The 72,089-nt window shown below is 39.3% G+C and overlaps 1 long non-coding RNA gene across 1 annotated transcript; it reads right to left on the bottom strand.

Annotated features, from left to right (window-relative positions):
* Nucleotides 1-32,403: 32,403 nt before the first annotated feature.
* LOC135605134 (uncharacterized) lies at nt 32,404-41,080 on the bottom strand. Its single transcript, XR_010484335.1, has 2 exons — nt 40,281-41,080; nt 32,404-40,195 (listed from the first exon to the last, which is right to left on the bottom strand). It is a non-coding gene; the product is annotated as an uncharacterized LOC135605134 (long non-coding RNA).
* Nucleotides 41,081-72,089: the final 31,009 nt, after the last annotated feature.

Below are 72,089 nucleotides of genomic sequence, written 5' to 3'. Positions count from 1 at the left end.
GCTTTCGATTTTAATAGTTGAAAGATTTCCGCTGCACTAATTCACCCCCCCCCCCCTCCCCCTTAGTGCTCTTGATCCTAACAGAAACAACCTCCTAACCCTAGCCGGCCTCTTCACCTCTTTAATAATGGTCGACTTAGGTAGGTTTTACATGAATGTCCCTTTCAATTAGGACTTTCCTAGCTAGAGTCCCAACACCAACCAACGATAATATACAAACAAAATAAGGCATATTGGAAAGACAAGTTTGGCACCTCTAGACCTTGGATCAATAACAGGGGGTTACAATAAATAGGAAGTAGAGAAAATACTGCTATCAATAAGAACATTGGGAATGACAATATATTTAAGTACACACTTAATTTATATATGGGACTCAGTGGAGCGATTAGTACCAAGAAAGTGTTTTGGTTGTGACATGCTTTACAGTGAATATACCAAGAACATCCTTCAAATAATATAAAAGTTGACCTGAACATTACATATGTTATCATTCCAATTAAGCCATAAAAAACCCTGTCAAACCAAACCTTATGCAATACCCACTAAGTTAAGTGCAAAGGAATACACCATTACAATTATGTTATCATTCCAATTATACCATTAACAAAACCCTTTCAAACTGAACTTAATGTAAATAAAACCATTGAAATAATAACAAAGAAACATAACATAACATGGTAGGTCATTATTTCACATCTGCACCAACAAACTGTTCCAGTGCTATTGTACCAGTCAAACCATAATCAACATCATATGCTTAATCTGTCATATTTAAAAACTAAAATGACCAGAGTTTGTTTGGTATCAGAGTTTGTTAGAACTAGCCCCAGGATATTTACCAAAGGGTAATTTTGGCAACACAACAAAGACAATAAAGCGAAAATAATAAAAGCGACAAGAACAAACAAAACACCAGATATACGTGGTTCGGTCAAATGACTTTGACCTACATCCACGGAAGAAAGAGGAGCAAATTACTATTATAAAAGAGGGACACTTACAAATGCCTTAGGAAATGTTCCTAGGCTATAAAACACCTTCAGCTTCCTAAACAAGAAGACTTCAAACCATAAGCAGGTTTTCTTGTGATGCCTGCTGTACTTCTTGTGGTGTGTCTAACATCAAAGCTCAGGCCCTTATTTATAGTTCCAAGACGAGACAACAAGTCTGATTTTCTCGATGTGGGACTATGGGACTTGCCAAACTAACAAATCTCCACCTTGGCATGTCCCAACAAAACTTGCTCCACCTTCTTCACAAAAGCCCCAACGGGCAATCACCAACAATGAACACCAACCAAGTCCAAGCACTGCTTGAACTTGTAAACTGGAAGAGGCTTCGTAAGCATATCAACTGAATCGTCCTTCGTATGAATTCTCTGAACAAGGACCTTTCCCTCAGCAATAGTGTCCCATCTGCATCCAACAATTTTCTTACCCGAAGGCGGCTTCACAAGATCCCAAGTTCTACTTTCCCCAGTGATATTCTTGTCTATCTGCTCCTTAGATTTCAGTGCAGATTTAATTTCTTGATAAGAAACTGTTTCTTTTCCATAAATCAAAGTATCACGGAAATGCTTAAAAGATTGGGGAAGAGAACACAAGAGCAACAAAGCCTTATCCTCATCATCAATTTTTGCATCTATATTCTCCAAATCCATAACCAAAGAATCAAACTTATCAAGATGCGAGAGTATAGATGTACTTTCAGTCATCCGAAGCATATATAGACTCTGCTTCAAGTAGAGACGATTCTCCACTGTCCTCTTCATGTACAAGGCTTTAAGCTTGTCGCACATGCTCTTAGCCGTAGTCTCCGTAGCTACCTCCCGTAAAACCTCGTCAGAGAGGTTTAGAATGATGCTGGATCGGGCCTTCTTATCCATACCCGCAAGATCTTCCTTTGACGTACCATCTGGAATGTTCTCAGCACCCTGAAGTGCCAAATCAACTCCGTCTTGAACCAGAATGGCCTCCATCTTGAGTTGCCACATGCCGAAGTTGACATTTCTGTCGAATTTCTCGACAACAATCTTTGTTATTGTCATCGTTGCCAAAAGATCCCAAAACCAGGCTCTGATACCAGTTTGTTAGAACTAGCCCCAGGATATTTACCAAAGGGTAATTTTGGCAACACAACAAAGACAATAAAACGGAAATAATAAAAGCGACAAGAACAAACAAAACACCAGAACACTAGATATACGTGGTTCGGTCAAATGACTTTGACCTACATCCACGGAAGAAAGAGGAGCAAATTACTATTATAAAAGAGGGACACTTACAAATGCCTTAGGAAATGTTCCTAGGCCATAAAACACCTTCAGCTTCCTAAACAAGAAGACTTCAAACCATAAGCAGGTTTTCTTGTGATGCCTGCTGTACTTCTTGTGGTGTGTCTAACATCAAAGCTCAGGCCCTTATTTATAGTTCCAAGACGAGACAACAAGTCTGATTTTCCCGATGTGAGACTATAGGACTTGCCAAACTAACAAATTATCCTGGGGCTAGCTCTAACAAACAAGCAGGTTTTGAAGTCTTCTTGTTTAGGAAGCTGAAGGTGTTTTATAGCCTAGGAACATTTCCTAAGGCATTTGTAAGTGTCCCTCTTTTATAATAGTAATTTGCTCCTCTTTCTTCCGTGGATGTAGGTCAAAGTCATTTGACCGAACTACGTATATCTGGTGTTCTGGTGTTTTGTTTGTTCTTGTCGCTTTTATTATTTCCGCTTTATTGTCTTTGTTGTGTTGCCAAAATTACCCTTTGGTAAATATCCTGGGGTTGTATATATGGAGTAGTCGGCTAATGCATGCATTGTATATATGGTAGGTCCAACATCTTCATTAGAGTTTATACCTTTATGATCGGAGTCCACATTCTTAGCTTTCGGTTCCTCTCCAATTGATTCAATCATCAGAAGTTGCCCTTGTTTACATCGGTGCTCCATACTCCATTTTTCATCATAATACAAACTCTTTGCCAATCTTTCATTGAGTTCTTCTTGGGTTAGTCTTCGGGTGTCAAGGCTTCGGTTGGGAATAGATAGGGCTGGTGGCTTACTGATCATCTGGTTGTTGTCACTTCTGTTTCCATGATTTTCCCTATTGATTTTTTTCTCATATAGATGTGCAAATGAGATCGCAGCTATCATAGTGCGGGGTTGACGACCCTTAACTTCACACCGAATCATTGGAATAAGACCTTCAATGAATGTATCCAGAAGTTGTCGTTCCAACCAATCTCTAGCTTGATTTGATAATCTTTCAAACCTACTATGATATTCCAACACTGTAGAAATCTGACAAATTTTTGAGAGCTGTCCATCCACCTTCATGTCTGAGTAGATTGTGTCACAATCTTGGGGCCCTTTTCTAGTATTTTCAGATCTATGCAATGTAGAACTTGAGCTCCCACCTTGTTGAAATTTACTAAGGCTCCCCAGTAAGTCCTTTTTGAAATCATTAAGTACTTCTTGTAACCGGTTCTCAATTCTAATTTCCAATGCTTCCATTTGTGCTTTCACTGAGTTATCGGTGGCCATTGCGTAAGACTGCAAATCTGTAATCTCAACTCCTGTTTTTGGTGTCGAACAAGGGCATCAACACTATAGATGCGAAGTTACCGAGGAGGTGGATGCCAAGGGCAGTGCTGAGGTCGCTGTGTTGGAGGAAGAGTAGCTGCCCTGTTTCTATCACTGTGTGGGGTGAGAGCGCCGGGGTTGGAAGGCAACTGCGTTGATGTGGCTGCAGCTAGGGTTGAGGCAAGGCAGCGTACTTGTTTTTGTGGCACCACCGAAGGAGTTGGCCGGAAGGAGTGAGGAGAAGGCTGCGGTGGCTGGCAGCAGTGGTGGTCGCTGGCCGGAGCGCAGCGTTGGCGGTGGAGAAAAAGGCAGCGAGCGTCGTCGTGGCCGGGAAGTTGCGATGCTGGAGATGGGAAACAGGGTGCTCTATTTCTATCGCACCACAGCCGGAGCCGCTGGCGATGCTGGCAACGGCGGTGCGGCGGTGATCGTGTGGTAGAGAAGCAGCGGCAGCGGTGGAGAAGGAGGAGTCGGCGGTGTCACGGTTGGGAACAAGGGCAACCGGTGAGTTGCCCTATTTCTGGCAGTAAGGACGCAGAGCAAGGACGATCGGCTGCTGGGAGGTGTGCGGCGGTCGTCGCACGGTGGCCCACAGCGGTGATGAGTCGGCTGGGCGGCGACGGCGCTGGAGGGAAAGAGGAGTGCTGGAGGCGGCGCGGCTGGTGGAGGCGCGGCTGCGATCGACGAGGGGCTGCGGCAACAGAGGAACTCTGTTTCTGCAACCGTTGCAACGAGGGGCTGCAACCCAAGGGGGGGCACGGCTAGGGTTGCGGCTGGGAGGCGGCGGTGGTGGCGCGGCTGGGAGCTGCGTCACCAACGATCGCCGAGGAGGAGAGGTCGAGCGGCTGCGCTGCGACGCAAGGGGAGGCGGGCGGCGACAGTAGGGCTGGGATGGACGCTGGAAACGTCGTCTCCTGGCACGGGAACAGCGGCGGCGGTGGTCGCCAGCCGGGAAGTGGGGCGATGGTGGGCGCTGGCCGGAGAGAAGCAGCGGCGGGTGGCTGGCCGGAAGCGGGGGACGCAGGGGTGGCTGCGGCTTCTTCTTCCTCTCGTGTTTCTTCTTTTCCTTTTCCTTTTTTTTTTTTTTTTTTGAACGAGATAACGAACTACAGTGAGAACGCCGAGGATCACTGCTCTGATACCAAATGTCTTATCATTTGGTATCAGAGCCACGATCCTTGGCGCTGCTCCCAACCCTACTACCGCCGCAGCCTTGCTTCCCTTCTTCCCCACCACCACTAAAAGGCAACTCTTTCTTCACCGTTGTCGCTGCTTCTCCCCGGCCAGCGACCTCCTCGCTGCCGCATCTCGATCAAAAAAAAAAAAAAAAAAAAAAAAGAAGAAAAGAAGAAACACGAGAGGAAGAAGAAGCCGCAGCCACCCCGTTCCCTGCTTCCGGCTAGTCCACCCGCCGCTGCTGTTCTCCGGCCAGCGCCCACCATCGCCCCGCTTCCCGGCTGGCGACCACCGCCGCCGCTGTTCCCCGGCCAGGAGACGACGTTACCAGCGTCCATCCCAGCCCTACTGCCGCCGCCCGCCTCCCCTTGCGTCGCAGCGCAGCTGCTCGACCTCTCCTCCTCGGCGATCGTTGGTGACGCTGCTCCCAGCCGCGCCACCACCGCCGCCTCCCAGCCGCAACCCTAGCCGTGCCCCCCATTGGGTCGTAGCCCCTCGTTGCAACGGTTGCAGAAACAGAGTTCCTCTGTTGCCGCAGCCCCTCGTCGATCGCAGCCGCGCCTCCACCAGCTGCGCCGCCTCCAGCACTCCTCTTTCCCTCTAGCGCCGTCGCCGCCCAGCCGACTCATCACCGCTGCGGGCCACCGTGCGACGACCGCCGCACGCCTCCCAGCAGCCGATCCTCCTTGCTCTGCGTCCTTAGTGCCAGAAACAGGGCAACTCACCGGTTGCCCTTGTTCCCAACCGTGACACCGCCAACTCCTCCTTCTCCACCGCTGCCGCTGCTTCTCTGCCACACGATCACCGCCGCACCGCCGTTGCCAGCATCGCCAGCGGCTCCGGCTGTGGTGCGATAGAAATAGAGCACCCTGTTTCCCATCTCCAGCATCGCAACTTCCCGGCCAGCGACGACGCTCGCTGCCTTTTTCTCCACCGCCAACGCTGCGCTCCGGCCAGCGACCACCGCTGCTGCCAGCCACCGCAGCCTTCTCCTCACTCCTTCCGGCCAACTCCTTCGGTGGTGCCACAAAAACAAGTACGCTGCCTTGCCTCAACCCCAACTACAGCCACATCAACGCAGTTGCCTTCCAACCCCGGCGCTCTCACCCCACACAGTGATAGAAACAGGGCAGCTACTCTTCCTCCAACACAGCGACCGCAGCACTGCCCTTGGCGTCCACCTCCTCGGTAACTTCGCATCTATAGTGTTGATGCCCTTGTTCGACACCAAAAACAGGAGTTGAGATTACAGATTTGCAGTCTTACGCAATGGCCACCGATAACTTAGTGAAAGCACAAATGGAAGCATTGGAAATTAGAATTGAGAACCGGTTACAAGAAGTACTTAATGATTTCAAAAAGGACTTACTGGGGAGCCTTAGTAAATTTCAACAAGGTGGGAGCTCAAGTTCTACATTGCATAGATCTGAAAATACTAGAAAAGTGCCCCAAGATTGTGACACAATCTACTCAGACATGAAGGTGGATGGACAGCTCTCAAAAATTTGTCAGATTTCTACGGTGTTGGAATATCATAGTAGGTTTGAAAGATTATCAAATCAAGCTAGAAATTGGTCGGAACGACAACTTCTGGATACATTCATTGAAGGTCTTATTCCAAAGATTCGGTGTGAAGTTAAGGGTCGTCAACCCCGCACTATGATAGCTGCGATCTCATTTACACATCTATATGAGAAAAAAATCAATAGGGAAAATCATGGAAACAGAAGTGACAACAACTAGATGATCAGTAAGCCACCAGCCCTATCTATTCCCAACCAAAGCCTTGACACCCGAAGACTAACCCAAGAAAAACTCAATGAAAGATTGGCAAAGAGTTTGTATTATGATGAAAAATGGAGTATGGAGCACCGATGTAAACAAGGGCAACTTCTGATGATTGAACCAATTGGAGAGGAACCGAAAGCTAAGAATGTGGACTCCGATCATAAAGGTATAAACTCTAATGAAGATGTTGGACCTACCATATATACAATGCATACATTAGCCGACTACTCTAACCCGCAAACTATGGAAGTTGGCGAAACTCTCGAACATCAGCCTGTTATAGTTTTGATTGATACTGATAGCAGTAACAATTTTATGGACAGTGAGATTGTTGACCGATTGGCCCACCACATTGAAGACTATGATAGATTCGAAGTAAATATCGTTGATGGACGGATTTTCACTTGTGATAGCAAAGGTTCAAAGATAAAATTGATTATACAGGGCCAAAAGTTTCATGCAACGATTGCTACATTGAAAGACCGACTTGTTGCTTACACTATTAAAAAGTGGAGATCATACTTACTTGATCAACGGGTTGTGATGCGTTACAGATAGTCTATGGCTAAAGTGCTGAAAGAGAAGCTCCCAGAGATTGATGCTGCTCAGCCTTGAGGACAAGGCTGATTTGAAGAGGTAGGAACTGTTAGGACCCTTTTTCTAAGTTTTTGAATAATGTTTATTGAGTCTGTTTAGTCCATTTGTTTATTGAGTCGATTTGGTTCAATTAGAGTCAAATAGAGGTTTATGTAATATTTATTTATTATTAGAGTTCAAGTCTTAATGGACTCTAGGTGGAACTCTATAAATAGGGATGTAACTGCTTTTTTTCAGTAATCTATGAAAAATACTATTCTGTCTTTCGACAAACCCTAGGAGGCTGATCCCCTCGAAGTGATCAAGAAGGGCCGATCCCCTCGAAGCGATCAAGGAGGGTCGATCCCCTCGAAGAGATCAAGGAGGCCGATCCCCTCGAAGCGATCATTATCATCCCCATTTCTCCCTTTTCTTCCACGATAAGACTTTAGCACTCAACAAACTTAGGCCCAAACAAATCTCGCCAGCAAGGATATTCTTCCTCAATAAACTCAGGCCACAACAAACATCGTCAACAAGGATATTCTGTCTCAACAAACTCATGCCCCAACAAACCTCTCTAGCCAGGCTACTCCAACAAGTACTATCCAGGATATTGTTCTGCAACAATCTTATCGTGCTTCAACAAACCCTGCCAATCAAGACCACATGATTCAAGGTATTTTAAAGTTTAAAAATCTGCAAGCTGTAGATGAAGTGGATAAATATAGGAATAAAGCCATAAAAGGTAAGGATATTGTGCGGGAGGAAAATACAAAACCGAAGGATAAGAAAAAGGATGGTACAGCCCATCCAAAGTCGTAAGATGAATACCTTACCACCTTTTCATTTCTTTATTACTGATGAAGATAACATGTTGGAATGTTCGCGGACTTAATAAGCCGGAGAAATGTCGGGAGCTCAACAGAATAATCAAGTCTGCCGCATGTGATATTGTTATTCTAGTAGAAACGAAAATTAAACAATCGCGCGTTCAAGCTCAAAAGAATTTAATATGGCCGGACGCAAAACTGTTTACCAATGACTCAAATGAAACTTTTGGTAGAATATGGGTCTTATGGCATCCTAACTCTATTAATGCTTGGTTTATTTCTGCTACTGATCAATTCATTCATCTTAAGGTAGAGGACAAAAAGAATGACTGTCAATTCAATTTCACTGGTATATATGCTTCAAATAGTATGCAAGAAAGAAATACTCTTTGGTTTGACCTGACTAATATTGCAAATGGCTGTCTCAATGTACCTTGGATTGTTCTTGGAGACTTTAATACTGTTCGGTACACAAATGAAAAAGAGGGGGGTAGACAACTTTCAGAAAGCTAGCTTCAAAGTTTTAATGATTACATTGACACTACAGCTTTGTTTGATATGAAATCTGTGGGTAATTGGCTCTCCTGGAGTAATCAAGGTGCAGCTAATAGAAAAATAATGGCTCGACTTGATAGGTGTTTGATTAATCATGAATGGTTAACAATTTACCCAGATTCACTTCTTGAGTATGGTGCTCCTTTATTTTCTGACCATTCTTTAATGTATATACACGCAGACAAAGCGACACCAAGAGGCAAGAAACCGTTTAGATTGTTTAACATGTGGAGTACTCATCCTCAATTTCTTGATGTTATCAGATCTTCTTGGAATGTTAACGTGCATGGATCCCCCCCTTACATCTTATGTCAAAAGCTCAAAGCCAGTAAAGCAGCACTAAAGGAGTGGAATACAAATACCTTTGGCAATATTACCACCACAGTTCAATTTTGCAGGAATGAACTAATGTCATTGCAACATGAGCTGCAACTTCAGCCAAATGATGAGAATATTATCTACAAAGAGACAGAAGCTAGAAATAACTTCATGCAAGCCTTAAAACAGGAGGAAAGTTTTGCAAAGCAGAAGTCTCGACAGCATTGGCTTACACTAGGAGATTCCAATACTAAATTTTTCTATGCTTCAATTGCTACTCGAAGGGCTGTTAATCGTATCAGCAAATGCAGAGACAAAGATGATAATCTTATTGAGAATTTAGATGAGGTTAAAGCACACACAGCAATTTTTTTATTCCTTACTCAATCAAGCTGGGAAAACTAATAACATTCATGTGGAGCCGACTAGAAAACTTGATTCGGAAGCTATTTCAATCCTCAATGCCACAATTACAGACGACGAAATTGTATGTGTTGTCTTTAAGTCACCAAAGCACAAAAGCCCAGGTCCAGATGGATTTCCAGCTGAATTTTACCAAACTGCTTGGTCTATTATTGGAAATGATGTGATCAAGGCTTGCCAACATTTTTTCTCTTTAGGTCAAATTCTTAGAGAGATGAATTGTACTTTTATTTCTTTAATCCCGAAGAATGCAAGGGCAGATTCACTAGAGAACTATCGACCCATATCATTATGCAACTTTATTTACAAGATCATCTCCAAAGTATTGGCAAATAGAATGCAAAAGGTAATACACAAGATCATTAGCCCAAATCAAGCTGCTTTCATCAAAGGGAGAAGTATATACATCATAACATTTTGCTTGCTAATGACTTGGTCAAAGATTTGCATTCAAAAGCAAGAGGGACAAAAATATGTTTTAAAGCTGATTTACGGAAAGCCTTTGATTCAGTTAATAGGAAATTTTTCTATAAGATGCTCCTCGATATGAACTTCCCACAGCAATGGGTTAATTGGATTCAATCTTGCCTGGAAACTCCAAAGTTTTCGCTACTCTTTAATGGCTCACCTATTGGTTTTTTTGGGAGCACGAATGGCATCCGACAAGGTGATCCACTCTCTCCGTATCTCTTTACTATTGTGATGGAAGGACTTAGCTGTATGTTGGAACATGCAGTCTTAAATAGCAGCATTAAGGTACCCAATGCTGGCTCTATTCATATATCACATATAACATTTACAGATGATTTACTTATCTTTCTCCTAAATGATCCAACTTCAGTAAAGAACCTGGCTACTATTATGAATGACTTTGGTATGGTTTCTGGACTTCAGTTAAATCATGCGAAAAGTAAAGTATATATGAGCCCTTACGTTGAGGATAAGGTCTTTATTGCACAAACTTTGGGGGTTAGTGAAGGAAGCCTGCCAGTTCCTTATTTGGGTCTCCCGCTCATATCCACAGGCATTCACAAAACCCACTGTCAGCCTATCCTGCAAAAAATAAAGAATAGAATTTCTTCTTGGAAAAATAGGCTTATATCAAAAGCAGGACGACTCGAACTCATCCGTTCTGTATTGCACTCCTACTCTATATATTGGTGTAATGCATTTCTTTTGCTTGCTGGACTTCTCCAAGATATTGAACGGTTATTAATGAACTTCTTCTGGAATGGCACAAATGATAAGGCAATGCATATGGTAAATTGGGATAGCATTTGCAAACCGAAAGATGAAGGGGGGCTAAACTTGAAAAATACTAGAGATTGGAATCAAGCATGCCTGGTATAACAATTGTGGGATCTTTTGCAAAACAAATGTTCCTTATGGTCACAATGGGTTTCTGCTAGGTATCTTTCAAAGGAATCAATCTGGGAAATTTCAACAAGAACATACCACTCTGTAGCTTGGAAAGGAATTTTAAAGGCAAGGAATTGGCTAATCAAACACATTTCGTATGCAATCTCTTCTTGAACTAGTACTAATATGTGGTACGATCCTTGGGTGAATGGGAAGAGTATATTTCAATTATATAGCGACAGAATACGAAAAGATCTTGGGGCTCCCAAAGATTGGAAGGTTTCCGAGTTCATTGCTAACGGTACTTGGTGTCTCCCTAATCCTATTTCTCCCGAAATGTTATCACTTTGGCCGACTATCATAGCTATTCTAATCAGGAACAACTCTTCAGATACACTTATTTGGCCTCATGACAATGGCAAATTTAGTGCCACATCCGCATGGAATCAAATTAGGCAAAGAAATAACAAGTGGGTCCCAAGCAGTTGGACATGGGATCGATCGGGATCACAAAGACACTCCTTATGTACATGGCAGGCCCTTCTCAATAAACTACATACAATAGATAATATGAAAAGAAGAGGTATCTATCATGTTAACCGATGCTCCCTTTGTTTGCAACAAGAAGAAACTGTTGACCACCTCTATTTTGCTTGTGATTATACAAAATGGATATGGAAGGAGATTCTCCAGCGATTTGAACTCAATGGACTGCCGCAACCAAACTTGCACCAAGAACTAGGCGACCTTATGTAATGTTTCTCAAGAAAAGGGCCTCTTACACAACTGGCAAAGGTTACTTTCAGATGCGCTATTTGGTGGATGTGGAAGGAGAGATATAATAGAATTTTTGAATGTCAATACACAAACAATGCTCAGCTCTTGAAAGAGATTATTAGAGACTCAAGATCCTGTATGGAGCATGATCTCAAAACCGAGCACTTCACCCGAAGAGAAAAAGATATTTTTATCAAATTTAATTTTGCTATTAGCTAAAGATCTTGGGAATGATGCCAAATAATGTACCCACAGGTAGTTATAGTCTACAGCATGTGTAGTCATAACTATCGCATTCGCACTCTATGAGTTACTTGGCTTTGTCTATGACTTGTATAGATAAAGCTAGTTGTAGAAACTTTACACATAATCAATTTACTTTTACTTACCAAAAAAAAAATGGCCAGCACCAACTAATAACTCAATGACCAACTCATGCAACATCCACTAGAAAACAAATTGAGCCAGCTATTCCAGTGCCATTGTGATGATCAGTCAACCAATCAACCAAACAAAGAACCTCATATCATCAACACTATATAGAAAGCTTCAACCCAGTTATGAGTAGTAGTTGTCCAAGTTCCTGCACAACCTCACATTTACATGATCTGCTACCAATACCAATGCTCAGATTGCCCACAAAGAAAGGACATGTAAATAGAATAACAATGAAACCAAGGCTAGCATATCTTTCCTAATTCTTTTCTATAGAGGATAAAACCATCAGCTAGCATGTCTGAACCTTATACATAAGCTAATTCATACTGCAAGATACTGATGGTTGTCCAGCAATCACTAGATCAACTCCAAAAGCCCAACAAGACGAACTTTTTCAGGGCTGCAAAAAGAATGATAGTTGGCTTTCCTCCTAAAAATAAAACGAATTTTACTAACTTCAGTCAGCCACAACCATTACATTCTTCAATTTTAAAAGCTACTGTTAATTGGCATCGTACATGAAGCCAATCCTACTAATTTCATGTTATTATAAGAAAGCCTCTTCAACCAATCACAACAATTACATTCTTCGATTGCAAATGCCCATATTCTAGCTAAGAGTATGTTTCCCTTTCAAAAGAGTATAAGCACATTAAAGCCATCTTTGACCAATCACAACAATTACGTTCTTCAATTTCAAAAGCCCATATTCTAAGTAAGAGCATCCTTCCAGAAGAGTATCATCACATTAAAACCTAATCAATTAGTATAATACCAGAGCCTACCTATGACTGTGACAAAATGAGGATCCAAAATCCAGAACCATTTCATGTATGAAATTGATGAACCAATAAGCTAAACTCATGAAACTATCAAGTCCGGACTCCCAACAATTTGCATACATCATATAGAACTCATTTTGAACAGACTAAGAATTGACTGAAAAAACTAGAACTCATCCTGAGATGACTAAGAATCAACTGAGGAAACAAGAACTCATCTTGCGGAGACCAAGTATCGCCTAAAGAAACTAAAAAACCCAAATTCACCTTTCCTTTTATAGTTAGTGTTTCAAACACAATTATGTTAGGATCGGAGCGGCACTAAGAGGGGGGAGGTGAATTAGTGCAGCGGTAAAGTGCAATAAACTTTTGACAATTTAAACACTTTCGGAAACTTCGTACGATAAAAGCAACGTTTTCGTTTGAAACCGTTTCAATTACGTTTTAACTTGAAGGGATAAAGAAGTGAAGCATTAAAGTGCAAATGGTTTGCAGTAATATAAATGACAATAAGTAAATGCAAACCAGAGATCACGCCGATTTTATAGTGGTTCGGTCAAATGACCTACATCCACTTGCGAGGCCTCTCTTCGATGAGGCTCCCACCTTCCACTAGCAAATCTCTTGAAGGGGAAGGGTAAATACCCCTCTCACAACTTTTTACAAGCGGTTCACTCTCTTACAGATTTTTAGCAAGAAAGAAGGAGGTGAACACTAGCAAATTGAAAACAAGACTAGCAAAGACTTTTCTAAGACCTTTCTCTCAATCAATTTCTTCTCAAAAAGTTGTAATCTCAGCTGAGATTTGAGGGGTATTTATAGGCCTCAAGATGATTCAAATTTGGGCTCCAAAATTTGAATTCTCTTTGGGTTCCCGATGCTGGCGGTGCCACCGCCTGTCAGTGTCAGACACTGACAGTGGACTGGCAGTGCCACCGCCTGTCAGTGTCAGACACTGACAGTGGATTGGCGGTGCCACCGCCCAGCCAAGCGGTGCCACCGTCCAGCTCTCGGGTGCTGGGCTGTGCAACCACCCCGTCTGGCAGTGCCACCGCCAGACCCTTCGGTTCACTGGTTGGGCTTCAAATTTAGCCCAAACCAAGTCTAATTTTGGGCCTAGTTGGCCCCTAACCAGGATATAGGATTATCTCTTAAACCTAATCCTAATTACAAGTGAACTGCATAACAAAACACATCCTAAGCAAGTTTTCAACCGCGAACGTCGAGTCTTGTTCCAGCGAGCTTTCCGACGAACTTCTTCCGACGGACTCCCAGCAAGCTCCCGAACTTGTGATGCCTTTAACGAGTAGCCGAGCCTTCTCAGTGATCTCCGTGAACCTCCGACGATCTCTTCGGCGAACTTCCAAAAATTCCGACAGGTTCCCGATTTCTTCTCGGTTGGTTCCGGCAGCATCTCCGATGATTCTTCGGACTCTTAAATGTCCATCGAACTTGACTCCGGTATTCTTGCTTTGTGTTTTCTGGTTATCGTAGTTAATCCTGCACACTTAACTCAATAATATGGATTAGATCAATTAACCCATCAATTGATTTTATCATCAAAATCCGAGATTCAACAATCTCCCCCTTTTTGATGATGACAATCAATTGACGACAGAGTTAAACATAACTCCCACTATCTATATGCCATATTATGAGAAGATGAAAACACTTGAATTTCATCCATTGAATTCAAGCATAAACCGATAAGTTCTAACCGTAGAACTTATCGTTATTCTCATTAAGCAATAGTAAATACAAAACTTCGATGAAAATTATTTTCAAGTCGAATGATAAGAGACAATTTTTACTGCGGTAAGAGATAAAGATTTTCAACATGAATTTCATGATATAAATGTAAGGCATGCTTTCAATATGATCAATCAATCTTGCGATATTCTCAAAGATTTTGCAAGGCATATAAGACATTCATATCACTCAAGCTTTTGTAATTCATATAAGTCATGTTAACGATGAGCATAAGACATTTTCATTAAGTCATGCTATCGAAATGGTATAAGTCATCATTTAGTCATCCCTTCTCCCCCTTTGTCATAAACAAAAAAGGGAATGAGACTTGAAGCATATAACTTGAGATTATAATATCATGAATTCAGCACTGATCATACAAAAATTCATCATCCAAAATTAAGTATGCTAAAATATTTACGTAGAGTTCATCTTAAAGGAAAAATCAACATTCTTCCAGAAGCATATATCCAGAATTTTAAAAGTACATGTAAAAAGAAGGTTCAGTTTTCGTTCAAAAGATGACCAGCTTCGAACTTGATATTAAGAGTAAACAGAACAGAATAAAAAGATACATCAATCCTTAGGAGGTAATGCATAGTGCTGATACATAACATCTATTTTTTTATTTAGTTGTCGTAGTTCTTTCAAAATTTCAATTTGCTGGAGTTAAATTTGTTCTTGCTGCGATTTGAGTTGGTCTTGTTAGAATTTGATCTGAGACAGTTCTGCCATAATGAGTCCTTCAGAGGATGAAACAAGAGCTGAAGGTGCTGCACCAAAGGGACTAGGAGGAGGAGATTCATTTCCCCTAAAAATTGGTGTTTCTGGTTGTTCTACTGGTGGAGGAATAGGATCAGTCCTCCTAGGTTGCCTTACCCATATTCCATTGTTAAATGTGCACCTAAGTCTCTTTAGTAAATTTTTATTGATGCTGTTATATCTATCACTTTGAATTGTTTCTTCATCGGGTGGGATGCAAATGTCATAGGCATGAAGAAATCTAGTGATTAACCCCCCATATGACAACATAGTATCTTTAGCTGTAATATCCTGTATGTGTTGCCGTATTGAGTATCCAAAATAGTTATGTTGACCAGTCATAATCCAATACATGGTACTTATCTCTATTAGACTCATTTCATCAAGATAATATTGCTTAGGGAATAGTATGCTTGTTATGATATGATGAAGAATCTTAGAGTTAAAAGGTAGTAAGTGTTTGTAACTCTTGGGTATTATTCCGAGGTCCGAGTTTGCAAAAATGGTTTCGACAGCTTCGGTGTAAGTTGCTCCTATTATGTTAACATCTCATTTACCTCTAAAATAGCAGCTCCTATCTTTTTCAGTGATTCCAATTAGTTCACAAATAGTATGATCAGAAATCCTAATTTGTGTGCCTAAAAGGTAAGTACTTAGGCTATCGTTATCTACCCATAGGTTTGCATAAAAGAGCCTAACTATCCTAGGATAAATTGGTTCATCTATTTGTAGGAGAGGTAGGGCCTCTAGATGAGCAAACCACCTAATGGGTTCTAAGTCTCCTAGTTCATCGAGATCAACGTGTTTACCCTTATGGATATATCTTGTTTCAAATTTTGGAAACCTAAGGGCTTCTTCTTTCGATCTAAAAAGATTGTGGTCATATGAATCTTCTTCAATCCTTTTCCCTTTTGATCTCTTAGGAGCCATTTTCTAGACAAGATGAAAAAAAAAAATGAAATTGTAATGAGTAGGTAAAACAAGAAGAAAGGAAAGGAAGGATTTTACCTTATGGAGTGTTTCTTAGAGGATGGAGAGCTTGGACCAACAAGAATCCCTCTCCAAGGTTTGTAGAGGTTAGAATAAGGGATTGAGAGAGTTTGGGAGAGTTGGAGCAAGGCTTCCTCGGGTTGGGGGCGGTGTCACCGCTGGCCCTAACCATTTGGGATTTATAGGGTGTCTCGGGCGGTGCCACCGGCAAACCGAGCGGTGCCACCGCCTGGCGCCCGAGCGCTCAAGCGGTGCTACTGTCGGTTCTGGCGGTGCCACCGCTGACGTGCAGCATTTTTTTTTTTTGTTTTTTTGGAGGTGTTTGACTCAAGATAGGTTAAGGTAATTTAACGTGTCATTTAGAATCGAAAGAGAATGATCAAATTCACCGAGGAACGAAGAGAGGATGAAAAACTTTACGGAAAACCCATTTAAACAAGTTTATTCTTAGGGACAATTTAACATACCTAATTCCCTTCTAATGAATTCAAATTGGTCTTCATTCAAAGCTTTTGTAAATATATCTGCTAATTGATGCTTTATGTCAATGAATTCTAGAACAATATCATTGTTAAGGATATGATCACGTATGAAATGATGCCTAACGTCGATGTGCTTAGTTCTAGAGTGCTGAATTTGATTTTTAGTAAGACATATGGCACTAGTATTATCACATTTTATGGGAATGTTTTTAAAGTGAATTTCATAGTCTTCTAATGTATTTTTCATCCAAACAACTTGTGCACAGCATGCACTTGCAGCAATGTATTCGGCTTCCGTCGTAGATAGTGCAACTGAATTTTGTTTCTTGGAAGTCCAAGAAACAAGTGCAAGTCCTAAAAATTGGCATGTTCTAGACGTACTTTTTCTATCTATCCTACATCTGCCAAAATCGACATCTGCATAAGCTATTAAATCAAATTTTTCAGATTTTGGATACCACAGTCCTAGATTTGGAGTTCCTTTAAGATACCGAAATATTCTTTTAACACTTTTAAGATGAGATAATTTAGGATTTGATTGAAACCTAGCGCAAAGTTCTACACTAAACATAATATCCGCTCTAGTCGCGGTGAGGTAGAGTAGACTACCTATCATTCCCCTATATGTTTTTTGATCGAAATTTTCACTATTTTAATCCATATCTAACTTAGTCGTAGTACTCATAGGGGTGTTTATTGCTTTAGAATTATCCATGTTAAATCGTTTTAACAATTCTAATTATATTTAGATTGGTTAAGAAATATACCATCCCTAAGTTGTTTGATTTGTAATCCTAAAAAGAATGTTAATTCACCCATTAAACTCATTTCAAATTCATGACTCATACATTTGACAAATGATTCACATAGTGATTCATCCGAAGAGCCAAAAATAATATCGTCAACATAAATTTGCACAATAAGAAAATTATTTTCAAAATATTTAATAAATAATGTAGTATCAACCTTGCCTTTTGTAAAATTATTTAAAATAAGAAAGGAACTAAGTCTTTCATACCAAGCTCTAGGAGCTTGTTTCAAGCCATAGAGAGCCGTAGTCAATTTGAATACTTGATTAGGAAGAAGAGAATTTTCAAATCCGGGAGGTTGTTCGACATATACTTCTTCGGAAATAAAACCATTCAAGAAGGCACTTTTGACATCCAATTGAAATAGTTTAAAATTGTTACTACTAGCATAGGCAAGGAGCATCCTTATGGCTTCTAATCGAGCCACGGGAGCGAAGGTTTCTTCGTAATCGATACCTTCTTCTTGGTTGAAACCTTTGGCCACTAATCTAGCCTTGTTTCTAACCACGATACCATTTTTGTCTTGCTTGTTTCTAAAGACCCATTTAGTACCAATGACTAAATGGTCACTAGGTCTAGGAACAAGCTTCCATACCTTATTCCTCTCAAATTGATTCAATTCCTCTTGCATTGCAATAACCCAAAAATCATCTTTTATGGCCTCGTCAATGCATTTAGGTTCGATTTGAGAAAGGAAGGCGGCGTTAGCACAAAAATTCTTGAAAGAGGAATGAGTTTGAACCCCTTTTGATGTATCTCCTATAATTAGCTCCTTTGGATGAGCATCTATATACTTCCATTCCTTGGGTAAGGAAATTTCGGAAGAAGGTGCATCCTAGTTGCTATTTTGAGGAGGGGGTTCATTTAAATTCAAATTATCAAAACCAAGATCATCATCAAAATTATTTTTCTTTAAATTAAAAATTTCATTAAAAACTACATGAATAGACTCTTCTATTACTAAGGTTCTTTTGTTAAAAACCCGAAAAGCCTTAGAAATGGAAGAGTAACCAAGAAAGATGCCTTCATCGGATTTAGCATCAAATTTTCCTAAGGCATCCCTTTCAATTAAAATAAAGCATTTACAACCGAAAAATTTAAAATAGGAAATATTTGGTTTTTTGTTATTTCATAATTCATAGGGAGTTTTTGATAGGGATGGTCTTATTAGGACCCTATTCATGATGTAACAAGCCGTATTTACGGCTTCGGCCCAAAAATACTTTTTTTTTTTTGTAAGTAAAAGTAAATTGATTATGTGTAAAGTTTCTACAAATAGCTTTATCTATACAAGACATAGACAAAGCCAAGTAACTCATAGAGTGCGAATGCGATAGTTATGACTACACATGCTGTAGACTATAACTACCTGTGGGTACATTATTTGACATCATTCCCAAGATCTTTAGCTAATAGCAAAATTAAATTTGATAAAAATATCTTTTTCTCTTCGGGTGAAGTGCTCGGTTTTTAGATCATGCTCCATACAGGATCTTGAGTCTCTAATAATCTCTTTCAAGAGCTGAGCATTGTTTGTGTGTTGACATTCAAAGATTCTATTACATCTCTCCTTCCACATCCACCAAATAGCGCATCTGAAAGTAACCTTTGCCAGTTGTGTAAGAGGCCCTTTTCTTGAGAAACATTGCATAAGGTCGCCTAGTTCTTGGTGCAAGTTTGGTTGCGGCAGTCTATTGAGTTCAAATCGCTGGAGAATCTCCTTCCATATCCATTTTGTATAATCACAAGCAAAATAGAGGTGGTCAACAGTTTCTTCTTGTTGCAAACAAAGGGAGCATCGGTTAACATGATAGATACCTCTTCTTTTCATATTGTCTATTGTAGGTAGTTTATTGAGAAGGGCCTGCCATGTACATAAGGAGTGTCTTTGTGATCCCGGTCGATCCCATGTCCAACTGCATGGACCCACTTGTTATTTCTTTGCCTAATTTGATTCCATGCGGATGTGGCACTAAATTTGCCATTGTCATGAGGCCAAATAAGTATATCTGAAGAGTTGTTCCTGATTGGAATAGCTATGATAGTCGGCCAAAGTGATAGCATTTCGGGAGAAATAGGATTAGGGAGACACCAGGTACCGTTAGCAATGAACTCGGAAACCTTCCAATCTTTGGGAGCCCCAAGATCTTTTCATATTCTGTCGCCATATAATTGAAATATACTCTTCCCATTCACCCAAGGATCGTACCACATATTAGTACTAGTTCCAGAAGAGATTGCATATGAAATGTGTTTGATTAGCCAATTCCTAGCCTTTAAAATTCCTTTCCAAGCTGCAGAGTGGTATGTTCTTGTTGAAATTTCCCAGATTGATTCCTTTGAAAGATACCTAGCAGAAACCCATTGTGACCATAAGGAACATTTGTTTTGCAAAAGATCCCACAATTGTTGTACCAGGCATGCTTGATTCCAATCTCTAGTATTTCTCAAGTTTAGCCCCCCTTCATCTTTCGGTTTGCAAATGCTATCCCAATTTACCATATGCATTGCCTTATCATTTGTGCCATTCCAGAAGAAGTTCATTAATAACCGTTCAATATCTTGGAGAAGTCCAGCAGGCAGAAGAAATGCATTACACCAATATATAGAGTAGGAGTGCAATACAGAACGGATGAGTTCGAGTCGTCCTGCTTTTGATATAAGCCTATTTTTCCAAGAAGAAATTCTATTCTTTATTTTTTGCAGGATAGGCTGACAGTGGGTTTTGTGAATGCCTGTGGATATGAGCGGGAGACCCAAATAAGGAACTGGCAGGCTTCCCTCACTAACCCCCAAAGTTTGTGCAATAAAGACCTTATCCTCAACATAAGGGCTCATATATACTTTACTTTTCGCATGATTTAACTGAAGTCCAGAAACCATACCAAAGTCATTCATAATAGTAGCCAGGTTCTTTACTGAAGTTGGATCATTTTGGAGAAAGATAAGTAAATCATCTGCAAATGTTATATGTGATATATGAATAGAGCCAGCATTAGGTACCTTAATACTGCCATTTAAGACTGCATGTTCCAACATACAGCTAAGTCCTTCCATCGCAATAGTAAAGAGATACGGAGAGAGTGGATCACCTTGTCGGATGCCAGTCGTGCTCCCAAAAAAACCTATAGGTCAGCCATTAAAGAGTATCGAAAACTTTGGAGTTTCCAGGCAAGATTGAATCCAATTAACCCATTGTTGTGGGAAGTTCATATCGAGGAGCATCTTATAGATAAATTTCCTATTAACTGAATCAAAGGCTTTCCGTAAATTAGCTTTAAAACATATTTTTGTCCCTCTTGCTTTTGAATGCAAATCTTTGACCAAGTCATTAGCAAGCAAAATGTTATGATGTATACTTCTCCCTTTGATGAAAGCAGCTTGATTTGGGCTAATGATCTTGTGTATTACCTTTTGCATTCTATTTGCCAATACTTTGGAGATGATCTTGTAAATAAAATTGCATAATGATATGGGTCGATAGTTCTCTAGTGAATCTGCCCCTGCATTCTTTGGAATTAAAGAAATAAAAGTACAATTTATCTCTCTAAGATTATGACCTGAAGAGAAAAAATATTGGCAAGCCTTGATCACATCATTTCCAATAATAGACCAAGCAGTTTGGTAAAATTCAGCTGGAAATCCATCTGGACCTGGGCTTTTGTGCTTTGGTGACTTAAAGACAACACATACAATTTCGTCGTCTGTAATTGGGGCATTGAGGATTTAAATAGCTTCCGAATCAAGTTTTCTAGTCGGCTCCACATGAATGTTACTAGTTTTCCCAGCTTGATTGAGTAAGGAATAAAAAAATTGCTCTGTGTGTGCTTTAACCTCATCTAAATTCTCAATAAGATTATCATCTTTGTCCCTGCATTTGCTGATACGGTTAACAGCCCTTCGAGTAGCAATTGAAGTATAGAAAAATTTAGTATTGGAATCTCCTAGTGTAAGCCAATGCTGTCGAGACTTCTGCTTTGTAAAACTTTCCTCCTGTTTTAAGGCTTGCATGAAGTTATTTCTAGCTTCTGTCTCTTTGTAGATAATATTCTCATCATTTGGCTGAAGTTGCAGCTCATGTTGCAATGACATTAGTTCCTTCCTGCAAAATTGAACTGTGGTGGTAATATTGCCAAAGGTATTTGTATTCCACTCCTTTAGTGCTGCTTTACAGGCTTTGAGCTTTTGACATAAAATGTAAGGGGGGATCCATGCACATTAACATTCCAAGCAGATTTGATAACATCAAGAAATTGAGGATGAGTACTCCACATGTTAAAGAATCTAAACGGTTTCTTGCCTCTTGGTGTCGTTTTGTCTGCGTGTATATACATTAAAGAATGGTCAGAAAACAAAGGAGCACCATACTCAAGAAGTGAATCTGGGAAAACTGTTAACCATTCATGATTAATCAAACACCTATCAAGTCGAGCCATTATTTTTCTATTAGCTGCACCTTGATTACTCCAAGAGAGCCAATTACCCACAGATTTCATATCAAACAAAGCTGCAGTATCAATGTAATTATTAAAACTTTGAAGTTGGCTTTCTGAAAGTTGTCTACCCTCCTCTTTTTCATTTGTGTACCGAACAGTATTAAAGTCTCTAAGAACAATCCAAGGTACATTGAGACAGCCATTTGCAATATTAGTCAGGTCAAACCAAAGAGTATTTCTTTCTTGCATACTATTTGAAGCATATATACCAGTGAAATTGAATTGACAGCCATTCTTTTTGTCCTCTACCTTAAGATGAATGAATTGATCAGTAGCAGAAATAAACCAAGCATTAATAGAGTTAGGATGCCATAAGACCCATATTCTACCAAAAGTTTCATTTGAGTTATTGGTAAACAGTTCTGCATCCGACCATATTAAATTCTTTTTAGCTTGAACGCGCGATTGTTTAATTTTCGTTTCTACTAGAATAACAATATCACATGCGACAGACTTGATTATTCTGTTGAGCTCCCGACATTTCTCCAGCTTATTAAGTCCGCGAACATTCCAACATGTTATCTTCATCAGTAATAAAGAAATGAAAAGGTGGTAAGGTATTCATCCTACGACTTTGGATGGACTGTACCATCCTTTTTCTTATCCTTCGGTTTTGTATTTTCCTCCCGCATAATATCCTTACCTTTTATGGCTTTATTCCTATATTTATCCACTTCATCTACAGCTTGCAGATTTTTAAACTTTAAAATACCTTGAATCATGTGGTCTTGATTGGCAGGATTTGTTGAAGCACGATAAGATTGTTGCAGCACAATATCCTGGATAGTACTTGTTGGAGTAGCCTGGCTAGAGAGGTTTGTTGGGGCATGAGTTTGTTGAGACAGAATATCCTTGTTGGCGATGTTTGTTGTGGCCTGAGTTTGTTGAGGAAGAATATCCTTGCTGGCGAGATTTGTTTGGGCCTGAGTTTGTTGAGTTATTGTGGACGGATCCAATAATATTGGAAGAGATGAAGTTCCTGACTTATGTTTCTCCTATCCACTAGTACCAAGGGAAACCTCTATTGTGGAAGGCTCCGACATTATAGGAAGAGATATAGTTTTGGATTTGTCCTTCTTTCCGCGGTGCTGTCCTTGCGAGTCGGAATGCTCAATAGTCTTCGCCACTATCGGTGCTACTTCCATTAGAGAAGACTCGCTTTGTTGCTGAGGTGCTTGACGTGGTCGATAGATCTTTGTGATTTGTTTTAGAGTTTGCTGACAAGCTCCATTTGCATGACCAAAAGATAAGCAATGCTGACATCGTTGTGGCTTCCAGGAATATGAGACATGTACCTTCCGAGTGTTCCCGTCAAGATCACGATAGAAAACCTCATTTGGAAGATCTTCGTCGGAAGAAACCAGTACACATGCTCGTGCAAATGCTAATCTCGTCTGAGCAGCTGTTGCTTTGTCAATGTAGAGTGGCTGTCCTAGAGTGCTGCATAACTTTGCAATAAAACGTCGACTCCAAAGATGTAGAGGAAGACCTTGAAAGGATACCCATAATGGAATAGACTGTAGGCTATCTAACTCCAAACGGACATCAGGAGACCAGCGTCGTAGAATCATTGGATGGCCGCGAATAGTCTAGAATCCTTCGAGGACCCGTTGTAAATCTTCTTCAGAGTATAGCTTGCAAAGAAAGAATCCGTTCTCCAGCATATGAAGATCAAATGACGATATTCCCCATCGAGTTTTGATAAATGAGGATAGTGGGAAATAAGATGTTTTGAGACCTACCACATAGCCAACAGTCGCCATAGACCATGTCTCAATAAGCTCTGCTGAATCAGCAGTCTCGTATACGGCAATCTTCTTATCAGCCTGAACTTCTGGAGTAAAGAATTCCAAGCTTAGATCCGGACTTCCAACCAGAGCCTTGAAGAGGCTAGTCCAAGGCCTAGGGTCACCGGAAATGAGGGCAGGCTGCCGCGATCTAGAGCGCGACCTACTTCGATGCTGTTTCGTCGAAGGAGTTTCTCTCTGGAGAGGATATGGAGGAGGAGCCAATTGAGGGGTAACGGTAGGGAGTCTTACCATCGTATCAACCCTCCCGCCACCGTCGCCAGCCCTAGGGGTCGTCACTGCCATGTTTGATCCCTCTTCTGGTCGCGGCTATAGAATCGTCTCCATAGGGAAAAGCCACCGTCGCAGTATATCAGATCGCCGATACAGTACCGTCTCCCTAGGAAGATCTGGTCGCCGCTATAGTATCGTCGCCCTTGGGGAGAAGCCGACGCTACAGGAGATCCGATCACCACTACAGTAAGGGAGATCAGATCGTTGCTATAGTATTGTCGCCCGTGGGAGAAAGCCAACGCTGTAGGAGTTAGATCGCCCTAGGGAGATCTCGTCGCCGCTACAGTACCGTCGCTGCTACAGTGTCGTCGCCACCGCTACAGTACTGTCGCCCTTGGGAAACAGCCGACGCTGTAGGAAATCAGATCGCCGCTACAGTGTCATCGCCCGTCGCCTGTGGGAGAAACCCGACGCTGCAGGATTCAGATCGCCCTAGGGAGATCTGGCCGCCGCTACAGTGTCGTCGCCGCTACAGTGGTCGCCCTAGATCTGGCCGCCGCTACAGTGTCGTCGCCGCTACAGTGGTCGCCCTAGATCTATGTTCATTTAACATCGTTCTTGCCATTTCTTATAGGTTTCTATTTTTTCTTTCAACTACTCCATTTTGTTGGGGATTCCTCGGAGTGGAGAAGTTGTGATTGTATCCATTAACTTCACAAAAATTTTGAAAGTCACGGTTTTGAAATTCGCCATCGTGATCACTCCGAATTGATGAAATCATGAAACCTTTTTCGTTTTGAGTGAGTTTACAAAATTTAGAGAAATACTTGAAGTAATCACTTTTGTGAGCTAAGAAATAGGTCCAAGTGTATCTAGTATAGTCATCCACAATTACAAACGCATATTTGCTTCCTCCTAGACTTTTTTTTTTTGGTAAGTAAAAGTAAATTGATTATGTGTAAAGTTTCTACAAATAGCTTTATCTATACAAGTCATAGACAAAGCCAAGTAACTCATAGAGTGCGAATGCGATAGTTATGACTACACATGCTGTAGACTATAACTACCTGTGGGTACATTATTTGGCATCATTCCCAAGATCTTTAGCTAATAGCAAAATTAAATTTGATAAAAATATCTTTTTCTCTTCGGGTGAAGTGCTCCTAGATTATTTGATAAACATCATTCCCAAGATTATTTGGCTTCCTCCTAGACTTGTCGTGTCAATTGGTCAAAATAAGTCCAAATGAATCAATTGTAATGGTCTAGTGGTGCTAATTTGAGTTTTTGGTTTGAAACTAGTTTTCATTTGTTTACCTAGTTGACATGCATCGCATACTTTGTCCTTAATAAACTTTATATTTGGAATTCCTCGCACTAATTCTCTAGATGAGATCTTAGATATTAGTTTCATGCTTGCATGGCCTAGTCTCCTATGCCAAAGCCAAGCATTATCATTTAAAGTGGAGAAGCACATTTCATTACTTAGTTCATCAAGGTTGATGGTGTAGACATTATTTTATTTTAATGCAATCATGATTATGTTATGGTTTAGTTTTTCAATAATACATACATTTGATTCAAATCTAACGATATAACCTTTATCGCATAATTGACTAACACTCAAGAGATTATGTTTCAATCCATCAACTAGTAAGACATCATCAATAGAATATTTTAATTTGTTACCTATGATTCCCTTGCCAATGATTTTGTCTTGGTTGTTGTCTCCGAAGGTGACGTACCCTTCTTCTTTGCTAGTGAGCATAGAGAAATGAGATGGATCTCCAGTCATATGTCTTTAGCATCTACTATCTAGATACCATCTCTTGCTCCTAGCTTATGATGGTGTATGTTTCTACAAGAAGGGATTATTTTTAAGTACCCATTTTCTTTTGGGTGCCTTAAAAACTGATTTAACTTATTCATCATATTGCATAGAATTGATCATAGTTCCTTTAGGAACCCAAATTAGTTTGTTTGGACTAATTTTCTTGAATGGACATTTATAAGTTTTATGTCCATATTTGCAACAAAAGTTGCAATTGCTTTGGTGTTGAACATGTAAGATAGGGCCTTTAATGAAGGTGGTTGGATTTTGGTAAGGACTTCTCACAAATCTGATTCCACCTTTTAGGAACGTGACCCTTATTTGTAAGGATCATGTTGAAAGATTTGCTACCAACCTCGAATTTCTTCAAGGTGTCCTTAAGTAGCAAGTTCTCCTTTTGGAGAGATTCTAGATCATGGCATTTTATACATGGAGCTAAATTATCATGATATTCAGTTTTTAATTTATCGATATCACAAATGAGACTATCATGCTCCTTTTTTAGCAATTTGTATTTTCTACTAATTGTCTTACATTCATCAAATAACTCATGGAAAGCATTTAATAATTCATGATAAGGTAAATCTGCATCAATTAAATCAATTACCTCTTCTCCGATGGCCATTAGGGCGTAATGAGCAACTTGCTCGGTGTTGGACTCCTCTTCTTCGGACGCGCTTGAATCATCCCACGTTGCGTTGAGCGCCTTCTTCTTTGATGTTCTCTTTTTGGCTTGAGGACAATCGTTCTTGTAGTATCCCGGTTTTTTGCACTCATAGCAAATCACTTGGTCCTTCTTGTGTTCAAATTTATTTTTTGTATTATTTTTAAATTTGTTCTTTCTTAAATATTTTTTAAATTTTTGAGTCAAAAGTGCAATGTCATTGTCACTGTCCTCATCACTTGATGTTCCTTTCAAGTGGTCTTCTTGTGATGTGAGTGTCATATCCTTCCTGTTCTTTGGAAGGGGGTTCTCGAGCTCGTCATGAGCTTGACATGTCATTTCGTAGGTCATTAGAGACCCAATAAGTTCTTCAAGAAGGAATGTTTTAAGGTCTTTAGCCTCTTAAATTGCCGTAACTTTTGGATCCCAACTTTTAGGGAGGGATCTTAAGATTTTAGTTACTAGTTCAAAGTTAGTAAAATCTTTACCAAGAGCTTTAAGTCCATTGATGACATCCGTAAACCGGGTGTACATGTCTCCGATGGACTCACTTGGTTTCATTCGGAAAAGTTCGTAAGAGTGCACAAGGATGTTGATTTTAGACTCTTTCACTCGGCTAGTGCATTCATGAGTGACCTCAAGAGTTCTCCAAATATCAAAAGCCGAATCACAAATTAAAACACGATTAAATTCATTTTTGTCTAGTGCACAAAACAAGGCATTCATAGCCTTTGCATTTAAAGCAAAAACCTTCTTCTCCGATTCATTCCATTCGCTCATCGGAAGAGAAGATTTTTGAAATCCGTTTTTAACAATAGTCCAAAGCTCGAAATCCATAGAAATGAGGAAGATCCTCATATGAGTCTTCCAATAAGTATAATTCGACCCATTAAACAAGGATGGACGTGTGATAGAATGACCCTCATGTATGCCGGAGTACGTCATCTCTCTTGAGTATCAAACCAAATATGAGAGTGAGCCTAGCTCTGATACCAATTATTAGGATCGGAGCGACAATAAAAGGGGGGGGGGTGAATTAGTGCAGCGGTAAAGTGCGATAAACTTTTGACAATTTAAACACTTTCGGAAACTTCGTACGATAAAAGCAATGTTTTCGTTTGAAACCGTTTCGATTGCGTTTTAACTTGAAGGGATAAGTAAGATGGAGACAAAGAAGTGGAGCATTAAAGTGCAAATGGTTTGCAGTAATATAAATGACAATAAGTAAATGCAAACCAGAGATCACGCCGATTTGACAGTGGTTCGGTCAAATGACCTACATCCACTTGCGAGGCCCCTCTTCGACGAGGCTCCCACCTTCCACTAGCAAATCTCTTGAAGGGGAAGGGTAAATATCCCTCTTACAACTTTTTACAAGCGGTTCACTCTCTTACAGATTTTCAGCAAGAAAGAAGGTGGTGAACACTAGCAAATTGAAAACAAGACTAGCAAAGACTTTTCTAAGACCTTTCTCTCAATCAATTACTTCTCAAAAAGTTGTAATCTCAGCTGAGATTTGAGGGGTATTTATAGGCCTCAAGAGGATTCAAATTTGGACTCCAAAATTTGAATTCTCTTTGGGTTCCCGAAGCTGGTAGTGCCACCGCTTGTCAGTGTCAAACACTAACAGTGGACTGGCGGTGCCACCGCCCAGCCAAGCGGTGCCAACGTCTAACTCTCGGGTGTTGGGCGGTGCCACCGCCCAGCCCAAGCGGTGCCACCGCCTAGCTCTCGGGTGCTGGGCGGTGCCACCGCCAGACCCTTCGGTTCACTTGTTGAGCTTCAAATTTAGCCCAAACCAAATCTAATTTTGGACCCAGTTGGCCCCTAACAAGGATATATGATTATCTCTTAATCATAATCCTAATTACAAGTGTACTACATAACAAAACACATCCTAAGCAAGTTTTCAATCGCGAACGTCGAGTCTTGTTCCAGCGAGCTTTCCGACGAACTTCTTCTGACGGACTCCTAGCAAGCTCCCGAACTTGTGATGACTTTAACGAGTAGCCGAGCCTTCTCGGTGATCTCTGTGAACCTCCGACGATCTCTTCGGCGAACTTCTGAAAATTCCGACAGGTTCCCGATTTCTTCTCGGTTGGTTCCGGTAGCATCTTTGACGATTCTTCGGACTCTTAAACGTCCATCGAACTTGACTCCGGTATTCTTGCTTTGTGTTTTCTGGTTATCGTAGTTAATCCTGCACACTTAACTCAATAATATGGATTAGATCAATTAACCCATCAATTGATTTTATCATCAAAATCCGAGATTCAACAAATTATGGTAAACAGCCCAGATGTTACCTTTACTGATTAGCTTTGCTTTCACAACAAATGTTCCAAATATTTGCAAACTCTAAACCCTTTCTTGCAGCAATCATTATTGACATAGCTCTCTGATTGACCTTCTAAGTTCATAAAAATAGAATTGTACAACAATAATGAAACTATGAGATGATGTTTAAGTTCATCAAAGACCACATCTCAGTCAATACCAGAGAATCCTAATAAGGCGAAAGGAAAAAAATCGACTACGTAGCTTAGTAACCACCACAAATAATTAGTGATACCAAAAAACATAAAAGGACTGAAACAACAGGAAGTTGGTGCTTTTATCCCATGAATCAACAAGGCTCTTGCATAAGAGGTCTTAAACATATTCATGTGGATACCAGAAAAAGCGGAGTGCTATTCCTTAAACTTGGTTTGATTGCAACCAAGAGATGTAGCATAAATAAGACCATTTGTCCATTATTAATGATCTATTGATTTATTGTTCTACTCTAAGTCCCACTCTTTTTCAGTCCAAAACAACAAAAGAAACTAGATAGTAACCACAAAGATTAATTAGTGATACCAAAATACACAAAAGGACTGAAACAACAGCAAGTTGGTGCTTTTATCCCATGAACAACATCGCAGCTCTTAAACATGTCAATACCAGAAAAAGCAGAGTGCTATTCCTTAAACAATGAAACTTGGACTGATTACTCTCAAGAGATGTAACATGAATAAGATCATTTGTCTGTTATTAATGATGAGGGCCTAATGGTCCATTGATACGTCATTTTACTGCTTAGTCCCTCTTTTTTTCGATCCAAAAACCGAAAAGTAACAAGATGAAAAAGTACACAAAATTCATAGAGAAACTAGATCATTGATATTTTGACTTCTGAGGGCCAATATAGGTTATCTATTCATGGTGCTTAACTTATCTGACATCATGTGTGGCACTATATTAGCAAATTTCGTAGCCCCACACATATCATAGGGCATTCACCTTGGTTTTTCTAGTAGGCATTACACCTGGTTTGTTCACTACTTTCTTGTTGCACATTATATATTCATCAGTCATACAACACAGATAAGCGTGTAAACTATGTCAATAGTTGATGTTCCTACGTTGTAGCAATAGTTTTGTTAAAACTATTCAATAACTAAACTGTGAAAGAAATTGCATTGTTTAGAATAAGTTACTCAGACATGTACCAAATGTTCAGAAGCAACTTGTTTTGGTTTTTAACCTCTTTGGCCTATCCATCTAAATTTTCCTTCTCGACAATTCTAAATTTTCCTTCTTGAGAATTCTGTTGTACTTTAAACATAATTCAGAAACTTTGGCTTATTAAAAATGTACTCTTTTAAGTTTTTTTTCTCCATCTTGTCTCAGTCTCGTTGCTTCATCTTGTGCCTCTTCTCTTTATTCTTCTCTAATATTTATTCATTTTTCTACATCTACCAATTATAATAGTTGTGAATCTTCTTTAACTTGTGTTTTTATTTGCCTTCTCTTCTATCCTTGTTTGATCATATATGCTAAGAAGAAAAAAAACTTTTAAATAGAGTATAGACAAGACAATTTTATTTTTCTTCTTTTTTAAATTCATTGTGTATGGTAAGATACAAGTATGGTTTAGACCCATACCAGTGTGGGCCTGAACCAGTATAGGTCTGATACTCGAGATTCAATTCTTCGACCTGAACCCGTACAAGTTTCGACTCTTGAGATTCAAGTATTGTTGAAATGGACAACAATTCAAGATAATACTCATCAAGGGCAATAAAATGACATCACCAATATAACATTGTGTCAAAGTTTGTGTCACAGAAAATGGGTAACAATTCCAAGAACAAGGACAAGACCCATTAAAGGTGGCATCATTTTATTCCAACAGAGAGGCAAGTAGAGATTACAGCAAATTGTATGACCAATACATGAAGCAAAATCATGTTGATTGCTCTTAAAGATCTTTTGCTTAGTCAATACATAAATATTTGGTTTTGCTGCTCAGTTAAAACACTAGTAGAAAATATTTGGTAATATCCTCCATGAAATTGAACACTAAGTAGATGTAAGTTTCTAGCTTCTTGTATTATCCATCACTACCTCTAGTGACAAACAAATGATATGATAGAGAAATTTTATACCAATAAGCACATTAGTAATACAAACATAAATTAGAATGCTTAAAGAATTTGCCCTATTGACTCGAAACACACAGACATTACATAAGAAGTTCAAATAGAAAATAGAATTTGCCCTATTGACTCAGAAGCACAGACATTACATAAGAAGTTCGCATAGAAAATTATATTTCAGTAGGCAATGAAAACATCAATTTCAGTAAGAATTAATTAAATCATAAGATTAGAATGCTTAAGACTCCACAAAGTGAAACATTAAATAAGAAGTTTCAAAAGGTGAAGATATATCATTGTTTCACTAACATACCCTGTATCACTAATTTTACTATATCTGTACTGATATGCAATAAACTAATCATCTTTGAAATCATAGAAAATATCAATGGACTTATGCATGAGAAAAAAAAAGGGGCTACACACTTGAACAGGTAGTTCAGATTGGCATTGATTCACCCTGCATCTATACACAAGCAGAACAGAAGTACCCAACTACAACCCCCATTAGAAAAGAAATTCAATTGTGTACACAAAATAAGCATGCTATTCTTACTGGCACTGGAACATCCTTAGTTTAGTATAATCTATTATACTATCATCTCATTCACAAAAAAGACCTACAATAATTAAGTAATCTATTATCTCTAACCATTAAATACTTTTGATCCATAAAACATGGCTTAATTATCAGAACACTCGTAGTGCTCTACCCATTCAACTTTTACTGTCCTAAAATGATAGATCCGTTCATTCCATCCATCCTGCATCCTCAACTCCTTACTAATACTAAAATCACAATTCAAGAATTCAGTCGTAACCCTGGGAAATTAAACACAACTACATGAAAATCAATATAACCACAGTTAGCTATAGCGAAACAATGAATGACCAATTGTTCATCATCAATAAAAATAGAAATTAAACTTTATTTTTATTTTTATATTTTTTTAAAATTTGTTACAATAAGATGCCAGTATGGTTTAGACCCATACTAGTATGCGCTAAACCAGTATAGGTCTGATACTCGATATTCAATTGTTTGACCTGAACTAGTATAGATCTGATACTTGAGATTCAATTCTTTGGTTGGAATGGACAAAAATTCAAGATTATACTTACGAAGGGAATAAAATGACATCACCATACAACATTAAAACAAAGATTGTGACTCTTTAGCATGGAATGGATGATGATTCAGAAAAGGGGATGAAAACCAATCAAAAGTGGCATAAGTATCACATATAAAGTACATGGCAAATATTGAGAATACAAAAGAATCTAAACCCAAAGATGTAAGAAAGCAATATAAAATTTCCATGATGAATTCACTAGACAAGAACAGAGACATAAATATAACATATAAAGTGCTTGCTAATCTAGGTAGTTGAAAATAAATCTAGCATAAATACACATTACCAAATGCTACAACCAAGACACTCTCATGTCTTGCCAATATGAAGAAATGAAAAGACAATGCATGACATGGGATACCCATCATTTTTTGTGTAAGACACCCAAAAATTCACATATAATCACATAACACATCAACATCTGAAGGCCAATGCAAATAAAGGGAAAGGCAAGAGGCCTTGTAGTGCATAAAACACCCATTGTTTTGATACTCCCAACACATATAAACAGTACAGGCTTCCTGTAGATATTCCAACTACATGGTCATATTGCAGGAAACTAACAAAGGTGAATCATTCTATGTCCACCGTTAAAAGTGGATAAATACAGGAAATATCCCTTTTCATGTCTGCAATCCAATGAAGAAAAGATTGACCATCATACAATGAAGATATGGTTCTGCAATCTTGGTTCCTGGTATTGTGCATCTTTGCTTCATCATAGAACTCATTCACTAATTTCAGAATACCAGAATAAAAGAACCAACCCAAACTGTTTCTTCAGTTGAAACTGTTTCCAAGAGAAAAGATACTCCTTTCCCTCAAAAATATTATCTATATGATGCTGAGCTGCTCAATTCTTGTTTTCCCAAAACAAATTTCAAATGCAACATATATGTTCAACAAAAAAAATGCATATCAAACTTGAAGAAAATATGCCTGAGAAAAGCAAAGAAATTGTAACTTATATTGCAACCACAGTTCTTATCAAAGCCAGGATAAGCCCATCTTGCATCAAACACAGGATCCAGCAAAAGCTCTTACCATTGTCTGGATATTGCAACCAAAATGAAGATCCAAAGGAAGGGTAAGCAAAATTTTCGATCTACCCTCACAAAAGAAAGCATGCCAGAAGAACTTCTCAGATGACAAGCCAAAACCCATTAGAAGAAAATATCCAAACCAATGTATGCCAGATGACCAGTAACTAAAAAATATGATCACTAGTTCACTACAACAAAAGCTGGCACATCACATGATAGAAGTGAAAAAGTGGAGCTGCAGGTCATAACTGATCCATCTTTCAAAGTTCATCTAATCTCTGACAAGTCATTCCCACCAAGGATAATATCAAATTACATAAACACATGGCTAATTGGCAACAAAATTCTATAGCTCAAAGAAACACAGTAACCATCATTATAACTTCACAAAGTTCATCTATAACATTTTGATCCATACTAAAAAAACTAAACTCAAAGACCTAACGTTGATTGCGTTAGAACTTAACATATTTGTCTATACAATCGAAAACAACATGCAAACAATTTGAGATTTTTTTGACCCCCTTTCCAAAGACATCTCCCTCCAGAAGAACAAGAAGAAGCTGAAGCAAAATATTTGACTATGAGTGCAGATAGAACTTCTATTCTTCATGCTAACCAAAACAATAATCTTGAAATCTTGTTTGTATCAAATATGGTTGTAAGAATCTTCATCAATGAAATATTCGATCAAGCTTATTTATAAAATACCTAAAAAGACTTTAATAAAAATTATAAATAAAGATTTAAATACTTTAAACTTAACTAAACATATAACTTTTTACATATTTCAATGATGGCAAAAGATCCAAATAGTCGAGCCCAAATAATCAGGACTTACGGTTTTATAGTTGTTGTTATTGTAGTAAAAACCCAAAAGAGTACTTTTAAGAGCAAAGGTTCACAAAGTCAAAGTGAAAATAATGTCCATCCAAATGTAATTCCGTGGAATGGTTGGACTGCATTTTGGCAATAAATGAACAGCCATCAGGCCATTGGAAACCATGGCTCTATGGAATTCAAGAAAATTCAACAAAATCGGCGGACAACCTCTACAACCAAACTTGAATACCAATGGATGCAATTAACCCAATATGGAAATGGTTTTCTCTTCTTCTCCCTCTTCTTTGAACACCCTCTCCTTCTTCCTTCTTCGATGCTTCTCCCTCAACTTCGCCATAGCTAGGTTGATACCACGCAGTAGTAGGCGGTAATGATCGAAATTTCAACCGTTACCGCCCGAAACACCCTTGTATCGTCTAATACGGGACTATATCGAGTGGACCGCTCAGTAGCGAGCAGTCCGCGTATCGCCCGGTACATACTGTCCGATACGGGCGGTATGATTCGAAATCGCAAAGCTTGCTTCTAATAAGACTTGCCAACCAAGGAACTGCTGAAAATTCATCACAACAAGAATAATTAACATTTGGACGAAAAAAAATATCTAGTTCACTCATAATTCGCACTCCTAAATCTAAACGAGCCTTATCAAAAATGTAAAACCTATATCTAATACCAAATACAACCCAAGAAAGGTCAGTATCCATGTCTAATCACCAGACATATGGCTAATGCTGATGCTTCTGCAACACCACACAAAAACACTATGAATAGAACATACAGAAAACATAGAAAAAGACTAACTTCAAAAGTGCAAATTTATAAAATGTACCAAGCTTGCTGACCTTAGTAGTAGAGATATCCAACAGATGCAGCAATGCTGATGACGGTTAGATAATGTTTAAAACCAAATACCATTGGACCAAAGCAAAACACTCATGTGCCCATGCAAAACTAGATGCCCATATGCTTTCCTTTTGACAAAAATAAAAACAAAGAAACATATTTTGATGAGTAACTGTATCAAATGACCAACTTGTGCACATTAAGTGCAACAAATAATAGTTGAAAGTAGTGAGGGCCAACTAAACCAGCACAAAACAGATGCATCCATTGTTCAGAGCATTTCGGAAGACCTGCATCCATGATAATAAGCAGCATGTTACAGCAAAGAAACCCCTTAAATATAACACCATCTAATGGAAAACCTATTTTAATCATTCAACAGAAACCAGAGCATGCTTGACAAACTGCAACATGGGCTTCGTGTGGTCTCCAAACAGATAATAAACACATAAACAACACAGCCTCACCAACCACATTGATAATATACATAGAATCTGCCACAAGAGATTGAGAATTTCGGATCACAGTACTCGTGAGTTATGACAATCAAATCTTTCAAAGCACTAGAAGCATAAAAAATATTAATGCTGCAAATTGTGAAGTCCTCTGAGAGAACATAAGGAAACGCCTCAAGTGCTTAACATAATAATCAGAATTAACTTCAACCAATAGACGCTGTCATAACTCCTAACCAAAGTAGAAATCTGAGAGAATCCCAGAAGAGATGAATGAGACATTCAAATGATCTTCTAAAAAGACTTGTCCAGCAAGTAACTGCTGAAAATTCACAACAACAAGAATAATTAACAATTGGACAAAAAAATAATATCTCAAAAATTCGTGCATAATTTGCACACCCAAATCTAATCTAGCCTTGTCAAAAAGGAAAAATCTATTGTTTCATACCAAATACAATCCAAGAAAGGTCAGTTACCATGTCTAAATACCAAAATTATGGGAAATGCTGATGCTTCTGCAACTGCAAACAAAAACACTAGGAATAGAACATTCAGAAAACATAGAGAAAGACTAACTTCAAAAAAGCAAATTTATAAAATGTACCAAGTAAGCTGACGAAAGTAGTAGGATAGGGAAAATAATCAACGATTAAACAGCCAGTTAATGGAACCTCTTCCTTGAGAAACTTCTACATCCAACAAGAGATAAACAACAGACACAGCAATGTTGATGATAGGGTTAGAGCATACTGAAAACCAAATGCCATAGGTAGGTAGCAAAACATTCACATCTCTCTTTCAAAAATCTATTGTCACATGCCCATGCAAAACTAGATGTCCATCTCCTTTCCCTTGCACACAACAAATAAAAACAATCCATATTTTGATGAGAACCATATCAAAACACCAACATGTGCACATAAGTGCAACAAATAATAGTTGAAAGTAACGAGGACCCATTGTTCAAACCAGATAATAAGCAATGTATGTCACAGCAAAGAAACCCCTTAAAGATAACACTATCTAATGGAAAACCTATTTTAATAATTCAACGGAAAGCAGAGCATCCTTAACAAACTGCACCTTTGGGTCTGTGTGGGCACCACACAGATAATAACCACATAAACACCACAGCATCACCAACCACATCAGTGATACATTTAGAATCTAGCACAAAAGAGACTCGAGAATTTTGGATCACAGTACTCGCGAGTTATGACAATCTAATCTTTCAAAGCACTAGGATCATAAAAACCCTAAATCCTGCAAATTGTGAAGTCCTTTGAGAGAATGCAAGGAAAAACCTAAAGCAATTAAAATAATAATTGAAATCAACTATAACCAATAGAAGCTGTCGGAACTCCTAACCTCTCAATCTTCTGTAATTCTTATTATTTAGTGTCATATTAAAAAAACATATACAAGATAACTGAAACTAAATACCTCAAGACGGGTTAAAAAAAAAAGACAATTAAGCTGCAAATTACAAGTCTGACAAAGAATCTAAGAAGAGACAAATCAGAAATTCATATGACCTTCAAATAATACTTGCCATGCAAGTAGCTGCTGAAAATTAACAACAATAGGAATACTTAACATTTGGACAAAAACATAATATCCCAAAAAATCGTGAATAATTTGCACTCATAGATCTAAACTAGCCATATCAAAAAGGTAAAACCTATGTTTCATACCAATTACAATCCAAAAAAGGACAGTACCCATGTCTAATTACCAGACTTATGGCTAATGCTGATGCTTCTGCAACTGCACACAAAAACACTAGTAATAGAACATTAAGAAAACAAAGAGAAAGAATAACTTCAAAAGTGCAAATTTATAAAATGTCACAAGCATGCCAACAGAAGTGGCAGACAGGGAAAATAAACAACAATTAAACAGCCAATGCAGAAAAAATGAGAAGTTAATGGAACTTCTTACTTGAGACCCGTCTACATCCAACTAGAGATATACAACAGGCACAGCAAAGTTGATCAAAGGGTTAGAGCATATTTAAAACCAAATACCATAGGAAAGTAGCAAAACACACACATCTCTCTTTCAAAAAACTACTCACATGTCCATGCAAAAATAGATGTCCATCTCCTTTCCCTTGCACACAACAAATAAAAACAAACAACCATATTTTGATGAGAACCGTATCAAATGACCAACTTGTGCAGACAAGTGCAACAAATAATAGTTGAAAGTAATGAGGGCCAACTAAACCAGCACAAACTGGACATATTCATTGTTCAGACACTGGTTCAGAGCATTTCAGAAGACCTGCATCCATGATAATAAGCAGTGTATTTCACAGCAAAGAACCCCCTAAAATATAACAGAATCTAACGGAAAACCTATTTTAATCATTCAAAGGAAACCAGAGCATCCTGAACAAACTGCATCATAGGGTCTGTGTGGGCTCCATACAGATAATAACCACATACACAACACAGCCTCACCAACTGCATATAGAATCTGCCACAAAAGAGAGCTCGAGAATTCTGGATCAAGGTATTCATGAGTTATAACAATCAATCTTTCAAAGCACTAGAAGCATATAAACCATAAATACTGTGCAGTCCTCTGGCAAGGGAAAACCTCAAGTAATTAAAATAATAATCGGAATCAACTAGAACCAATAGAATCAACTAGAATCAACTAGAACCAAGGAATTGGCTAATCAAACACATTTCTTATGCAATCTCTACTGGAACTAATACTAATATGTGGTACGATCCTTGGGTGAATGGGAAAAGTATATTTCAATTATATGGTGACAGAATACGAAAAGACCTTGGGGCTCCCAAAGATTGGAAGGTTTCCGAGTTCATTGCTAATGGTACCTGGTGTCTCCCTACTCCTATTTCTCCTGAAATGTTATCACTTTGGCCGACTATCACAGCTATTCTAATCAGGAACAACCCTTCAGATGTATTTATTTGGCTTCATGACAATGGCAAATTTAGTGTCACATCTGCATGGAATCAAATTAGGCAAAGAAATAACAAGTGGCTCCCAAGCAGTTGGACATGGGATCGACCGGGATCACAGAGACATTCCTTATGTACATGGCAGGCCCTTCTGAATAAATTACCTATAATAGACAATATGAAAAGAAGAGGTATCCATCATGTTAACCGATGCTCCCTTTGCATGCAACAAGAAGAAACTGTTGACCATCTCTATTTTGCTTGTGACTATACTAAATGGATATGGAAGGAGATTCTCCAGCGATTCGAACTCAATAAAATGCCGCAATCAAACTTGCATCAAGAATTAGCTGACCTCATGCAATATTTTTCAAGAAAAGGGCCTCTTACACAATTGACAAAGGTTATATTCAGATGCGCTATTTGGTGGATGTGGAAGGAAAGATGTAGCAGAATCTTTGAGTGTCAACACACAAACAATGCTTAGCTCTTGACAGAGATTATTAGAGACTCAAGATCATGTATGGAGAACGATCTGAAAATGGAGCACCTTACACAAAGAGAAAAAGATATTTTTATTAAATTCAATTTTGCTATTAGCTAAAGATCTTGGGCATGATGTTAAAAGCTATACCCACAGGAAATCTTGGTATATCTGGACTTTAAATTTTATTTGTTGGCCATAGTTAAGAGTTATAGTCTACAGCATGTTTAGTCATAACTACCGCATGAGTACTCTACGAGTTACTTAGCTTCGTTTATAACTTGTATAGACAAAACTATTTGTAGAAACTTTACACAAAATCAATTTACTTTTACTTATCAAAAAAAAATAGAAGCTGCCGTAATTCCTAAACTCTCAATCTTCCGTATTTCCTATGATTCATCATCATACTCAAAAAACATCTACAAGATAACTGGAACCAAATACCTCATGACCTGACCAGAAGCAGGTTAAAACAAAAAGACAACTAAGCTGCAAAGTAGATATCTGACAAAGAATCCCAGAAGAGACAAATGAGAAGTTCAAATGATCTTCTAATAAGACTAGTCCAGCAAGTAACTGCTGAAAATTCATGACAACAAGAACAATTAACATTTGGATAAAAACATAAAATCTCAAATTTTTGGGCATAATTTGGACTCCTAAATCTACACTAACCTTACCAAAAATGTAAACCCACTTCTCATACCAAATACAATCCAAGAAAGGTCAGTAACCATGTCTATTTACCAGACTTATGGCTAATGCTGATGCTTCTGCAACTGCAAACAAAAAGTGCAAATTTATAAATTTGCAAATTTATAAAAAGTGCAAATTTATAAATTTGCAAATTTATAAAAAGTGCAAATTTATAAAATGTGCAAATTTAACATTCAGAAAACATAGAGAAAGACTCACATCAAAAGTGCAAATTTATAAAATGTACCAAGCATGCCAACGGAAGTAGTAGACAGGGAAAATAATCAACAAATTAAACTGCCAATGCTGAAAAAATGAGAAGTTAATGGAACCTCTTCCATTAAAACCAAATACCAAAAGAGAGCAAAACAATCACATCTCTCTTTCAAAAAGATACTGTCACGTGCCCATGCAAAACTAGATGTCCATCAGCTTTCCCTTGCACAACAAATAAAACAAACAACCATATTTTGATGAGAACCGTATCAAAATAACTGACTTGTGCACATAAGTACAACAAATGATAGTTGAAAGTAACGAGGGCCGACTAAACTAGCACAAACCGGACACAACCATTGTTCAGAGCATTTCTGAAGACCTGCATCCATGATAATAAGCGGTGTGTGTCACAGCAAAGAAACCCCTTAAATAAACCACTATCTAATGGAAAACCTATTTTTATCATTCAACGGAAACCAGAGGATCCTTAACAATCTTCATCACAGGCTCCGTGTGGGCTCCATACAGATAAAAACCATATAAACACCACAGCCTCACCAACCACCAGCCGCGTCGATGATATATATAAAATCTGCCACAAAGGAGAGATCGAGAATTTGGGATCATGGTACTAGCGAGTTAGGATAATTTAATCTTTCAAAAAACTAGGAGCATAAAAAATCCTGCAACTTGTGAAGTCCCCTGAGAGAACGCAAGGAAAAAATCATCCAATTAAAATAACAATCGGAATCAACTAAATCCAATAGAAGCTGTCGAAACTCCTAACCTCTCAACCTTCCGTATTTCTTAGGAAAATAGATCATCCAATTTCGTGTTTGAAGTGCTCGAAAACTAAAACGACATATATCAAAATTTTCCGCTCCATCATCGATCGAAAATAGATTACCCAATTCGTTCAAGACCAATTTCAACAGATCAATAACGAAAACCACAAGATTTGAAAGGCTTTTGATCTACCATCCATCAAAATCACATCTTCCGATTCGCGCAATACCAATTTCAAGTGCCCGAATCCGAAATCAACGATTAAAAGGCTTTGGATGCACCACCTATCGAGAACAGATCATCCAATTCGAAAACGAAATCAACGAAAAACGGACGGCTGAGGAATTGGGTGCACCGCCTTCGACGATCAACGGGTGGCTAAGGAGACGCGGAACGACGCATACCAGAAACCAAAACAACGGTGGCAAGGAAGGGGAGGGAGTCCCGTCACTTATAGATTTCAAGCGAGGCAGCCAACGATCCAGATCAGAGTGTAAAGGAAAGAAGCAACGGCTGAGATGGAATTCCTTCTTAGTTGTGGCCGACAAGAACGAATCGGTGGGAAGGGTCGGTCGTTGCTGCATAAGAACGGCAAGTTGGAAACACGCCGTGGGATACACGCGGTTGCCCGTGGACGGGCGGTCGGTGCTGCATAAGAACGGCAAGTTGGAAACACGCCGTGGGAAACACGCAGTTGCCCGCGGATTTCTCCAGGAAAGGTGACAGAAGGTTCCCGACGCATCCTCTCTGGTGCGCCGTTCGTTTAGAGGACAAGAAACGGTGGATTAGAAACTTTAACATAATAACAATAATAATATCTATTGTGGAAGACTGGCTTATAGGAATTCGTTCTGGACCATTTATATTTTAAAATTTTAATGATAATATTATTTTTTTAAAAATATTTTTAGACTATTTATTATTAATAGATACTTTTTTTATATTTTCTAAACATATTGCTATTTATTATAATCCTTAAAATACGTCTTATTATTATAACCCTTGCAGATTTTAAACTTGGGGTTTATCTCTTTAGGGGATCGACCTCCTTGGAACTCTATAGGGGTTCCTCCCTCCAAGTTGCTGCTCAAAGGCTGCAGAAAAGATTCATCTATTGCTTATCAAAAGAGGAGGAATACATGACTATTTATAGGGTTTCTAAACCCTAACTCTTAACAGGACTCCTACTCAAGACTCCTACTTCTAACCAACTTCTAATAGGACTTCTACTCAAGACTCCTATTCCTTTACAACTCCTAATTCTTCTTTAAGAAACAACCTTCTAACCCTAGCCGGCCTCTTCACTTCTTTAATAGGGGTCGGCTTAGGTAGGTTTTACATGAATGTCCCTCTCAATTAGGACTCTCCTAGCTAGAGTCCTAACAGACCCACCCTCTTCAAATCAGCCTTGTTCTCGAGGCTGACGATTCATGAATTTTGGGAATTTGATCTTCAAGTCGTCATAGTTCTCCCAAGTGGCATCTTCTGTTGGTAGGTTCACCCACTGTATTAGCACTTTAGTAGTGGGTCGTTGTCGTCGAGTCACGATCCGTCGATTAATAATGGCACTTGGCTGGGTCTGGAGTTCTCCTTGGATAGTCATATTTGGTGGGTAGCTTTGGGCTATCTCCAAGCATCTACTTACAACTTCTGTTTGGCCGTCGATTTGTGGGTGATATGCCATACTCCTTTTCAATTTAGTACCCTGCATATGGAATAACTTTATCCAAAATCTGCTCGTGAAGATGCAAGTAGAATTTATCATAAGCACAATGCGTCCCTTATAATGTAATTCTTTTGAGTCCCAATTGTAATGAGCCACGGAGCTTGGTGCTTCCTCCAATTTTTTTATAATCTTACTGGTCTCTGAATCTTCCTGTCATTCCATCTTAATATCCTCAAGGAGGTCGTTGGTCGGAAGTGAAACGACCGAAACTTCAGTTTGCTCGGGTAACTACGAAAGCGCATCTGCCAGGATATTCTCTTTCCCCTTTTTGTAAGTTATTTCATAATCAAATCCAAGAAGTTTTGTTACCCATTTTTGTTGCTAAGGGGATAATATCTTTCGCTCCAAAAAGTACTTGAGGCTTTTATGGTCAGTTTTAATTTGAAATCGTCGACCAATCAAGTAGGATCTCCACCTCGTTGCTATGCGCACAATGGCAAGCATCTTCTTATCATATATTGACTTATTTTGATGAGAGGGAGATAATGTCTTGCTAGCATATGCGAGTGGTCGACCATCTTGCATGAGAATGGCTCCAATTCCGACTCCAAATGCGTCGGCCTCAATAATGAAGGGTCGGTTGAAATCTGGTAGTGTTAGTACCGGCGTTGTTGTCATGGCTGCCTTAAGTTTGTCGAAGGAAGCGGAGGCTTTGTCCAACCATTGGAAGACATATTTTTCCAGAAAGGAAGTAAGTGGTGCATTGGTCTTTCCATAGTTTTTCATGAACTTGCGGTAGTAGCCTGTTAAACCCAGAAAGCCATGTAGCAATTTTATGTTTCTCGGGGTCGGCTAGTTTTGTATTTCTCCAATTTTGAAGGGGTCCACTATCACACCTTCCTCTGATATGATATGCCCAAGATATTCCACCTTCTATTGAAGAAAGCAAAAATTCGTAGTGGTTGTTGTGTGTTCAAAAGGTGGTTTTCGGTATGTCTTCTTCGCACGCTCGTATTTGATGATACCCGGATCAAAGGTCCAGCTTTGTAAATATTTGTGCTCCCTTTCATCTAGCAATTCATCTACTATTGGAATAAGGTATTTGTCCTTGATGGTTATGCCATTGAGAGCTCGGTAATCAACACATATTCGCCTTGTTCCATCCTTCTTGCGTACAAATAGCACCGGTGAAGAGTAGAGGTTGCAACTTGGCCGAATAACTCCTGTTTCGAGTATCTTTTTTACAATCCTTTCTATTTCATCCTTCTGTAGATGTGGATACTAATATGGCTGAGCATTTGCTGAAGATTTGCTTGGAAGGATCGTTATACAATGATCATGCCGACGGGTAAGAGGTAGGTTGTGCGGTTCGTCAAATATATTTGAAAATTCAGCAAACAAAGGAAATAGATTTGGATCTTCAAATTCTATTGGCTCTCCCTTAGTTTGCTGCTCAAGTTGTACCAAAAAGGCACTGCATGCTTTATACAAAACCTTCTCCATTTGTTGTGTGCAAATCGTTGTTATGTCGCCTCCACATTTCTCATGCAATGTCACATATTTCTTGTAAAATTTCATAATTAGTTTCATAAAATTCCAGAAAATATCACCTAATGTCATCAACCATTTAATTCTGAGTATGGCCTCATGATTGTTAAGAGGGAGAAGGAAGAAATCTGTAATTATCTCTTGGTCCTACAGCAATAGTTTCTCTTGCGGGCGCCTACGATCACAATTCAAAATTCGTCCGTCGGTGACCTTAACATCATACCTGCAGCGATTCTCGATAAGTAATTCTATCCGAATAGCAAGCTTACTATTTAGGAAGTTAGTAGTACTGCCCGTGTCGATGAGAACAGTGATCGGTTGTTGTTTGAGAAGGCCTCCAACTTTCATCGTTTGGGGGTTTGAGTAGCCGGCTAGTGCGTGTACTGTAACGTCAGTCGGTTGTGGCTCTTCTTCCGCATCTTCTTTATGTTCAAGGTTCTCTTCTGAATGTTCAATGACTTCTTCTTCTATTGGTTCAATCATAAGAAGTCTCCCTTTCATCATTTGCGGGTTTGAGTAGCTAGCTAGTGTGTGTACGGTAACGTCGGTCGGTTGTGGCTCTTCTTCCGCATCTTCTTCGTTATGTTTAAGGCTCTCTTTTGAATGCTCAATGACCTCTTCTTCTACTGGTTCAATCAAAAGAAGTCTCCCTTTTCTACAGCAATTCTTGTAACTCCATGGCTCGTCGCAATGCCAATATAACCGCTTCACATATTGCTCCCAAAGCTCTTCTTTTATCAACTTCTTTGGTGCAGGGACTCGATCGATAGTAGGGGGAGCTGAGGGCTTCAGTATTTCTGGTTAAGGAGCAACTCTAGTCCTCCAAGCTTCATGATTCAATTGCTCCTCTTGATGTCGTGCGAAAGAGATGACTACCATAACGTGTATGGTTATCGCGCTTTAACTTCTCCCCGGATCTCTGGCTTCAAGCCCTCAATGAAGGTCGTCAATAGCTATTTTTGAGACCAATCATGAGTTTGATTAGATAACCTTTTAAACCTGGTTTGGTACTCCTAAATGGTGGAGGTTTGTCGGATCTTTGCTAATTGTCTGTCAATATTCTCGTAATCGGTTGGTCTGAAGCGGATCAATAATCCTTCTTTGAATTGTCGCCAGAAAAGGACTCCATAAGTGTATTCAAACCAGTCAAACCATTGTATGGTATCCCCTTCAAGATGTATAGCTGTAATTTTCACCATAGATGCGTCCACGGTTTTGTGGTACCAAAAATATCGCTCCGCACGCGAAATCCAACCAATCGGGTCTCCTTCTTCCCATCTAGGGAAGTCCACCCTCATGCGTGGATAGTTGGGATCGATCATAGAACCTCCCCTCTTTTGGAAGTCATCTCTTCGGGCTTGGTGCGATTGGGCAGAGCTCTCTCCTTGATATGATTTCTTCGGGCTTAGTGGTCGGCCCAATCTGAGTTCAGTAAAGAGTATCCGAATCGTATCCTCCATTCGTGCCTCAAAGGCTTCGAATTTAGCATTGATTGCCTCCTCAGATGTCATAGTATATGCCTCCAAATCTGTGATGTTATGATCTCTCTTTTGTTGTCGGGTTAAAGGCGTGTATAGGTTGAGAGAGGTGATGGTCGAAAGGGTTGGTGGATTGGTAGATGTAGGCTGCTGTTTAGGCTTGTTTTGTGGCTATTTTGGGTATAGTTTGAGGGTGTGGTTTAGTGGAGTTTTAGGGCTGTGGATGAAAGTTTTGGATCTGTGGTAGATGGCAGCAAAGGTTTAATAGAAATTAGTGGAAGTTGCTGCAAGTATGTGCTGTCTTATAAGAGCAGAATTGTCATCGAAGAAGTAGCAGTTTCTCGATGAAATTTCCACCAAAAACTTGAGAGATTTAAGGAGGAAATTGACAGAAAAATAACAGTTTATATGACAGCAAGGATTTCTAATTTAATCAAGAAAATTTCGGTAGTATAACAGCAAGGAAATTGGTGCAAGCTGCGATAGCAGAATTCTTATCGAAAAATTTCAGCGGTTTGGGACGAAAATTTACAGAAACACAAAATCATTTTTAGAGATGAATTCCTCTATAGATCAATCTTAGATGGAAGCAAAAATGATTTATGAAGTGTATAAGAAATTTCATTCAAAAAAGATTGCAAATAGATGGGTTAAGGCAATAATATGCGGCTGAAATTTTCTGCAGCATAGATTTTCAAGTGTAGCAGATTGGACATAAAAGATCAGTAGTTTATATTGAGAATTTTTCGATGAAACCAAAGGAAAATCTACTGTTAGGAAGTGTCAAAGCTATCATAAAAATTTCATAGAGATTTGGATAGAAAAAATATTGTATCAAGATCAAACAAGTAGTGCTATGCGGCTGAAATTTTACAGTGCAGATTTTCAAGTATAGCAGATTAGACGTAAAAGATCAATAGTTTATATTGAGAATTTTTTGAAAAAACCAAAGGGAAATCTGCTGTTAGAAAGTGTCAAAGATGTTATAAAAATTTCATAGAAATTTGGATAGAAAAAGCACAGTAGCAAGATCAAACAGATGGTGCTATGCGGTTGGAATTCTGCAATGTATCTTTCATCGTAGAGATGAAAACTTTGTAACGAAAAGTTTATGCAGCAATATAGGAACAATTTTTTTTTTTTGGATTTTCGAATAAAGATAACTAAATAGCAGTAGTAGTAAGGTAGGAAACCAGAACCTATTACAATTCATGAGGAGATCAAAGGATGATCCGCGGTGGTGAAGATGATGGCGGAATTCGACGACGATCTTTTAAGCAATTGTGGGAATTGCTTTGGGCGGTTGTGGAGGGCTAATAGATGGCAGTGGAAGGGCAGCAAGATGCCAAGAACGTTGCTATGATACTAGGTGTTAGAACCCTTGCAGATTCTAAACTTGGGGTTGATCTCTTTATGGGATCGGCCTCCTTGGAACTCTATAGGGGTTCCTCCCTCCAAGTTGCTACTCAAAGGCTGTAGAAAAGATTCATCTATTGCTTATCAAAAGAGGAGGAATACATGTCTATTTATAGGGTTTCTAAACCCTAACTCCTAATAGGACTCCTACTCAAGACTCCTACTTCTAACCAACTCCTAATATGACTTCTACTCAAGACTCCTATTCCTTTACAACTCCTAATTCTTCTCTAAGAAACAACCTTCTAACCCTAGCCGACCTCTTCACTTCTTTAATAGGGGTCGGCTTAGGTAGGTTTTACATGAACGTCCCTCTCAATTAGGACTCTCCTAGCTAGAGTCCTAACACTTGTATTATTATGTGTATATGATAATTTTTTATGATGTTACTATAGTCAACAAAAACATGTAAAGAAAATTATAAGCGAACAAAAAAAGGAAACATTTGTGAGTAGGATGTTAGCACTAATAAATACTAACAAAGTGGTTCGAGATAATGATATTTTAATTTTAGAATCTTAAAGAGAATGACAATACAGATATATATATTTTTGATAATCTTGTATTTAAGATTTTTAATGACCTTTGCTATGTCTATTGTTAATTTCTTTCGCCCTCTAAAATGTAGTCTTGGTCAAATAAGTCTCAGTAAGAATCTCCATCTAGATGAGTTAAATGTAGATTTAATCGCAATGAAGTTATAACTAACATTGTAGATGACATTAACTTTAAAGCATATGAAAGAGTGTAGTGGATGTAAAGCAAGTAAAGAATGACAGTTTACAGTAAATGTAAATTACAATAAGTAAATGCAAACCGAGTTATAGTAGTTCGATAGTCATGACCTACATCCACTCCATCGATTCCTCTTCCGTCAAGGCCATCGGCATCCACTAACAATCTTCCTTTAATAGGCAAAGATCAACCTCCTTCTTATAACTCTATTCTCCTTTTGCAGGCTCAGGAGAGAACTTTTATACACTCTTTTTACAAAGCCTTCCCTCACACTCTCCCTTAGAATAGTCTCTAAACTCTAAGAAGAGGGACTCTATACTTTACAAGGGTTTTCAACTCTAGAAACATATAATTTTTATTCACTTTTCTTGCTACTTCATGCAAGAATAGCTGGAGTATTTATAGACTCCAAATGGCTTCAAAACGTGAAGCCAAAATTCAAATCTCTGAAATTTTAGGGTACGAGTGGTACCACCGCTTGCACTGGGCAGTACCACCACCTGTAGCCTGACACTGAGCGGTACCACTGTTAGGATCAAGAGTGCACTAAGAGAGGGGGATGAATTAATGTAGCGGATAAAAACGTCGGTTTCGAAAAATCTTTCGTATGATAAAACTGATTTTGGAAATGCTTAAACTTTGAAAGTAATAAGAAGGAGGCTTGCACTTAAAGTAAAGTGAACGAAGGAAATACAAACCAGATTTTAGAGTAATTTAGTCAATGTGACCTATATCCACTTTCGGCTTCCTCCTATGATGAGGTTACTGACGTCCACTAGAGGTCTTCCTTCAATAGGCAAAGGCCAATCACCTTTTACACCCCTCTTCTTCTTTTACCGGGTTTAGGAGATAACCCTTACAAGCATTCACTCTCCTCTCTTAAACATAATTCTAACACTTATACTTGGAGGAGAGAATTTCTAAAAAGATTGCAATAGTGTTTCTTTGCTTTTAGACTCTCTGTGCTTGTGTATGTTAACCAGAAGTGAGAGGGATATTTATAGGCTTCAAGTTGACTCAAACTTGGAGCCTAAAACTTTCCCATCCTAGGTTCCCCGGGCATGGGCGGTACCACCGCCCATTGTCAATCTAACACTAACACTACCCTAGGCGATACCACCGCCCAAGTCTAGCGGTACCACCGCTTAGGGGGCAGTGCTGGGCGGTACAATCACCTAGACTAGTGGTACAACTGCCTGGCACCTTGCTAGGGGCGGTACAACTACCTATACTGGCGGTACCACCGCCTGACACAATCTCGAAGACTATGCCTTGACGGTGAGACTTCCTGGGGCACTATTTGGGCCTCTTATTGGGCCTAACACAGTCCTTACATGGGCCTAGCTAGCCCCTAATTGGGTTGGCCCAAATCCAAACCCAATTACATGCTAACTACGATTCCTAAGACATAATCTGAGCTAAACAAGTCCGTAAGTCTATTCTTCCGGCGAGCTTCCGGTGATCTTTCAACGAACTTCCGATGATCTTTACTAGAACTGGCTAATCAAGGAATTGGCTAATCAAACACATTTCTTACGCAATCTCTACTAGAACTAATACTAATATATGGTACGATCCTTGAGTGAATGGGAAAAGTATATTTCAATTATATGGTGACAGAATACGAAAAGACCTTGGGGCTCCCAAAGATTGGAAGGTTTCCGAGTTCATTGCTAATGGTACCTGGTGTCTCCCTACTCCTATTTCTCCTGAAATGTTATCACTTTGGCAGACTATCACAGCTATTCCAATCAGGAACAACCCTTCAGATGTATTTATTTAGCTTCATGACAATGGCAAATTCAGTGTCACATCTGCATGGAATCAAATTAGGCAAAGAAATAACAAGTGGCTCCCAAGCAGTTGGACATGGGATCGATCGGGATCACAGAGACATTCCTTATGTACATGGCAGGCCCTTCTGAATAAATTACCTATAATAGACAATATGAAAAGAAGAGGTATCCATCATGTTAACCGATGCTCCCTTTGCATGCAACAAGAAGAAAATGTTGACCATCTCTATTTTGTTTGTGACTATACTAAATGGATATGGAAGGAGATTTTCCAGCGATTCGAACTCAATAAAATGCCGCAACCAAACTTGCATCAAGAATTAGCTGACCTCATGCAATATTTTTCAAGAAAAGAGCCTCTTACACAATTGACAAAGGTTATATTCAGATGCGCTATTTGGTGGATGTGGAAGGAAAGATGTAGCAGAATCTTTGAGTGTCAACACACAAACAATGCTTAGCTCTTGACAGAGATTATTAGAGACTCAAGATCATGTATGGAGAACGATCTGAAAATGGAGCACCTTACACAAAGAGAAAAAGATATTTTTATTAAATTTAATTTTGCTATTAGCTAAAGATCTTGGGCATGATGTTAAAAGCTATACCCACAGGAAATCTTGGCATATCTGGACTTTAAATTTTATTTGTTGGCCATAGTTAAGAGTTATAGTCTACAGCATGTTTAGTCATAACTACCGCATGAGTACTCTATGAGTTACTTAGCTTCGTTTATAACTTGTATAGACAAAGCTATTTGTAGAAACTTTACACAAAATCAATTTACTTTTACTTATAAAAAAAAAACTTCCGATGATCTCTCGGTAATGTTCCGGCGGACTCCCGGCAAGCTCTTGGACTTCACGATGATCTTCTTGGCGGGTTCCAATGAGCTTCTCTGGCAAGCTTCGAGACTTCTCAGCTGGTTCCGTCAGAACTTCCGACGAACGTTTGGACTTCCGACGAACTCTCGAACTCCCAACGAAATTGCATCCTTGACTCTAGGACTTCATTTTGCTTCATGCCTTGCTATCGTAGTTAATCTTGCACATGTAAAACACATGTCGATCTAGACAATTAATACTAACCATTAATCAAGTTGTCCAGCATGTCATTGGTCCCTCGATGCTTCGTTCGATTCTTTGACGCATCGTCCTCTCTTGTGGCCTATTGCCCAATCGGCTATTTGACTCCGCAACTCCGATATCCTTGGCGCAATATCTGCTCTTCTTGGCCCAATGCCCGAATCCACGACCTCAGCCTTCTGTCGATACGTCGATCGTTCCTCCAACTCGACGTCCAATCTTCTGACATGTTTTCTCTGGCACAACATGATTTTTTCTACTTTAGTTGTCTCATCCTAATCGAAGCATCTTGCATCACTCAAAACGCAGATTAAAACATAAATAATTATAAATTAGTTTCATCATTAAAATCCGAGATTCAACAACCACCACCTAGAAGATTGTGTCTGGGCAGTACTACCACCCAAACTAGTGGTACCACCGCCTGACATAGTCTCGGAGATTGTGGCATGATGGTTTCACCTATTTGGTCACTTTTTGGGCCTTTCACTTGGCCCAATACATCCCAAACTTAGGTCACTAGATGGGCCTTTCTCTTGGCCCAAAACAACCCGATTTTGGGTCCAATTGGCCCCTAATTGAGTTGGTCTAATTACATTTTAAATCGACTCAATTATACTCTAAACTAACTTAATCTAGACATAATTGATTAGAAGCGAATCCTATGTTGTCCAGTATGTCATTGGTTCTTCTAGCGCTTCGTCCGATCCTTCGGCGCATCATCCTCTCCTTTGGTGTATTGCCCAATCGGCATGTTATCTTCTCGCAACTTCCGATCTTCTTGGCGTAATGTCCGATCTGTTGGCCCGATACCTAAATTCATGGCTCGAAGCCTTATGCCGATACGTCGACCATTCCTCCGGCCCGACGTCCAATCTTCTGACATATTTGCTCCGGCCTAACATATGATACCTCCTGCTTTAATCAATTTGCCTTTTCCGATTGACGTTAGTCCTGCGTCACTTAAATGCATATTAGATCGCAAACACTATCAATTGGTTTCATCATCAAAATCCGAGATTCAACAATATCTCCCTTTTTTATTATGACAACCAATTGATGATGGAGTTAATCTTAACTCCTATCAATATGGCATATTGATAGAACCTTGAATTCAAACTAAATTCAAGTCAAAGCAATATTTCATCATGAAATCATTATGAGTCCAAGCAATATAGAATCATGAATAATAAATTTTTAATACATCATTCCATGCATGATCATCAACATAACTTCTCCCCCTTTGTCATCAACAAAAAGGAGAAGTGCAACTATCCAATTTTTGAGATATAATTTCAAATCATTACAACATAATCTTAAGTTTTATCATCATGCAAGCTGGTAATTTTCTTTGCAAACTTTTTACACCTTTTGATATATACAAGATAGCAAGTTGTTGCATCTACTTGAAACGTGCAAGCTAGCATTTTTACGTTTCTAGCAATTCTTTCTCTATGCAATTTGTAAGCTAGTAAATTTAGTAAGTTTTATATAATTTTAGAGCATGCAAGCTATCAAATTTTAGATATGCAAGGTAGTAAGATAGCAAGTTTACAACATACAAGCTAGCAAAAAAATTTTCATCATTTTAAAAAGTGTAAGTTAGCAATATTTCGAAAGCAAATGCAAGATAGCTTTCTTGTTGAAGTGTGCAAGCTAGTGATTCTTACTTCCTTTTGCAATGTGCAAGTTACAAGTTTTGCTTCTTGAGATAGGCAAGATGACACTTTTACTTGAGATTGCAAGATATCATTTCTAGCTTTTGAGATGAGCAAACTAATAAGTTTTGCCTCTTTTTGCGATATGTATATTTACTTTTCTTTAGATGTGCAATCAAGCAAGCAAATTTTTCTCGTTATAATTTGTGAGCTGGCAAATTTTACACATATAAAAGTTGGTAAAATTTTTACATCTTTTGAGATGAGCAAGCTTTTTGCTTCTTCTTGAAGTATGCAAGCTAGCTACAAGTTAGAAAAATTTGCTCCCCTTATGTCATTGTCAAATAGAAGGGAATAATACAATGTTGTAATTCTTTTCTCTTTTTATCGATCTTCACATCAAGACAAAGGTAAAGTATCAATCTTATTTCAATATATTTGTGCATCATTATAGTTTCAATTTACAACTTGCACAATTTTAAAACTTTACATATCATCATTACTCTATGCATGATACTAAGAATTGTTGAATCTCGGATTTTGATGATGAAGTCAATTATCATTTGGTATCTAATCCATATGTTGAGATAAGTATGCAGGATTAACTATGATGGAAGAAAGACATGCAGCAGGAGTAACATCGGAGTCAAGACTATAATCACGTTGGGAGTTCGAGAGTTCGACGGAAGTCCAAACGATCGTCGGAGGTTCTGCGGGAACAAATCCGAGAAGTCCAGGAGCTTGCCAAAGAAGCTCGTCGGAACTCGCCTAGTGGATCATCGTAAGTCCAGGAGTTTGCCGGAAGTCCGCCGGAGCATCGTCGAAGGTTCGTCGGATGTTCGCCAGAAGTTCGCCGGAAGCTCGCCGGAAGAAGCGATTGACGCACCGGAGCAAGTTGTAATAAATGTCTTAAGAAATGTCATAGTTAGCATGTAGATTAAGATAGGAATGGGAGGTGATCCCATTAACTTAATCTGGGGGCAATTAGGCCCTTGATAGACCCAAATTGGGTCGAATGGATAAACCCATTCGGACCAGAATTCCTGCTAGGCAGTGGCATCGCGAGGGTCGACGGTGGCACCGCCCAGGAGAGTGTCTCCCAGCAAGATTGGGCGGGGCAACTGCCCTAGTTAGGTGGTGGCACTACTTGGGCTCAGTCTCCGAGCGAGACTAGGCGGTGCAACCGCCCCAGTCAAGCGGTGGCACCGCTTGGGCTCAGTCTCCGAGCGAGATTGGGCGGTGCAACCGCCCCTGTCAAGCAGTGGCACTACCCAAAGGCTCAGTCTCCAAGCTGCCAGGCGGTTGTACCGCCCCAGTCAGGAGGTGGTACTGCCAGGACCCCGAAAATCCGGGAAAAGATATTTTTGAGCTCCAAATTCAAACTAGTTTGGGGCCTATATATACCCCACCCTTTCCTACATGAAAGGAAACCGAAAGCTTGATCTTGTTAGGATCAGAGCGGCACTAAGGGGGGGGGGGGGGGGGGTGAATTAGTGCAGTGGATTAAAACTTCGATTTTAACAAAATCTTTCGTACGAAAAGAACGGAACTTGAAAAGTTTAACTTGAAAGCGTATTCTTAAAGTTGCGCAGCAAGGGTAATAAGGAACTAAAGCAGTAAGAAGATTTGCAGTAATATAAATGACAATAATAAAATGCAAACTAGAGATTACGTCGATTTTTAGAGTGGTTCGGTCAAATGACCTACTCCACTTGCGATGCCCCTCTTCGATGAGGCTCCCACCTTCCACTAGCAAATCTCTTGAAATGGAAGGGTAAACACCCCTCTTACAACCTTTTACAAGCAGTTCAACCTCTTACAAATTTTCAATAAGAAAGAAGGAGGAGAACTCTCTAGCAAATTGAAAACAAGACTTGCTAAGACTTTCTAAGACTTTTCTCTCAATCAAAATGCTTCTCAAATGTTGTTATCTCAGCTGAGATTTGAGGGGTATTTATAGGCCTCAAGAGGATTCAAATTTGGGCTCCAAAATTTGAATTCTCTTAGGGTTCCCGGTGCTGGAGGTGCCACCGCCCAGCCAAGTGGTGCCACCGCCCAGCGCTCGGGTGCTGGACGGTGCAACCGCCCAGCCAAGGAGGTGTCACCGCCCAGCCAGGCGGTGCCACCGCTTGGCTCTCCGATTCATTGGTTTGGCTTAATTTTAGCCCAAACCAAATCTGACTTTGGGCCCAATTGGCCCCTAACCAGGATATAGGATTATCTCTTAATCCTAATTCTAATTACAGGTGAACTACATAACACAAAAAAAAACATCCTAAGCAAGTTTTTTAACCGCGAACGTCGACTCTTGTTCCGGCGAGCTTTCCGACGAACTTCTTCCGACGGACTCCCTGTAAGCTCCCAATCTTTGTGATGACTTTAACGAGTAGCCGAGCCTTCTCGGTGATCTTCGCGAGCCTCCGACGATTTCTTCGGCGAACTTCCGACACGTTCCCGATTTCTTCTCGGTTGGTTCCGGCAGCATCTCCGATGATTCTTCGGTCTCTTAAACGTCCATCGAGCTCGACTCCGGTATCCTTGCTTTATGTTTTCTGGTTATCATAGTTAATCCTGCACACTTAACTCAATAATATGGATTAGATCAATTAACCCACCAATTGATTATATCATCAAAATCCGAGTTTCAACAGATCTTACTCTGTGATTTTAGAGCTCAAAAGTGTTGTAAAGTCTAGAAGTTCTCCTCCCTCTTTACTTCCAAATTTTGATCTTTCAAGAGAGGAGAGAAAAGTTTGTAAGGGTTGTCTCCTAAGCCTGTCAAAAGGAGTGAAACTGTAAAAGGGTGGTTGGCCTTCACCTATTGAAGGAAGGCCTCTAGTGGATGTCGGTGACCTCGTTGGTGGAGGAAGCCAAAAGTGGATGTAGGTCAAGATTGACCGAACCACTCTAAATCTCGGTTTGCATTTACTTTGAGCATCTTATCTTTACTGCAAACCTCGTCAGTAGCTTACTGCCTTTTGCTCATTTATGAACGTGTTTCATAGTTAAGTATTTTTCGAATCGGCGTTAAGACGAAAATCGATTTTATCGTACGAACATCATATTTCAGTTTGCGCTTACATTCTGATTTCTATCTTAGTTGCAAATTGCCTTCCTTACTTTACTTCAAATACATTTTCGTAAGCTTTCAAAGTTATTATCTGCATGAAACAACTTTTACGTCGGAATCGGATTTCAACGTACGAACGCAGTTTTAATCGTCAAAAATTTTCCACTGCACTAATTGACCCCCCCCTCTTAGTGCTCTTGATCCTAACAATTGGTATCAGAGCAGGGTTAACTCTCAAACGGATTAAAACCCAAGAGAGATGGCATACGCCGAAAACCAAGAGGGCTACTCTATTATACGTCCACCCATGTTCAATGGGACGAACTACACCTATTGGAAGACCCGAATGAGGATCTTCCTTATTTCAATGGATTTTGAACTTTGGAATCTTGTTGAAAATGGATTTTCGAAGTTTTCTCTTCCAATGATCGATTGGAATGAATTAGAGAAGAAGACTTTCGCTCTTAATGCAAAGGCTATGAATGCCTTATTTTGTGCGCTTGATAAAAATAAGTTCAATCGTGTTTCGGTTTGTGAAACCGTGTTTGATATTTGGCATACACTCGAAGTGACTCACGAAGGCACAAGTAGAGTGAAAGAGTCAAAAATCAATCTTTTGATACATTCTTTTGAACTTTTCCGAATGAAACCGAGCGAGACTATTGGCGACATGTACACCCGTTTCACGGATGTCGTCAATGGTCTAAAAGGACTCGGCAAAAGTTTTTCGGATTTTGAGCTCGTAAATAAGATTCTAAGATCCCTTCCTAAGAGTTGGGACCCTAAAGTCACTGCTATTTAAGAGGCTAAAGATTTAAACAATTTCCCTCTTGAAAAACTAATCTGGTTATTAATGACCTATGAAATGACTTGCAAGGCTCATGAAGAGCAAGAAGACATCCTTCTAAAGAACAGGAAGGATATGACACTTAGAACTTTAGATGACCACTTGAGAGAAAACTCAAGTCATGAGGACTGTGACGATGACTTGACACTTCTAATAAGGAAATTCAAAAAATTCATTAAGAGAAACAAGTTTAAAAATGACACAAAAAATAAACTTGAACCCAAAAAGGACCAAGTTATTTGCTACGAGTGCAAAAAGCCGGGACACTACAAAAGTGATTGTCCCCAAGCCAAGAAAAGAACATCAAATAAGAAAGCGCTCAAAACAACGTGGGATGACTCGAGCGCGTTCGAAGAAGAGGAGTCTAACATCAAGCAAGTTGCTCATTACGCCTTAATGGTCATCGGAGAAGAGGTAACAAATTTAATTGATGCAAATTTATCATTTGATGAATTATTAAATGCCTTCCATGACTTATTTGATGAATGTAAAACAATTAGTAGAAAATATAAATTACTGAAAAATATGCATGATAGTCTTGTTAGCAATTTTGATAAATTAAAAACTGAATATCATGATAGTTTAGCTCAATGTGAAAAATGCCATGATCTAGAAACTCTCCAAAAAGAAAACTTGCTACTTAAGGACACCTTGAAGAAATTCGAGGGTGGTAGCAAGTCTTTGAACATGATCCTTACAAATAAGGATCACGTTCCCAAAAGAAGTGGAATCGGATTTGTGAGAAGTCCTCACCAAAATCCAACCACCTTCATAAAAGTCCCCATCTTACATGTTCGACACCAAAGCAAATGCAACTTTTGTTGTAAATATGGACACAAAACGCATCAGTGTCCATTCAAGAAAATTAGTTCGAACAAATTAATTTGGGTTCCTAATGGAACCATGATAAGCTCTATGCAACATGATAAACAATGTAGATCAGTTTTTGAGGCACCCAAAAGAAAATGGGTACCTAAAAATTATCGTTTCTTGTAGAGACATACACCATCACAAGCTAGGAGCAAGAGATGGTACCTTGACAGTGGATGCTCTGTTGAATCTCGGATTTTGATGATGAAGTCAATTGTCGTTTGTTATCTAATCCATATGTTGAGATAAGTGTGTAGGATTAACTACGATGAAAGTAAGACATGTAGTAGGAGTTACGCCGGAGTCAAGACTATGATCACGTTGGGAGTTCGAGAGTTCGACAGAAGTCCGGACTGTCGTCGGAGGTTCTGTAGGAACAAATCCGAGAAGTCCAGGAGCTTGCCAAAAGAAGCTCGTCGGAACTTGCCAAGTGGATCGTCGCAAGTCCAGGAGTTTGCCAGAAGTCTGTAGGATATCGCCGAAGGTTCGTCGGATGTTCGCCAGAAGTTCACCGGAAGCTCGATGGAAGAAGCGATTGACGCACCGGAGCAAGTTGTAGTAAATATCTTAAGAAAAGTCGTAGTTAGTATGTAGATTAAGTTAGGAATGAGAGGTGATCCCATTAACATAATCTGGGGGCAATTGGGCTCTTGACAGACCCAAATTGGGTCGAATGGATCAACCCATTCGGACCAGAATTCTTGCTAGGCGATGGCACCGCTAGGGTCAGCGGTGGCACTGTCCAAGAGAGGCTCTCCCAGGAAAGCTGGGCGGTGCAACCGCCCTAGGCAGGCGGTGGCACCGCCTTGGCTCAAACTCCGAGCGAGATTGGGCGGTGCAACCACCCCTTACAGGCGGTGGAACCGCCTGAGCTCAGTCCCCGAGCCCTGCCAGGGCTTAGTCTCCGAGCAAGACTGGGTGGTGCAACCGCCCTTGTCAGGTGGTGGCACCGCCTAGAGGCTCAGTCTCCGAGCTGTCAAGCGGTTGTACAACCCCAATCAGGAGGTCATACCGCTAAGACCCCGGAAATCCGGGAATAGACATTTTTGAGCTCCAAATTCAAACTAGTTTGGGGCCTATATATACCCCACCCTTTCTTGCATGAAAGGAAACTGAAAGCTTGATCTTACTCTATGATTTTAGAGCTCAAAAGTGTTGTAAAGTCTAGAAGATCTCCTCCCTCTTTTCTTCCAAGTTTTGATCTTTCAAGAGAGGAGAGAAAAGTTCGTAAGAGTTGTCTCCTAAGCTGGCCTAAAGGAGTGAAACAGTAAAAGGGTGGTTAGCCTTCGCCTATTGAAGGAAGGCCTCTAGTGGCCATCGGTGACCTCGTTGGTGGAGGAAGCCAAAAGTTGATGTAGGTCAAGATTGACCGAAACACTCTAAATCTCGGTTTGCATTTACTTTGAGCATCTTATCTTTACTGCAAACCTCCTCAGTAGCTTACTGCCTTCTGCTCATTTACGAACGTGTTTCATTGTTAAGTATTTTTTAAATCGGCATTAAGACAGAAATCGGTTTTATCGTATGAACATCATATTTCAGTTTGCGCTTACATTCTGATTTCTATCTTAACTCCAAACTGCCTTCCTTACTTTACTTCAAATACGTTTCCGTAAGGTTTCAAAGTTATTATCTGCACGAAATGACTTTTACGTCGGAATCGGATTTCAACGTACGAACGCAGTTTTAATCGTCGAAAGTTTTTCATTGCACTAATTCACCCCCCCCCCCCCCCCCCTCTTAGTGCTCTTGATCCTAACAAATGGTATCAGAGCAGGGTTAACTCTCAAACGGATTAAAACCCAAGAGAGATGATATACGCCGAAAACCAAGAGGGCCACTCTATTACACGTCCACCCATGTTCAATGAGACGAACTACACCTATTGGAAGACCCGAATGAGGATCTTCCTTATTTCAATGGATTTTGAACTTTGGAATCTTGTCGAAAATTGATTTTCGAAGTCTTCTCTTCCAATGATCGATTGGAATGAATTGGAGAAGAAGACTTTCACTCGTAATGCAAAGCCTATGAATGCCTTATTTTGTGTGCTTGATAAAAATGAGTTCAATCGTGTTTCGGTTTGTGAAACCGTGTTTGATATTTAGCATACACTCGAAGTGACTCATGTGTTGAATCTTAGATTTTGATGATGAAGCAAATTTTCATTTGTTATCTAATCTATATGTTGAGATAAGTGTGCAGGATTAACTACGATGAAAGTAAGATATGCAGCAGGAGTTGCGCCGGAGTCAAGACAATGATCACGTTGGGAGTTCGAGAGTTTGACGGAAGTTCAAACAGTCGTTAGAGGTTCTGCGGGAACAAATCCGAGAAGTCCATGAGCTTGCCAAAGAAGCTCGTCGGAACTCGCCAAGTGGATCGTCGCAAGTCCAGGAGTTTACCGGAAGTCCGCAGGAGCATCACTGAGGGTTCATCGGATGATCGACGAAAGTTTGCCGGAAGCTCGCTAGAAGAAGCGATTGGCGCACCGGAGCAAGTTGCAGTAGATGTCTTAGGGAATATCGTAGTTAGCACAATGATTAAGTTGGAAATGGGAGGTGATCCCATTAATTTAATCTTGGGGCAATTGGGCCTCTGAAAAACCCAAATTGGGCCGAATGGATCAACCCATTCGGACCCTGATTTCTGCTAGGCGGTTGAACCTCCCAAGCCACGCGGTGGCATCACTTGGGCTCAATCTCCGAGCGAGACTGGGCGGTGCAACCGCCCCAGCCAAGAGGTGGCACCACTTGGGCTTGGTCTCCGAGCTATGTCTGAGCGGTGCAACCGCCTCAGTCAGGCGGTGGCACCGCCTGAGCTCGGTCTTCGAGCTCTGGTAGGAGGTGCAACCGCCCCTGACAGGAGGTGGCACCGCCCAGAGGCTCAGTCTTCGAGCTCTGCCAGGCGGTGCAACCGCCAGATCCTAAAATTCCGGGAATTGACAGTTTTAAGCTCCAAATTCAAACTGGGTTGGGGCCTATAAATACCCCACCCTTTCAGCACTGAAAGGGCACTCAAAACACACCAAAATCTTGATCTTATTATGTGATTCTTAGAGCTCAAAATTATTGTAAAGGCCAAAAGTTCTTCTCCCTCTTTTCTTCCAAGTTCTGATCTTTAAAGAGAGGAGAGAAAATTCTGTAAGGGTTGTCTCCTAAGCCCATCAAAAGGAGTGAAACTGTAAAAGGGTGGTTGGCCTTCGCCTATTAAAGGAAGGCCTCTAGTGGACGTCGGTGACCTCGTTGGTGGAGGAAGCCAAAAGTGGAGTAGGTCAAGATTGACCGAACCACTCTAAATCTCGGTTTGCATTTACTTTGAGCATCTTATCCTTACTGCAAATATCCTCCAAAGCTTACTGCTTTCTGTGCATATACGATCGGGTTTCAAGCTTTCCACTTTCCGAATCGACGTTTAGACGTAAATCAGTTTTATCGTACGATCATCATATTTCAGTTTGCGTTTACATTTTGATTTCAACCATAACTGCAAACTGCATTTATTTCCTTGCTTTAACTATATCTCGCTTAATCAAGTGATTTATGAATTAGCATTTAGACATAAATCAGTTTTTTCGTACGAATATCGTATTTCAGTTTGCGCCTACTATCTGATTTGAACCATAACTGCAAACTTCATTTATATCTTTGCTGCATCTCACTTAATCAAAAGTTAAAGTGATTTACGAATCAGACATTCTTACTGAAATCACTTTTATCGAACGAACACAGTTTTTTTAATCGTAGAAGATTTTCCACTGCACTAATTCACCCCCCCCCCCCCCTCTTAGTGCTCTTGATCCTAACAATTGGTATCAGAGTGGGGTTAACTCTCAAACGGATTAAAACCCAAGAGAGATGACATACGCTGGAAACCAAGAGGGCCATTCTATTATACGTCCAACCATGTTCAATGGGACGGACTACACCTATTGGAAGACCCGAATGAGGATCTTTCTTATTTCTATGGATTTTGAACTTTGGAATCTTGTCGAAAATGGATTTTTGAAGTCTTCTCTTCCAATGATCGATTGGAATGAATTGGAGAAGAAGGCTTTCGCTCTTAATGCAAAGGCTATGAATGCCTTATTTTGTGCGCTTGATAAAAACGAGTTCAACCGTGTTTCGGTTTGTGAAACCGCATTTGATATTTGACACACACTCAAAGTGACTCATGAAGGCACAAGTAGAGTGAAAGAGTCAAAAATCAATCTTTTGTTACATTCTTTCGAACTTTTCCGGATGAAACCGAGTGAGACTATTGGCGACATGTTTACCCGTTTCACGGATGTCGTCAACGGTCTAAAAGGAATCGGAAAAAGTTTTTCGGATTTTGAGCTCGTAAATAAGATTCTAAGATCCTTTCCTAAGAGTTGGGATCCTAAAGTCACTGCTATTCAAGAGGCGAAAGATCTAAACAACTTCCCTCTTGAAGAACTAATCGGGTCATTAATGACCTACGAGATGACTTGCAAAGTTCATGAAGAGCAAGAAGACATCCTTCCAAAGAACAGGAAGGATATGGCACTTAGAACTTCAGAAGACCACTTGAGAGAAAACTCAAGTGATGAGGACTGTGACGATGACTTGGCACTTCTAACAAGAAAATTTTAAAAATTCATTAAAAGAAACAAGTTTAAGAATGACACAAAAAATAAACTTGAACCCAAGAAGGACCAAGTTATTCCCTACGAGTGCAAAAAGCTGGGACACTACAAGAGTGATTGTCCCCAAGTCAAAAAGAGAACATCAAAGAAGAAGGCGCTCAAAGCAACATGAGATGACTTGAGTGCGTCCGAAGAAGAGGAGTCCAACACCGAGCAAGTTGCTCATTACACTTTAATGACCATCGGAGAGGAGGTAACGAATTTAATAGATGCAGATTTATCATTTGATGAATTATTAAATGCCTTCCATGACTTATTTGATGAATGCAAGATTATTAGTAGAAAATATAAATTGCTAAAAAAGGAGCATGATAGTCTTACTTGTAATTTCGATAAGTTAAAAACTGAATATCATGATAGTTTAGGTTCATGCATAAAATGCCATGATATAGAAACTCTCCAAAAAGAAAACTTGCTACTTAAGGACACCTTGAAGAAATTTGAGGTTGGTAGCAAGTCACTGAACATGATCGTTGCAAACAAGGGTCACGTTCCCAAAAGAAGTGGAATCAAATTTATGAGAAGTCCTCACTAAAATCCAACCACCTTCATAAAAGGCCCCATCTTACATGTTCGATACCAAAGCAAATGCAACTTTTGTTGCAAACTTGGACACAAAACGTATTATTGTCCATTCAAGAAAATTAGTCCGAACAAATTAATTTGGGTTCCTAAAGGAACTATGATAAATTCTATGCAACATGATAAACAATGTAGATCTATTTTTTAGGCACCCAAAAGCAAATGGGTACCTAAAGATCGTCCTTTCTTGTAAAGACATAAAACATCTTAAGCTGGGAGCAAGAAATAATATCCTGCTCTTTGGATTCTCGATATTCATGACCCAAGATCCAAAAAGAACTCCCGATGCTCTCTAGCCTAAATAACATAAGAGGATTAGAAAATTAAAATTACAAATGTGATATAGATACAATCCTATTTGATCTCTCAGAATTGGAAACCCATGATTCTCACTTCACATATCCTCTAGATTTTCGAACTCATTGATTTCATCTGTTCGTTACTTTTGAATCCAACTATATCATGAACTTACTAGGTTTATCATGAACTTGCAATGCTTACCAACCTAAACAATCTGTCACAAACATGTGCACGACATTTATAGTATGCACGTCACAAGATCTATCTTGATCATGCAAAATTTCTTATCTTACAATGAAAATTCTTATGTAATTACGTAAGTAAAGTTGATTGCTCTGAATGAAAATTCTTCTCAAGTCAAAAACATTCAAATCAGATCGGACTGCAGTCAGAACAAGTGCTCACCGCCTACAGGTGGTGGCACCGCCCCAGCTGGAGGTAGCACCTCCGGCTGTCACGTGTTGCAAGCGGTTGCACCGCCCCAACCAACGGTGCAACCGCCCGCAATTCTACCTCTTTTTAACCCGAGCTAGGGCCGGCGGTGGTACCGACCCCAACTCACTCCCTTCTCCTCTTTACTCTTCCAAAGCTTCGCCACCTCCATTTCACCCCTCATAGCATCCCAAATACTCCTCATTTTGAAGCAAAAGATCGACAATCTCTCCTTCTATTGAAGATCTCACTAAGGTATTCTCTAAGAACCCCTTAAATTCTGTTTTTGATTCATTTACTCTTGCTCATTACTATCCTCTTAAATAGCAGTAGTTATGGGGTCTAGAAGATCCTTAAGGGACAAAGGGAAGAGGAGATTAGTGAAAGATTTTGATCTTACCCTTTTTGATTCAAAATATCATGCTGAAAAGTTTTCCTCTTTCGAACTTAGGAGTGTCAATAAGGGAAAACATGTAGATTTAAATGAACTAAAAGACTTAGAGACAATCCAATGGTTTGCAAACTTAGATCTACTCCCTATTTTACAAATTAGTGAACCCATCTATCCAAGACTTGTTAGATTGTTTTACAACAATATACAAGTAGATGAAGAAGAAAGAATATCTACCTATCTCTTAGGACAACACATCTCCATTACGGATAAATTCATTTGCGATATGATAGGCATTCCCATAAAAAATAGAGGACTTTACTTTAGAGGATCATGGGATGATGAAACTGTTGGAACAACATATGTTGAAGCCTTAGGAACAATTTTTGCCAATCCCAACTTAGCATTTGTTCCTAAAAGTTGTGAACATCTACTGCCACTAAACACTAAGGTACTTCATCATATCCTAACTAGCATCATTCTCCCTAAACAATACCATCATGATGAAGTAAGCCAAATAGAATTAGGAACTATGTATTGGATCATGAAAGGACATGACATCTGTCTTGGTTATCTTATCCAGCAAAATATGTTAGAACTATCTAAGAAAGACATGATGCTTCCATATGGTGGTATAATCACTAGAATACTGAAAGCCTACGATATTCCAATACCACCGGAAGAAGAAGTAATAAAAGTAGATAGGTTTAGCATAATAAATAAAAATCTACTTCACCGATTAAGATGTGTTTATAGAAAAGGTAACTGAGTGAGAATGCCTAGAAGAACCGATCCCCCTCAACCTGAACCAGAACCGAAAACACTAGTCTTTAGGGGTACTCAATCTCCTCCGATCTGTCCCTTGAGGAAACACATTCATTTGAGCAAGCTCCTGCATCATCTGTCGAAGATATTGGGATTCGGATGGACCGATTTGAACAAAGACAAAAACGGTTTGAACATCGACAATATCAAATCCTATCTGAGCTGCAGCAAATTCATCGATAATTTGACTCTTTATTTAGGCATTTTAATTTTCCACCTCTTGAATGAGCTTATATGTATTGTAAACTCTTTATGTTACTCGCTATGATCACAATGCCCTGTGCCTTGATCTTTGATATGGTTACCTGATGTATTTATTTGTGAGAAGAGTTACAAACATCACTCATTGTTTAATCTCGTTACTCATTATCAGATTTTACATTGAAACTAAATGTTTTTATAACCACATTGAAAACCTTGTGTCTTGGTTTCCATGATAAATATGATTTAAGAAAATGATATACTAATGCAGTTGATGCGTCATGTTATTTTATTGCCATAATATTAAACATCAACTAGCTGATATTTTTACAAAACCTCTAAGTGAAGAACAATTTGATTTCATAAGAAGAGAATTAAAAATGTTGATATGTCCGAATACATAAACTAGTTAAAATTATTTTTCGGACTTTATTAAATAATCAAATCACTTGATTGCCATTACATGCCTAAATAACATGTTGAAAATTATGTGTTGAATACAAAAATTTCCATAACAATAAGCATGTTTTGTCTTCATGATTGTATTTGAAAATCTATAGCATAGTCTTGTCCGAATGCATGAAAGTGTTAATTTCATTTTCGGATTCGCTTAACAATTGGTATCCTAACAATCAGATTTTCTCATAAACTTATTATATGAAAAATATTTTTTCTGAAATAGATTTGATGAAATGATTCCTGCTTATAAATTCCATCTTGAAATATGGATGATAGTGTTTTTACTTACAAAGATTTGTTTCACATACATATCTTGATCCTTGTAAAAATGAAGCATGATTTGATCTCTCATCGATTTTAACTTCACTCAAAGTAAACTCACAAATAGCTGGTATCACAAATGACCTTCCTCCTTCATACAAAAAGATTATAACAAATAAAAAGGAAGAAGTATTCAAAACGATCTACATATCATGCTTTCCTTTATATGCTTGTATAATTGATTTCCTATCACTCACTATTGGAAAATAACATGAACTCAGTAAAGGCATGAACAATTATCACACTTATGCTCAAAATTTGCTTATATTATTCTCCTGGTATCACAATTACCACACTTTTTGTTGATGACAAAGGAGAAGAAATATATGAGTATTAATGCTATGCTTGCATCACCAAGAGATATATGAATAGATGCTATGATTGCTATAATTTGCATTATGCGTTGTTTGTATCATGTCAAGATATCAAACAAAAAACTTGCATCGTAATTTTACGTATTGATATCTTACCATGTGATGAAATGCAATACTTGCTAAAACATTTGAAATGTGTGCATCATGTAATGATATCAAAATCCTACTTCACAGTTTTACATGTTGATATCTTACAATATGATGAATTGCTACTATTACCATCATTCAAACTTGTAATGTAAAATTTGAAAATGAATGTCAAGCCTTGACATCACCTTCAGAGAGAAACATCATGATGGGAATCATGATGGGAGTATTGATAAGTTTAAATGATTTTAACTTATCAATATTGTTAGGATCAAGAACACTAAGAGGGGGGGGGGGGGGGGGGGGTGTGAATTAGGGCAGCGGAAATCTTTCAACGATAAAACACGTTCGAACGATAAAAACGATTTCGTTGTGAAAGCCGATTCTAAGATTACTTTAACTTAAGATCAAGCGAGATGACGTTAAAATCAATCTTATGAAGGCAGTTTGCAGTTATGATGAAAACCAGAATATAAGCGCAAACTGAAATACGACGTTCGTACGAAGAAGCTGATTTACGTCTAAATGCTGATTCGTAAATCACTTGATTAGGCTAGATGCAGTTTAAGCAAGGACATAAAGGCAGTTTGTAGTTATGATTGAAATCAAGACGTAGACGTAAACTGAAATATGATGATCGTACGAAAAAAACAGTTTTACGTCTAAACGCTGATTCCTAAAGTGCAATGCTTGAAACCGGATCGTATATGCGCAGAAAGCAGTAAGCTATAGAGGAGGTTTGCAGTAAAGATAATATGCTCAAAGTAAATGCAAACCGAGATTTAGAGTGGTTCGGTCAATCTTGACCTACTCCACTTTTGGCTTCCTCCACCGACGAGGTCACCGACGTCAACTGGGGGCCTTCCTTCAATAGGCGAAGGCCAACCACCCTTTTACAGTTTCACTCCTTTTGACGGGCTTAGGAGACAACCCTTACAGAATTTTCTCTCCTCTCTTTACAACTCAGAATTTGGAAGAACAGAGGGAGAAGAACTTTTGGCCCTTACAACAATTTTAAGCTCTAAGAATCACAGAAAAAGATCAAGATTTGGGTGTAAGTTCATGCTCTTTCAGTGCTGAATGGGTGGGGTATTTATAGGCCCCAACCCAGTTCAAATTTGGAGCTCAAAACTGTCAATTCCCGGAATTCCGGGATCAGGCGGTTGCACCTCCTGACTAGGGTGGTTGCACCGCTTGGAAGAGCTCGAAGACTGAGCCTTTGGGCGGTGCTACCTCTTGTCAGGGGCGGTTGCACCTCTTGCTAGAGCTCGAAGACCGAGCTCAGGCGGTTGCACCTCCTGACTGAGGCGGTTGCACCACTTGGCAGAGCTCGAAGACCGAGCTCAAGCGGTGCCACCTCCTGTTAAGGGAGGTTGCACCGCCTAGTCTCGCTCGGAGATTGAGCCCAGGCGGTGCCACCTCCTAGCTGGGGCGGTAGCACCGCCCAATCTCGCTGGAAGACTTAGCCTAGGCGGTGCCACCTCCTGACTTGGGCGGTTGCACCTCCCACAGCAATCAGGGTCCGAATGGGTTGATCCATTCGGCCCAATTTAGGTTTTTTTAGGGGCCCAATTGCCCCAAGATTAAGTTAATGGGATCACCTCCCATTTCTAATTTAATCATTATGCTAACTACGATAATTCCTAAGACAATTTCTGCAGCTTGCCCCAGTGCGTCAATCGCTTCTTCCGGCGAGTTTCCGGCGAACTTCCGTCGATCATCCGATAAACCCTCGGTGATGCTCCTGCGGACTTCTGGCAAACTCCTGGACCTTCGACGATCCACTTGGCGAGTTCCGACGAGCTTCTTTTGGCAAGCTTATGGACTTCTCGGATTTGTTCCCGCAGAACCTCCGACGACTGCCGAACTTCCGTCGAACTCTCGAACTCCCAACGTGATCATTGTCTTGACTCCGGCGTAACTCCTGCTGCATGTCTAACTTTCATTATAGTTAATCCTACACACTTATCTCAACACATAGATTAGACAACAAATGACAATTGACTTCATCATCAAAATCCGAGATTCAACAATCTCCCCCTTTTTGATGATGACAATCAATTGATAATGGAGTTAACCTTAACTCCCCCTGTCTATATACCATACTTGAGATAAGTAATTCTTGAATTCAAAACCTTAAGAATTCAAGAGACATATTGATAAGTTAAAGTCATTTGAACTTATCAATATTCTCATCATGATTCCTATCATGATGTATCTCTCTAAAGATGATGTCAAGGCTTGACATTCATTTTCAAATTTTACATTACAAGTTTGAATGATGGTAATAGTAGCAATTCATCATATTGTAAGATATCAACATATAAAACTACGAAGTAAGATTTTGATATCATTACATGATGTACACATTTCAAATATTTTAGCAAGTATTGCATTTCATCATACGGTAAGATATCAACTCGTAAAATTACGATGCAAGTTTTTTGTTTGATATCTTGACACGATACAAGGCATAATGCAAATCATAGCATCTATTCATATATCTCTTGGTGATGCAAGCATGGCATAATTATAGCATCAGTGTTTATAGCATCAATTCATATATTTCTCCCCCTTTGTCATCAACAAAAAGCATGGTAGTTATGATACCAGGAGAACAATATAAGCAAATTTTAAGCACAAGTACGATAATTGTGCATGCCTTTTCTAGGTTCATGTTATTTTCCAATAGTAAGTGATAGGAAATCAAGCATATAAAGAAAAGCATGATTCGTAGATTGCTTTGAATACTTCTTCCTTTTTATTTATTATAATCTTTTTGCATGAAGGAGAAAAAGCCATTTGTGATACCAGCGATTTGTGAGTTTACTTTGAGTCAAGATATATGTGTGAAACATCTTTTTGCAAGTAAAAATACTATCATCCATATTTCAAGATGGAATTTATAAGCAGGAATCATTTCATCAAATCCATTTCAGAAAAAATATTTTTCATAAGAGTGTATGAGAAAATCCGATTTTTAGCATTCCAATTGTTAAGCGAATCCGAAAATGAAATGAACTCTTTCATGCTTCGGACAAGACTATACAATCATGAAGACAAAACATTTTTGTATTCAACACATAATTTCCAATATGTTTTGTTGGATAAGATAACCAAGACAGATGTCATGTCCTTTCATGATCAAGTACATAGTTCCTAATTCTAATTGGCTTACTTCATCATGATGGTATTGTTTAGGGAGAATGATGCTAGTTAGGATATGATGATGTACCTTAGTGTTTAGAGGCAGTAGATGTTCACAACTTTTAGGAATAAATGCTAAGTTGGGATTGGCAAAAATTGTTCCTAAGGCTTCAACATATGTTGTTCCAACAGTTTCATCATCCCATGATCCTCTAAAGTAAAGTCCTCAACTTTTTATGGGAATGCCTATCATGTTGCAAATGAATTTATCCGTAATTGAGATGCGTTGTCCTAAAAGATAGGTAGACATTCTTTCTTCTTCATCTATTTGTATGTTGTTGTAAATAATCTAACAAGTCTTGGATAGATGGGTTCATTAATTTGTAAAATAGGGAGTAGACCTAAATTTGCAAACCATTGGATTGTCTCTAAGTCTCTTAGTTCATTTAAATCTACATATTTTCCCTTATTGACACTCCTAAGTTCGAAAGAGGAAAACTTTTCAGCATGGTATTTTGAATCGAAAAGGGTGAGATCAAAATTTTTCACTAATCTTCTCTTTCCTTTGTCCCTTGAGGATCTTCTAGATCCCAACTACTCTTGTTTAGAAGAATAGTGATGAGTAAGAGCAAATGAATAAAAAACAGAATCTAAGGGCTTCTTAGAGAATACCTTAGTGAGATCTTCAAGAGAGGGAAGGATCGTTGATGTTTTGCTCCGAATTGAGAGGTATTTGGGATGCTATGAGGGGAGAAATGGGGATTGAGGAGCTTTGGAAGAGTAAAGACGTGAAGGGAGTGAGTTGGGGTCGGTTTCACCGACGACCCTAGCTTGGGTTAAAAAGGGCAGAGTTGCGGGCGATTGCACCTCTGGCTGGGGCGGTGCAACCGCTTGCAACACGTGACAACCGGAGGTGCTACCTCCAGCTGGGGCGGTGCCACCGCCTGCAGGCGGTGAGCACTTGTTCTGATCGCAGTGTGATCTGATTTGAGAGTTTTTTTTCTTGAGAAGAATTTTCATTCAAAGTAATCAACTTTACTTACGTAATTACGTAAGAGTTTTCATTTTAGGATAAGAACTTTAGCACGATCAAGATAGATCTTTTGACGTGCATACTCTCATGTCGTACACATGTTTGTGACAGTTTGTTCAAGTTGATAAGCCTTGCAAGTTCATGACAAACTTACTCAGTTTATGATATAGAGTTGGATTCGAAAGTTATGAACGAATGAAATTGATGGGTTCAAAAATCCAGAGGATATGTGAATTGAGAATCATGCGTTTCTAATTCTGAAAAATAGGATTGTATCTAAATCGCATTTGTGATTTTAAATTTCTAATCTTCATTCATTATTCAGAGCATTGCGAGTTCTTTTTGGATCTTGGGTCATGAATATCGAGAATCCAAGGAGCAGAATATTATTTCTTACTCCAGCTTATAATTTTTTATGTCTTTATAGGAAAGGATGATTTTTAGGTACCCATTTGCTTTTGGGTGCCTCAAAAATAGATCTACATTGTTTATTATGTTGTATAGAATTTATCATTGTTCCTTTAGGGACCCAAATTAATTTATTCGGACTAATTTTCTTAAATGGACAATAATGCGTTTTGTGTCCAAGTTTGCAACAAAAGTTGCATTTGCTTTGGTGTCGAACATGTAAGATGGGGCCTTTTATGAAGGTGGTTGGATTTTGGTGAGGACTTCTCACAAATCCAATTCCACTTCTTTTGGGAATGTGACCCTTGTTTGCAAGGATCATGTTCAATGACTAGCTACCAACCTCGAATTTTTTTAAGATGTTCTTAAGTAGTAAGTTTTCCTTTTGGAGAGTTTTTATATCATGGAATTTTATGCATGAGCCTAAACTATCATGATATTCAGCTTTTAACTTATCGAAATTACAAGTAAGACTATCATGCTCCTTTTTTAGCAATTTATATTTTCTACTAATTATCTTACATTCATCAAATAATTCATGGAAAGCATTTAATAATTCATGATAAGGTAAATCTGCATCAATTAAATCCGTTACCTCTTCTCCGATGGCCTTTAGGGCGTAATGAGCAACTTGCTCGGTGTTGGACTCCTCTTCTTCGGATGCGCTCGAATCATCCCATGTTGCTTTGAGCGACTTCTTCTTTGATGTTCTCTTTTTGACTTGGGGACAATCACTCTTGTAGTGTCCCGGCTTTTTGCACTCATAGCAAATGACTTGGTCCTTTTTGGGTTCAAGTTTATTTTTTGTGTCATTCTTAAACTTGTTTCTTTTAATGAATTTTTTAAATTTTCTTGTTAGAAGTGCTAAGTCATCGTCACAGCCCTCATCACTTGAGTTTTCTCTCAAGTGGTCTTCTGAAGTTCTAAGTGCCATATCCTTCCTGTTCTTTAGAAGGATGTCTGCTTACTCTTCATGAGCTTTGCAAGTCATCTCGTAGGTCATTAATGACCCAATTAGTTCTTCAAGAGGGAAGTTGTTTAGATCTTTCGCCTCTTGAATAGTAGTGACTTTAGGATCCCAACTCTTAGGAAGGGATCTTAGAATCTTATTTATGAGCTCAAAATTCGAAAAACTTTTTCCGAGTCCTTTTAGACCGTTGACGACATCCGTGAAACGGGTAAACATGTCGCCAATAGTCTCACTCGGTTTCATCCGGAAAAGTTCAAAAGAGTGCAACAAAAGATTGATTTTTGACTCTTTCACTCTGCTTGTGCCTTCATGAGTCACTTCGAGTGTGTGCCAAATATCAAATGCGGTTTCACAAATCGAAACACGATTAAACTCGTTTTTATTCAGTGCACAAAATAAGGCATTCATAGCCTTTGCATTAAGAGTGAAAGCCTTCTTCTCCAAGTCATTCCAATCGATCATTGGAAGAGAAGACTTCGAAAAACCGTTTTCGACAAGATTCCAAAGTTCAACATCCATAGAAATAAGAAAGATCCTCATTCGGGTCTTCCAATAGGTGTAGTCCGTCCCATTGAACATGGGTGGACGTGTAATAGAATGGCCCTCTTGGTTTCCGGCGTAAGCCATCTCTCTTGGGTTTTAATCCATTTGAGAGTTAACCCCACTCTGATACCAATTGTTAGGATCAAGAGCACTAAGAGGAGGGGGGGGGGGGGGGGGGGTGAATTAGTGCAGCGGAAATCTTTCAACGATAAAACACGTTCGAATGATAAAAATGATTTCGTTGTGAAAGCCGATTCTAAGATTACTTTAACTTAAGATCAAGCGAGATAACGTTAAAATCAATCTTATGAAGGCAGTTTGCAGTTATGATGAAAACCAGAATATAAGCGCAAACTGAAATACGACGTTCGTACGAAGAAGCTGATTTACGTCTAAATACTGATTCGTAAATCACTTGATTAAGCTAGATGCAGTTTAAGCAAGGACATAAAGGTAGTTTGTAGTTATGATTGAAATCAAGATGTAAACGCAAACTGAAATATGATGATCGTGCGAAAAAAATAGTTTTACGTCTAAACGCTGATTCGAAAAGTGTAACGCTTGAAACCGGATCGTATATGCGCAGAAAGCAGTAAGCTATAGAGGAGGTTTGCAGTAAAGATAATATGCTCAAAGTAAATGCAAACCGAGATTTAGAGTGGTTCGGTCAATCTTGACTTACTCCACTTTTGGCTTCCTCCACCGACGATGTCACCGACGTCAACTAGAGGCCTTCCTTCAATAGGCGAAGGCCAACCACCCTTTTGCAGTTTCACTCCTTTTGACAGGCTTAGGAGACAACCCTTACAGAATTTTCTCTCCTCTCTTTACAACTCAGAACTTGGAAGAACAGAGGGAGAAGAACTTTTGACCTTTACAACAATTTTGAGCTCTAAGAATCA

Source organism: Musa acuminata, chromosome BXJ2-2, assembly GCF_036884655.1.
Source record: "Musa acuminata AAA Group cultivar baxijiao chromosome BXJ2-2, Cavendish_Baxijiao_AAA, whole genome shotgun sequence".
NCBI lineage: Eukaryota > Viridiplantae > Streptophyta > Magnoliopsida > Zingiberales > Musaceae > Musa > Musa acuminata.
Note: the sequence above shows the minus strand (reverse complement) of the source record. Positions and strands in the feature narration are given on the sequence as shown.